The sequence below is a fragment of the Coffea arabica genome, chromosome 5e (genome assembly GCF_036785885.1).
Source record: "Coffea arabica cultivar ET-39 chromosome 5e, Coffea Arabica ET-39 HiFi, whole genome shotgun sequence".
NCBI lineage: Eukaryota > Viridiplantae > Streptophyta > Magnoliopsida > Gentianales > Rubiaceae > Coffea > Coffea arabica.
This window is the reverse complement of record NC_092318.1, coordinates 41,051,358-41,123,446: the sequence shown is the minus strand read 5'-3', so window position 1 is coordinate 41,123,446 and position 72,089 is coordinate 41,051,358. Positions and strand designations below refer to the sequence as shown.

General features: G+C 36.6%; 2 protein-coding genes, 1 long non-coding RNA gene and 1 other non-coding gene across 4 annotated transcripts; 1 reads left to right on the top strand and 3 right to left on the bottom strand.

Annotated features, from left to right (window-relative positions):
- Positions 1-25,298: 25,298 nt before the first annotated feature.
- LOC113687360 (uncharacterized) lies at positions 25,299-26,234 on the bottom strand. The gene is made up of 2 exons (XR_011813920.1): positions 25,979-26,234; positions 25,299-25,894 (listed from the first exon to the last, which is right to left on the bottom strand). It is a non-coding gene; the product is annotated as an uncharacterized lncRNA (long non-coding RNA).
- Positions 26,235-34,100: 7,866 nt separating this feature from the next.
- LOC113687359 (F-box protein CPR1-like) lies at positions 34,101-36,159 on the bottom strand. Its single transcript, XM_027204983.2, has 2 exons — positions 35,254-36,159; positions 34,101-34,247 (listed from the first exon to the last, which is right to left on the bottom strand). Exons 1-2 carry the CDS (start codon positions 36,157-36,159, stop codon positions 34,101-34,103), a joined length of 1,053 nt encoding a protein of 350 aa, XP_027060784.2.
- A 13,916-nt stretch (positions 36,160-50,075) lies between these two features.
- Positions 50,076-52,093, bottom strand: LOC113687358 (uncharacterized). Its single transcript, XM_027204982.1, has 3 exons — positions 51,290-52,093; positions 50,529-51,237; positions 50,076-50,329 (listed from the first exon to the last, which is right to left on the bottom strand). The coding sequence occupies exons 1-3, from the start codon at positions 52,091-52,093 to the stop codon at positions 50,076-50,078; spliced, it is 1,767 nt and encodes a 588-aa protein (XP_027060783.1).
- On the top strand, positions 51,996-52,102 carry LOC113688694 (small nucleolar RNA R71). Its single transcript, XR_003448058.1, has one exon. It is a non-coding gene; the product is annotated as a small nucleolar RNA R71 (small nucleolar RNA).
- The last annotated feature ends 19,987 nt before the right edge of the window (positions 52,103-72,089 follow it).

The window sequence follows — 72,089 nt, the reverse complement described above, 5'->3', positions numbered from 1 at the left end:
CTAATTGGACAAGTTCTAGATCCAATTGTGCTACCAAAGCCAATAAAATTCTGATGGATGAATGTTTCACGACTGGAGAAAACACTTTGTTGTAATCAATTCCCTCCTTCTGAGCGTAGCCTTTAGCCACCAATCTTGTTTTGTAGCGAACACCAGACTTGTCAGGAAATCCTTCCTTTTTTGCATATACCCACTTGTATCCAATTGCCTTCTTTCCCTTTGGAAGACTGGTTAGCCTCCATGTTTGATTTTTATGAAGGGAATGTACTTCTTCATCCATTGCAATCCTCCACATTTCTTTATCCGAACTTTGAGCTGCTTCATTGAAAGTGGCAGGAATATCATCATTTATGGTTGGGGATGCATAGGCCACCAAATCAGCAAAACGAGCAGATTTTTTGATTGTCCTCTTTGGCCTACTGGTTGCAATTGATTCATGTTGTTGTGGAAGTTTTTCAACCGGAACATCTTCTTCAGTCGATTCTTCTTCTACCATAGGAGTCCTTTCATCTGCTCCTATATCCACTGCTGGTCTGATAATGCTTCTTTCAAACTCCACCTGCTTAGGAGTGCTCTCCACCCGTTGGGAAGTACCATCATTCTGCTGTACATCTACCTTTGTCAACATGGTAGATTCATCAAAGGTGACATCCCTACTGAAAACTATCTTCTTTGTCTCGGGACATCAAAGGCGATAACCTTTAATGCCTGTCGTGATCCCCATAAAGAGCGCCTTTTTTGCCCTTGGATCCAACTTTGATTCTTTAACATGATAATATGTAGTCATGTAAGGAATCATAATCTGTAGCAGGTTTTTCCGACCATTTCTCTAATGGAGTTTTCCCGCCAATAGCAGTTGATGGTAAGCGATTAACGAGGTGATTTGCATATGCTAAAGCCTCAGCCCAAAATTGTCTGCCCAACCCAGCATTGGACAACATACACCGAACTGTCTCCACCAATGTCCGGTTCATACGCTCTGCCACCCCGTTCTGCTGTGGTGTATCTCTGACTGTGAAGTGCCGAATAATGCCTTCATTTTCACAGACTTCCATGAACGGATCACTAGTGTATTCACCTCCATTGTCTGTTAAAAAGCGTTTGATCTTTCTTTCTGTTTGAGTTTCCACCATCTTTTTCTACTTGATGAAAATTCCCAATACTTCACTTTTCGCCTTCATAGTATACACCTATACTCTTCGAGAGAAGTCATCGACAAAGGTAACAAAATAATTTTTGCCTCCCAGAGAAGTTGTTTTGGAAGGTCCCCACACATCAGAGTGCACATAATCCAAAATACCCTTGGTATCGTGAATTGCAGTGCCAAATTTTACCCTTGTCTGCTTCCCTTTGACACAATGCTCGCAAAATCTAACTTGCAAACACTAGCTCCTTTCAATAGTCCTTGATTCATTAGAAGATTCAAGGATTTTTCTCCGACATGCCCTAAGCGTATATGTCATAATCTGGTTATTTTCAATTCTCGATCATCACTGGAAGCCACTGTCGCTACTCCAACATCTGCATTAACTTGATAGTAATACAAGTTATTATTTTTCCGGATTCCTTTCACCAACACCAATACACCTGAAATGATTTTCATCACTCCATTATATGCCGATACCTTGTAGCCCATTGATTCTAGTACTCCTATAGAAATGAGGTTCTTTTTCAATTCTGGCACATATCAGACATCAGTTAGAATCCTAATTGATCCATCCTGATTCTTCAGCCGAATTGAACCAACTCCATTTGTTGATAATGTGGTCTCATCTTCCGTGTAGACGACTCCACCTTCTTGTTCCTTGAAATCAAAGAACCATTCTCTATTGGACGTCATATGATGGCTACAACCTGAGTCCAATAGCCATGTACTAGAATGATCAGTACGCATGACAGCTAATGAAAAGTCTGAGTCTTGATCAATGCACTCAGCTACATTTGAATCCGCAACAGCTTTTTCCTTTTCAGGTCTACCCTTCAGTTTTGGGCAGTCCTTCTTCCAGTGCCCTTTCTCTCTGTAGAATGCACACTCATCTTTGCTTAGTCTGGCTCTCGATTTGGATCTACCTCTTGTCCACTTTCTTTGGTTTTGTGAGCGTCCTCTAGTTACCAGAGCTTCTGCTGCTCCATCTCTGCTACTTTGCTTGTCTTTTCTTCTGAGTTCATAGCTGTATAGGGCAGAGCTAACTTCACTGAGGGACACCTCACCTTGCCCATGGAGTAGAGTTGTTTCAAGATGCTCAAACTCCTCAGGAAGAGATCCCAACAACATGAGAGCCAAATATTCGTCTTCAAATGTCACATCTAAATTCATCAGATCAGTGATTAACTGATTGAAATTAGTGATGTGATCACTTAGAGTTGTGCCAGTAACATAAGTGAAGCGAAATAAACGTTTCTTCATATTGAGTCTGTTCTGACAATTTTTCTTCAAGAACTTCTCCTCCAATCCAGTCCACAATTTATTTGCAGAAGTTTCTTTTGAGAACACATATTTTTGTTCCCTTGAAAAACACGATCGAATTGTACCACACGCTAAACGATTTAGCGTCCTCCATTCCTTCTCTTCAATCTCTTATGGTTTCTCTTTTTCGATGGCAATGTCTAGACCTTGATTGAAGAGCGCGTCTAGAATCTCACTTTGCCACATACCGAAATGACCAGTGCCATCAAACGTCTCCACATTTAATTTTGTATTCGTCATAGCATTTCTCGCCATAATAGATGATGACGAGCTTGTTGATGCTTGCATTGTAGATGAAGATCTACTTTCGGCCATCTCTACAAATTATATTTAGTAGCTCCTAAATGTAGAGTAACAATAGCCCAAGAAATCTTTTCTGATGTGGAAGATCAGACTATGCTGCAACCACAGAGCATACTAAGAAACCTCAAGTTCTGATACCAATTGTTGCGGAAGCTCTACCAAATTAAGGTATAACGAGTAAATTATTGTACCTAAAATTGCAAAATGGTAATTCCCAGGAAATATTTGGTGAAGCACACTGGCCTGCTTAAGTACCAATTTTCTAGACAGAATCACCTATATATGCAATTAATTGCACAATAACTCACTACAAATATACCTACAAATATAGCTACTAAATAGACAATAAAATAGAACACTAGAATTTAACGAGGTTCGGCTAATTTACCTACGTTCTCGGACACTACCGACAATTTAATATTTCACTAGAAGAAATATTACAAAGAGAAAGAAGGAAGCAAGTTATTAGCTCTTGCTTGGTGTGTTTAATCCTATCAAAGGATGCTCCTATTTATAGTTTACAAATGATAGGATTCCTAACAAAACTACCGATGTGGGATTTAGAAACTTAGGCCAAAGATTTCAAAGTCCTCAATTTTGACTTGGAAAAGTCATCCATTGAGGTTTTGAATTCAACATGGCAATCATCCAGGAATTAAGCATTTGATCCGGGTTAAAGAACTAATCCGAAATTTACTCACTGAATTCGCTCTGGATTGTGGTAAAATTGTGTTGACAAAATCCATGAAATTATCATTGTAAATAAATCCATTTTAATTTGCTTTGAAAGGGGTTGGATCGTCGAAATCAAAGCTGTTAAAATCGTGGTAGATATGCCCCCACCTGGTGGACAGAATTGAGGTGGCGACTGCAAATTTTGTGGGAAGAAAAGAGAGAATGTGACTGATGTTAGAATCTGGTAACCTGCTCAGTCTGTCTCCATATACATCATCTGGGCGCCTTCTTCCTCCGGAAACCTTGACTCCTTTCGCCATGAAGGAGAGAAAGGGCGGGAAGATTTGAGGTGGCAGGATCTATAAACTTGATGTAGATGACAAGGATTCTTTTCTCTACTGAAAATCGATACTCCCAAAGCCTTTTCAGTTTTTATAAAGCAAGGGAAAAGAACCACACTGCGTTTGGATTTGGATAGTCATGTTTTTGGAAAAAAATTTTGAGTATTACCTAAATAGGTTTTTCAACTACTTTCTTGTTTCTAATTTACCTTTTTTCTTTCTCTTGAGTGGGTCACATATCCATTGAACTTTATTTATTATTTTATATCAGTTTGCCCATTAAACTTCTGAAGGTAAATTATTTTGGGGTAAGGGATAAGAAAGGTTTTCATAACAACTGTCATGAATGGTGTAATGCTATTTCAACAAACTGTAAAATATGCTTAACTACTTGTACAATTTTACAATAAGGGTTAATCGCACTTTATCCCCTTTAAGTATAGGTCGTTTCTCACTTTACCCCCCAACGTTTGTTTTTCCTCAGTCTACCCCAAAAACTAACAGTCAACTCTAATGGACATAAACGGAATATTGACAAGACAATAATATCCTTATGAAAATACTGAACAACCCAAAATACCCATATATGCTGGTTTATGAAATGCAAGTTTCCAAAATTACCCTGGAATAATAGAGGGAAATTTCCCTCCATTTGGCACGAGACAAAAAAAAAAAAAAAAAAGACCAGCTCTTTATATACCCATTGTTGAATAAAAGACCAGCTCTTTATAACTTTCGTCCATTATACTTACAGAGTACCCATTTTCCTTAAATACTAATTTATTTGTCGGATAACATAAAAATAAACCCGTTGTTGAATAAAAGAGCTCTACTTTTCAAAATTTTCGTTCATTATAAGAACAGAGTACCCATTTTTCTTAAACAAAAATTTAGTTATCGGATATAATAAAAATTAACTCGTTGTTGAATAAAAAACCAGCTCTTTATGGCTTTCCTCCATTACAACAACATGGTACCCAAGGTGCCATAAATAGAAATTTATTTATCAGATAAAATAAAAATAAATCCATTATTGAATAAAAGACCAGCTCTTTATGTCTTTCGTCCATTATACTCACAGAATACCCAAGGTGCCTTAAATAGAAATTTATTTATCGGATAAAATAAATTTAAACCCATTATTCAATAAAAGACCAGCTCTTTATGACTTTCGTCCATTATACTCACAAAGTACCCATTTTTCTTAAATACTAATTTATTTGTCAGATAACATAAAAATAAACCCGTTGTTGAATAAAAGAGGCCCACTTTTCAAAGCTTTCGTCCATTATAAGAATAGAGTACCCATTTTTCTTAAACAAAAATTTAGTTATCGGATATAATAAAAATTAACTCGTTGTTGAATAAAAAATAAGTTCTTTATGGCTTTCCTCAATTATAACAATATAGTACCCAAGGTGCCTTAAATAGAAATTTATTTATTGAATAAAATAAAAATAAACCCGTTGTTAAATAAAAGACCAGCTCTTTATGCCTTTCGTCCATTATGCTCACACAGTACCCAAGGTGCCTTAAATAGAAATTTACTTGTCGGTTAAAAATAAATTTAAACCCGTTGTTGAATAAAATACCAGTTTTTTATGACTTTCATTCATTATACTCACACAGTGCCCATTTTCCTTAAGTTCTAATTTATTTATCGGATAACATAAAAATAAACCCGTTGTTGAATAAAAGAGCCCCCACATTTCACATTTACGGTTGGAATCCCTTCAACTTTTCCTATCCCCTTTCTGCTTAACTGCAACGCCCAACAGGTCTTTAGGTTCCAGGTCACAAAAGACCTTTACATGTGCCCATCCAACACATTTTCCTTTCCGTTTGTGGCCACAATCACTTACACCTCCTGTTCCCCCACCTTTCCACACCTCTTCTTTGACTAATAAACATATCGCAGCAACATCCTTGTTTCTAAGGCTTCATATCTGCTTTTCAATTTTTTCATGCTCATTTGCCAATTTTCATGCTCCCTTTGCAAGTACATTAGTTTCTCCTTTTGCTCCACTAGTCTAGATTGCAGCACTGCACTTACTTCTTTTGTTTTGCTACAAATTTCAGGATCTACCCATGAAAAGTGCCCACATGCATGTCGGTTCTAAATAAAAAAAAAAAGTTGTTTAAACTCTTTCTAACTCATTCAGGTATAGAGCCAAATTAAAGACAATATTAACAAATTATTAATGAAAAATTCTTCCATTGTAATTTGAGCAGCCGTAAAATCTTCTTCTCGGATTTTCAAGTGTCCAAGAGGTGCACAATGGTGCCTCTTTACCACATCCACACATTTTTTGGGGTGATCTTTCAACATTATTTGAAATACTTTGTGACATTTTATGATGCTTTTGGTTGACAAAGAGAAATTTTATGAACTTTGGAGAGGAATTTTATGAACTTTGGAATCTGCTAAAATGTATGAGAAAAATTGGCTGCACAATACCACCTTTTATAGAACCCAACCAACGGCTAATACCAACCAACGGCTCTTTGAGGGAAAAAGTAGGCTAAAAGCATCAAACACCATTGAGGGGCATTTTTGTCAGCTAAAACCAACGGCCCTTTTCGTATGGCAATTTCGAAATCTTGAAGTTTTTAACGGTGCAATTGCTGACGGAGGGGGTAAACTGAGGAAAAACAAACGTTGGGGGGTAAAGTGAGAAACGGCTTATACTTAAAGGGGATAAAGTGCGATTAACCCTTACAATAATTGTGTGATACTCCATCACTATTCATATGGACTCTATATATAATAACTGCATTTCTGTTATGAAGTTTTATAAATAGTTAGACATATCTTACAACCTGTTATTAAGTTACTACAATGTTTAAGAATGGAAGTAGAGGCATATGATATGCAAACCTTACCCTCGTGGGCAGGGGTGGAGCTAAGACCCCACAGTAAGTAGGGTCAAATTTTAGTATAGTAAAATTTATTTTTAAAAAATAAAAACTACTAACATTATATACAGGTTATAATTATACTCTATGAGTACTCTTTTTTTACAATGTTGCAAAATCAATTTATTATCAATTTTGTTAAATATGTCTTTTTCAATGTAAGCAACTGAACCTCTTGAATTTTTTTGAAAACAATCTGTGAATCACCATCAACTTGATCTTCTATAGGTTTCTTTTATAAAATTTATCTTTACCCTATTATAAATAAAAATCATAATAACTTAATTTCTTATTATAAATAAAAAGTTCACCATCCACTTGAATAATTCTTGTTTTTGAAGACTTTGAAGCTTGAAAAAATAATAATTTGAAAAATTGGTTTTCTCACTCCACTCAAGAAAGTTCACCCTTTGTGTTTGAAAATTTTAGATAAATTTATTCTTGAACTAAGTTCCATAAATAATTTGAAATAAATTCAAAATTATTGTGATGGTAAGAATTATAAATTTTCAATTTTTTGTGGTCAATGTTAATAGGAAAGAGAATTTGATAAAATATAGTGGAGTCAAATAAGATGCAACTTTGAAATTTTCTAAATTTCCTAAATCTAAGAACTAATTTTTCAAATTGACCCCACTTGCTGTATGTGGCTCTGCCACTGCTCATGGGGCATTTTTGTCTTGACAATAATAGCGCATCTTTACAAGTTTAATGAGAGAATTGATACTAACAAAGTTCAGTGGGCAAATTGAAACTTTAAGTCCTCATACTAGTATTATGGTTGTAATTATTCGATGCTAGTTAGATTAGTCTAGCTAACGTTAGTGTGGCAAGAAAGCTTGAAAGTTTGAACAGAAATTAATAGATAGTACTAGCATGGAATCAGTGGTATGTTTATAGGCAACTAATTGAACGGTGTCTTGGCTTTTTTGGGCCCTTGTGATTTTCAACGAGCTATCATTGAAAGTACAGTGCAGAAGTTGGCTCAGAAGAGGAGACAAACATGAGTGCCTTAGAAATCAAGAGGGCGATGTTTAGTTTAGTTCAGTCCAATTCAACATTATTAATTCCCCGAATATCCCAAAAGAAAATTGTAAGCACGCTAAACATAGCCATAAATAATCAGCCAAGAAAATTGATATGAACTGCCCTGTCTACTTGTCATCATTATACAGTACTGATCAATATAATATAAAACTAGAAGGGAATGCCCGCGCATCGCGCCGATGTTTGGTGCCTGTGGTTAAAGAAGATTTTATGGTAGTTCAAGCGAATATCAAAAAACTCACGCACATTGAGTAACAATATGAAATAACAAAATATCTAATGTATACTGGGAGATGGAGAAGGAAATTATGCATGCTATCTTGCTTGGTTCATATATTTTCAAACAAACACTTGTATATGAGTTTTTCATTAACAAGACTAAATGAACTTTATACAGATACCCAAACGATTCAGAGAATGTCAATAAACAAAGTGATTATCCACTTAAAGATGCATCTACGCAACATTCTTGTTTATGAAAGTAGCCAACTTTTTTAGCAACGACAAAGCCTAGCTTCGAAAGGTTTGGTTCCATCAGAGAATTCAACAATGGGTCATCAACCCCCGTAGATTTTGGGTGAACATAATGCCAAATGCCCTTAACATAGGCCTTCGCCTATAATTTTGTTAACTCAATATTGATTAGATATTTTCCCCAAAAATAAGGACAATTGAGAAAAATCACATCAAGATCGAAGTCGTCTAGTATCTCCAGCCAAACCCTTGATGCCATGTTATGTGTTAAATTGCCACCAACACGATCCCCACCAAAAAACACCCTATCAAAGCCAGCATAATCCCTAAGCCATACCTCAGGACCCTCGCCATTTGAATGAGGGGCAACCCATTTGACTGCAATCTAAGAATCTTCATAAGCAATAGGCAAAGGATGCTCAGGGACGAGCCGATAGTTAATTGAAACTGCTACAACACTAACTTCTGCAACTATTACATTCAGGTACCTGTGATATGTAGGAGAGAAGGCAGATTTGATCAAAAAGACTCCACCATGTAAGTAGACCAAAAGAGGAAGTTTTGTATCTGCAAACCTGTTCCAACAAAACCACACCATTTAAATTGTATAGAACAACCAACTTTGTGGGGAAACAATAATATCAACATTAAATTGTGCTAACAAAGTATCCAATTTTGGAATGAAAGCATTTAGCTAACAATAGAAATTACGATTTTACAAAGCAAATCATACCATTAAAAAAAAGAATGAAACCTCACCTCAAGTTGAACCACCAAGAATAGCTTCACCAGAGAACCATATTAAAATCCAGAGTACAATGACAATACAAATAAGTATTTACCGGAAGACGGAAGGAACCTAACGGAAGAATGTGAAGGGGCAGACATTTGAAGAATTGAAGTTGAAACTAATGCTCAATAATAAATTCCTTAATAAACCACATTGTCCTTGCTTTAATTGAGATGAAAATTACGTTTGAAGTTCTTCAAGTTATAATAGCAAAGTAACAGTAATAATTGGTACAAACCAAAATGAATGTCTCTGTAAGGACATTTAAGTAATTACACCAATAAAGAAGCTATTAAGGGTTGTACCCATTGTAGAAAAGATGACCAAATAATCTCACATTCCCAAACTACTCAAACCTTTGAACAAATCATCACTACATCTTTTAGAATACAAGGACATTTCAGTTAACACAATAATACACATGCTATTTAAAGTAGTACCCAATACTATAACTACACTCAAAAAAATCTCACAATCTCAAAATACCCTTACTCTTGCGGTTGAAATTCAAAACCATTCTTTGACCTAAACTCATTCTTATATAGTATAAGGATATTTCAATTTGTTTAATAAAACGTATAAGTAAATGTAGTTAAATTAGTTTTGAAGTGGGGCGTGCTTTGGTGGGCCGTTTATTTATTTATTTATGTATGAATTGTTGATAAGAAAGATATTTCATACTGTCTAAAATTATGTAAACTATAATTAACTTTAAAATCTCAAACATATTTAAAAAAAAATAGCTACACTTATCTATCCAATATGCTTTACCCAAAAAAAAAAAAGAAAGAAAACTCTATCAATGCAATTAGACTAATATATATATATATATATATATATATTTGTGTTGTGTGTCTGTGTGCATGCATGCATGTATGAAAGTAGCAAATGCAATTGGGTTGTTTTTCATTCCTAAGTGGCGTCCTTAATTAAAAAGAATTAACGAATCATGGGCCTCATTCAACCCGCTTAATTTTTATTGGTATTTTATTATTAGAAAACACATGCTCTAACCAATAAACAAGCTATGAGGTTCATTTAAACTAGATAGTATGCCTCACTGATACAAATCCAATCGCGTCAGTTACCATAATTTAACGTAATTAAACAATTAACGAATTTAATCGTCTTAATTGGTCTAATTTAAGGTAATTAAATAATTACAAATTTAATTATCTTAATTGGTATTAGATTGTTAGATTAATTCAAATACCAGATCTTCCATTATCCTTTGACTAGAAAAAGGAAATGAGTTACTCCTCGCGGAGGAAATCCCATGCATGAAGACAAAAGAATTGCAAAAGTCATCTTCTCCAGAAAAGAAAAAGAAACTGTAGTGTTTTTGTCGCTAGGAAGAAAAGAAAAGGCGAAGAGGAAGACGTTCTTCCCTTTTCGTTCGATGTCTCTCCCTTCTTGTTTTGGTTCTTCCCAATAACAAAACTAATTCTCTCTTAACGGAGGAGCCCCAAAAAAAATACTAAATACTAGTAAAATTAACTGTTTCCTAATTCAATAAAAGGAACTGATAAAAGTAACTAGTAGTCTCCTATCTTGAGGTGGAAACATGCTCTAGAGACAAGTGTCGGAGAAAATCAGTAGCGAATTAGGAAGTATCTATGCGCAGGAAAATCCCAAACTTTTCGGACTTGATAGTAGGACTTTGGCACGTCCACGCCAAACTGCATCGAAGTCTTCTGAATATTTTTTACATTCCTACAGTTAATACTAACTACTCCCTCTGTCCCGAAATAATTGTCGCACTTCGGGTGTTGTGCTTATTTTCAACAGTGTCAAGATTTCAAATGATTTTGGTGTAACTTCTAGCAATACCCCTATTCGGTTTCTATGGAGTATAACTTATTGACTAGTAGAAAGATATTGGAGTGGTGACAAGACCTGTGGGAACTGAAGAGAACAGAGATATTGGGATCAAAGAAACCTTGATCTTCTCATTGACCTCAAAGGTGTATTTATATACAGAGATAAGGAACCTACCTATATAATTTCTATATCTGTACAAAGAAAGATTTCCTATACAATTAGTAAACTACAGAGATAAGGAACCTACCTATATAGTTTCTATATCTGTACAAAGAAAGATTTCCTATACAATTAGTAAACTACAGAGATAAGGAACCTACTACCAAAAAATTACACACCGTAAATGGCTGCACTAATTTCTACAATTTCCTAAAGCATCATTCCATAAATTGCTGCACTAATTTCTGTAATTTCCTCAATACCCCCCCTCAAGTTGGAGCATGAAGATTGGAGACACCCAACTTGCTAAGAAGAAATTGAAACTGATCAGTACCCAAAGCTTTAGTGAAAATATCAACAAGTTGTAGAGTCGTACGTACATGAGCTGTTTCAATGTTCCCATTTTGTATCTCATCTCGAATGAAATGACAATCAACCTCGATGTGTTTCGCATGCTCATGATATACAGGATTCGCCGCAATATGTAAAGCTGATTGACTATTACAGTACAAGCGCATGGAACTAGAATGATCAACAACAAGAAATGGCAGAAAACCCTTTAACCACTTAAGTTCACAAGCTGCTGTATTCATTGACCGATATTCCGCCTCAGCAGAGGAGCGTGAAACAGTCTGTTGTTTCTTGGTTTTCCATGAGACAGGTGATCTGCCCAAGCAAATAAAATAACCTGTCAAGGAGTGTCTTGTCAAGGGACAACTTGCCCAATCGGAGTCACAGTATGAATACAATTTAAGATCAGAGTTGGCCAGCAAAATGATTCCCTGTCCAGGATTACCCTTCAAATATCGGACTACTTGTAATGCAGCTTCCCAATGGGCCTTCTTTGGTTGCTGCATAAATTGAGCAAGAATATGGACACAGTAGCTCAATTCAGGTCGTGAAATAGTTAAGTAAATTAGTCTGCCTACCAGCCGACGATATTGAGCAGGGTCACTAGCATCATCCCCTTCAACAAGTGCAAGTTTATGATTCTGCTCCAGTGGAGTTTTTGCTGGCTTAGCTCCTAGCAAACCAACCTCAGAGATGACATCCAAGGCGTATTTTCGCTGACAAAGAAAAATTCCTTCAGCATTTCTTGCTATCTCTATACCCAAAAAATATTTCAACTGTCCCAAATCCTTCATATGAAAACAACTGCTCAAATAGTTCTTAACTCGCTGCACAGCTGTGGCATCATTACCTGAAATAATGAGATCATCTACATAGACCAGAACATGTATTTGTACATGTTGCTCACGAAAAGCAAACAATGAATAGTCCAAGTAAGATTGATAAAAGCCATACGTCTTCAAAGAATCTGCCAGCTTAGCAAACTAACAACGGGGTGCCTGATGCAAGCCATACAAAGATCTTCGTAGTCTACACACTTTCCCAGGACTTTTAGAGGCAAAACCTGGTGGCATTTTCATGAAAACATCCTCAGTCAAGTCGCCGTGCAAGAAAGCATTCTGCACATCCATCTGATGTAGTTCCCAGTTCTTTGCAGCAGCTATTGCAAGAAAAGTACGTATAGTGGCCATCTTTGCAGTCGGAGCAAAAGTTTCATGATAGTCAATACCCTCTTTTTGATTATTGCCAAGAATTACCAATCGAGCCTTGCATCGCTCAATGCTTCTATCAGAATTATATTTTATTTTGTACACCCACTTACTGCCAATAGCCTTCTTCCCAACGGGTAAGTCTTCCACCGTCCAAGTTCCATTCTCCTCCAAAGCTTGAATTTCTTTTCTCATAGTTTCACGCCATCATTCATCTCTCATTGCCTCATTATAAGAAACTGGTTCTGAACCTGCAGTAATGCTTGCCAAGAAGGACCAATGTTGTGAAGAAAACTGATCATAGCCAACAAAATTGGCTATGGCATAAGACACACCTGAGGAATGTGGTTGAAATGGTGAACTCTGTGAGGGGCTGAATTGCACATTATTTGTCACATAGTCCTTCAGACGAGTGGATGACTATTTAATCCTATGTCCACGACCAAGCTGATCTCCCACTAGTACCTCCTCTCCTGAATTTTCCTCCCTATTTTCAGCTGCACTGATTTCTGCAATTTTCTCAGTAGGTGGATAGCCTTCAGGAGATTTCTCTAATATCTCCCCATCTTCCTCAATAATTTCCGAATCCTTATGCTCATGAGCTCTATCTGCATTTTTAGTGGAATTTTCACCTGCAAACATTGTTGCAGAGTATGAAAAATTTGTTTCTACAAACACCACATCCCTTGAGACAAGATACTCAGAAGTTTCTAAATCATACACTTTCCATCCTTTCTTGTCAAAAGGGTACCCCACAAAAACATATCTATGGCTTTGACTGGCAAATTTATCCTTATCTCTAAGTTGTCTATGCACATAACCCAAACACCCAAAAGTCCTAACATGATTATAGGAAGGAAGTTGTCCAAAGAGAATTTTATAAGGAGTTTTTCCCTTCAGGACCGCGGATGGTGTCCTATTGATTAAGTATCTAGCGGTAAGAATGCATTCACCCCAAAAATCAATTGGCAAGTGTGCCTGAAACATCAAAACTCTCGCCACATTAAGGAAGTGATGATGTTTTCTCTCAACTCGTCCATTCTGTTGGGGAGTTCCTACACAAGAAGTTTGGTGCAATATACCATTTTCATCAAAATATTTTCGTAGACCCACAAATTCAGTGCCATTATCACTCCTAATAGTCTTCACATCCTTCTCAAATTGTCGTTTAACCATAGCAATAAAATTCTTAAGAACACAAGCAACTTCATGTTTTCCTTTCAGCAAATAAATCCACACAACACAAGAACAATCATCAACAATAGTCAAGAAATAAGCAGCTCCACAAGAAGCCAAAGCTTTATAAGGCCCCCATAAGTCACAATGCATTAAATCAAAACAATTCTTAGCTTTATTGCCACTAGAATAAAACATCTCCCTAGTCTGTTTTGCTCTAAAACAAACATCACAACTTAAATTATCACTATCTTTACTAAATTTATTTGCTGCAGAAATCAACTCTAGCGCCTTACTCGACGGATGATCCATTCTCCTATGCCAAAGATTGAAGTCTGAAAGTCCAAAAGTTTTACAAGTATTTGCTGAACCCACTGCCTTCAAAAAATATAGCCCCTCGTGTTGTTCACCCGCTCCAATCAGCCTCCTCGTATTTCGGTCCTGTATAGCACAAATTTTGTTAGTGATTTACAGTACCAGATTTGAGTCACTGAGAAGTTGTGAAACAGAGATCAAGTTATATTTTAAATTAGGCAAAAAAAGAACATGTTGCAATTTCAATCCTCCTCCAAGATGCACCGTTCCTTCTTTCAGTGCCACAGTTGCTTCACCATTTGGCATTCCGACTGAACATGGAATAATGTCAGACATATCTCTCAGGCAGGCCCTTGTCCCAGTCATATGATGGGAAGCCCCTGAATCTATTATCCAAGACAAAATTTCTTGCTTACCAATCAATCTTTCATTGGATACAGTCTTTTGTGAACTCAAAAGTCCCAGCAAAGTGCTCCATTGTTCATCATTCAACCCACTAAGCCCCTTTCGGTCAGTTTCTGTGACTCCTCCATGATCACCTTCTGTTGCAAATGTTTGAGTGACATTTGCTCGTGGTACACCACCCCTGTCACGGCCTCCACCACCATTGCGCTTACGCCCACTTCCTCGTCCTAGAGTACTAGAGCGAGGTCTATTTCCCCACCAATCTAGATATCGTATCAGCTAAAAGCAGGTACCTGAATCGTGTCCCTCACGATTGCAATGTGAGCATACTACAGTTTTGTCCCCCCCTGAATTTCGTCTACCAACCTGAACTGCAAAGCTCATGGGGTTGCCTTTCTCTTCCCTTGTTCGTGACATTGTCCTTACTCGTTCTAGTTGAACGACCATTGCATATACCCTATTCAAATTGGGTAATGGCTCTGTGCTCAAAATATTAGCACGCATAGTACCATAGTGTTCTTCATCCAAACCCATCAAAAATTGATGAACTCTTTCTTCCTCCCTTTTCTTTTCCAGTTCATTTGTGAGATTGCACTTGCATCCACCACAACTGCACAATGGTGTTTTGTCGTAATTATTCAGTTCATCCCATATGCTTTTAAGCTGTCCATAGTAATTGACTATGGTCTGTCCCTCCAGCTTGCAGTTTGTCAAGTCCGATCGCAATTGCTGGACTCTTTGTCCATTCCCAATTGAGAAGCGCTGCCTTATGTCCTCCCATAAATCTTCAATATTGTCCACAAGAGAAATAGTTGAACGTAAAGAGGGTTCAATGGCGTTAAATACCCATGAAACCAGCATGGAATTAACTGTCCACCAATCTTCAATTTCCGGCGAATCATCTGCCGGTTGTTCCACAGTTCCATCAATGAAACCATACTTCTTTTTGGTCCTCAATGCAGTCTGCACTGCCCGTGCCCACGCTTCATAATTTTCTCCCTTCAACTGCACCTGGGTAATTATGTTGCCTGGATTGTCGTTGGGGCTTAGAGCGTAAGGACTGGAAGTTTTCTTATCTGAACCAGAATTTCCTTCATCTTTGGGAGGCATTGCTTTGATACCATGAAGAGAACAGAGATACTGGGATCAAAGAAACCTTGATCTTCTCATTGACCTCAAAGGTGTATTTATATACAGAGATAAGGAACCTACCTATATAATTTCTATATCTGTACAGAGAAAGATTTCCTATACAATTATTAAACTATAGAGATAAGGAACCTACCTATATAATTTCTATATCTGTACAAAGAAAGATTTCCTATACAATTAGTAAACTACAGAGATAAGGAACCTACTACCAAAAAATTACATACCGTAAATTGCTGCACTAATATCTGCAATTTCCTAAAGCATCATTCCATAAATTGCTGCACTAATTTCTGTAATTTCCTCAATAGGACCCGTGAATCAAGAATGTCTCAGCCATTTTTTGGGAAAGTTCCTTGCACGACCATTGTTTGCATTTGTTGTGGAACTCACGCGAATCAAGTGCAATTCTTGTAATTTTTTGGGGCCCATCAAAAGTTTAAAAGAATTTGGTATATTTAACGGCATGAGATGGAAATGGGGGAAAGTTTTTATTGCCAATTGCGGTAAGTGATATTAATTTTGGAACAGACCAAAAAGGAAAGTATGACACTTTCAATGAGACGGAGGGAGTATAAAATATAAGTAGAATCTATCAAATAACGCATTTTTTGGATCAAAATAAAAGGAAAAAATATTTACTAATTTACAAATAAAAATACACCCTATCAAGGGTTGTGAATAGATAAAAAAACTGGTCAAAAAGAGGGGTTCAATTGTCACTAGGAGAAAATGGGATGAACCTGTTATGGTCTCAGATCTGATTGATCGGAATTTTGGTCAATGGAAGGAAGATTTGGCAAATTCTGTTTTTTGGAGTGATGAAGCTGAGATTATAAAGTCCATTCCTTTGGGGCATTCTTCGAGTCGGGATAAGTTTGTCCGGCATTATACTAAGTCGGGACACTTTAATGTACGGAGTGCTTACCATTTGGCCATGAATCAGAATCTTATTGATGATTCAAGTATCCCGATGTTGGTGGAATCTAGCTCTAATCACAATTCAGTTTGGCTGAAATTTGGAACCTGAAATAAAATTAAAGTCTTTCTTTGGAGGGCTTGCAAAGATTTTCTGCCTTCCTATTACTCACCTTCATCAGAGGCAAATTCAACTTGAAGATATTTGCCCTCTTATGTAGAGCTCAAGGGGAAGACCTTATGCACATTTTTATGTAATCAATCAAAGCAAGCTAGATTGTTAGGAAAATTTACGTGGAATTTCCCTCCTCACATTTTGTATCCTGCCATAATAGTAGATTCCTTCAATTAATGAAATCTTTGTCTTGTTTTATGAAAAAAAAAGAGAGAAAAAGAAGAAGAATAAGAACTCTCTAGTTTCTTAGATGACGCTAAAAATCTCATAGTCCATGAGTAATGGCAAAAAATATTTTTCTATTTCATATTACACCTTATGCCACACCACCAGGATCAGGTGGCAGCAATAATGGATACAGAACCACCTGCAATTAATTAAGAAGAAATTAAATAAAAAAAATGATGATTCGGAGGTTTTCTAGGGTAATCAACAGATGACATAGTGATGTTGCATGCTAAATTTGAATGGACCAACTCAGCTAACACTATATTATATATAAAAGTCATCTAACGTAAAACACCTGGTACTATTTCAACAGATAAAGGTACTCAATTTCTAGTGACATCTCTAAGAAATGAAAGATGCACATTTATCTGAGAGTCAGGAACTGAATCTGTTTCAATCGAGTTTCTGAAAAAACAAAGAAAATAGAGTTTCCAACTTTTGAACATCTGTAGAGGTTTATGACCTAAACTTTTTCCCTTCAATTGAGCACAAGCTCACATTTTTTGGAGCACCTTGAGAACTGGATCAATTTTTTGGTGATTGAAAAAGTGTTAGAACTTACAAGATCCCAATATCAGATATTTGAATACAACTGTAATATAAACGCAGAAATTTTCTTTCCTTGTTCAAACGCCGTGTCCGATCGTCCAGTGGTTACATGAAACGTTCACCAAAGCCATAGAAGCGTAACATCTCAAATAAATACACTTAATAGACAAGGTTAAACACTTATACATATATTTACATCGGAGTCTTGAACCAATTAACTAAAATACAAGCCAAAGTATTCATACTATTCAAAATACAATTAGGGTTTCGATTGCAAAAGAGCTTAACAAAATAACATATACACTAGCTCGACCCTTTCTTCCAAAACCATGATTTCAAAGTTTGTCCCCTATAAGGAAAACAAAGATAACGGGAAGGGGCTGAACTTACGCTCAATGAGATACCAAAATAATAGCAGTCAAGAATCATGGAAAATAGATTCAAAGATTTACAACTTTCCAGAAGACACTATGGTAAGATTCAGAACACAAGTCAGTCAAATTCGAGCCTCAAGTTGTCGCTTCATCCAGCAAAAGACAGAACAGGTATGCAATTTCAGTTAAGTTTGAAAAATCACAGATATTCCTAGGAATTAAGAAAAATCATGAAATTTGGACGGTAGAAACTACTCTGAATCTAGTTTCAAACACAATGAACGAAACTTGATTCCAACTTTTCTACCTCAAGATATAGCAGTTTTCCCAAGACTGCTCAAGGGTTCCTGCAGAAAATTCAACAGCACCTCCCTCTAAATTCTCTATTTTTCCTTCCTACAAACAACCACCAATTCATCTCAATTGCACATACAAATTACAAGTCATTAAACATACTCTTTTAGGGCCATAACACCCTTAATATAAAGCCAATTAATAGCTCCAATATCAACCATCTTCAAGGCCAAATTTGAAACCCTAAATCTGAAAGTTAAGTACATAAGCTGGAAATTTCTTTAGGCAAAGTTAACTAGCACCTAAACATAAAGTTTTCCATACATCAAAGCTAATAAATCATGGTCAACCCTTAAGCTTCACATGAGAGCAGAAATTTCACCACAAAACTGGAATTTTACATAACTCTACCTCAAACTATGAAATATTCTCACAAAACTACATATTTAACAACTCTAAACCACTATGATGCAATTATTAAGAGCAAAAAGGAATTTTCTAGGAAATTTACCTTGGAAGCATAGGAAAGATGATAGCTTAGGGTTTCTTCTACAAGAATCACTCCACCAAGACCTTTATTCCTCCTTAGATAACACTTTTATGGAAGGGTTTGCAATTTAATCAGTTGAAACTCCAAATTTGGACAAGAAATTGAAGAACAAAGTGAAATCTCTCTCTTGTTTTTTTCTCTCAATGGCCGGCCAAGCAAGAAGGAAAATGAAAGGAATTTTGGTCAAAATTCTTGATTTAGTAAAGATGAAGGAAGTTGGTCAAAGTCCAACTCCAATCGGGTCGCGACACTTGACACCTTTTAGGGTTTAAGCTTATCTTCTTTCTCCCAATGGTTAATCTATCTATCTAACCTCTAATTATCTCCTAGCACCTTATAAAATAATATCACTTAGTACAAAACTTCAACTAGTGGTCAAAATTTTATCGCACTAACTGCACTAGCGGATCCCACGTCCTTAATACAATTCAAAATTAATATAAGCTAACTTATACCAGAAAATGATTTTATAAACTATATTCACTCATAAAAATCTCTGGAAAATTAATATAATAGGGTATAGTGAAGAAAAATGCATGCGAGGAAATAAAATAAAATAATATGAAATACGGGAAATTTACGGGTTCTCACAAGATGAGTGGCTGTATATAAATTGAATATTCACTTTAGAATCATAAACTTGTCTCAGGGGGCAACAGTGAGCTAGAAAGCAACTCCGAGGTTCAAGAATAACTTGTTTTGATTAGAGTGAGTGTTCTTAAGTTGCTTGTGCATGATTATTTGATGGTATTGCTTACTTTTGAAATTTTATTGAGAAAAGGATTAAAGCATACATAATCGCTTCTGCCTTAATGATTTGAACTGGATATCATGGTAAATGAACATTGCATCGTGCATGAATAATTGTAGACCGTAGTGTACTTTATCACTTCGGCCGAATTGGGCCCTAAGCCTTGGCAAGCTAATCTAGTCGAGCCAATAAAGGACTTGGTCGATTAGGTTGGCTACCTTGAGCAATTGAATGGTATACTCAAGTATTACTGGGAAGAGTGGAGATTATTGAACTGCTAATTGATTGACGGGGACTGTTTACTGTTTTAGAGGTTATAAGGGGAAAGAATGATGGAGTGAGAAGAAGTTGTATCCTTTTAAATGAATGTCTACTCTATTGAATTGCTCTCCTGGTCGGTTATGCTCAAGAAATGTTTTGTAATGTTATTGATCGTATACTTTTGAACCTCACTGAGTTTTAGCTCAATCATGTAACTTTGTTTTTCCTTATAGGGGTCGAAGTTTGGAGAATGGACAAGTGTCATTAGAAAGATTATGAAAGATCCAACTTAGAGTATATATTGTTATTAAGAATTGCTTTGTATCTTGTAATGACTGAAACTTTTGTTTGGAGTTGATAGTGTAGTATTAAGTATGGATATTTGGATGATTAGTGTGAAATGTTATCTCTAAAGTTAATGTTAATAAATGAGCCTTGGCGAGAGCCAAGCATGCGGTCCGCTAATTTCTAGGATACGCCCTAGGAGAAGGTGGAGTTATCACACCCAAATGACTTATAGGGGAAGTAAGTGATATTTCCAAAACTTCGGGAGAGGGCAGTGAAATTATTAGAAATGTCAAGTGACGGGTATTTTACATACGTGCAAGTTAAAAAAACCGAATTACACCCGTTCACTGCAAGTATACAGGTCAACTAGTAGTTTAGGGTATATATCGGGTCGATCCCACAGGGAAGAGTGAACAATTCCCGGTATTACTAGAGCTTCTCTATTATTTAGACTATCAATGAATTATAACAAATTTAACCTACTGAAAAAATGACAAATAAAAGCTCCTTAGGTTGTGGTATCCCTAACTACTCATGCAAGTGCTATATTTGGATCATTTAGTACTACATCTAGGCTAGTTATAGTGTAATTTCCTTAAACATGTGAAACCTACTTTCGTAGTGAATCAACTATACTCATAACTAATCCATACCTATTTTCATGGTTATGAAATTAGCTACAAGTTCATTTCTTCAATGAAATTACATGAAATGAATTACTAAAAACCATATAAGTGCACCTCTACTTTCGTGAGTGTACTCCCTATGTTTAGCACTTCTTGAACTAGTGTTAAATCTCAATTTTCATTGCAGAAACAACACCTTAGATAATAACAATTAATGGTACCAGATTAATCATGATTTAAAGAGCCAAAGTGCTAAATAATTTGCTCAAATCTTAGCAATCAAATAACCAAATAATAAACACTAACAATCATAGAAAGTTCAACCAAACCCAAGGCTTAAACTTTAGAGACACATATTAAACACAAAATCCAGAACTTGTATATTAACTAAACTTGGAATCAAGTACAAAAAATAAAGATTTGGAAGGAATACAACCCTTGTTACATGAGCTTTCTTCCTTGCCTTCTTCATCCTCCATCTTCTTCTTTATCTAGCTAATAACAAGAATGGATGAACTATCTTACTCTATACTAAGCTAAACTAACACTAGGAAGATGAAAAGAGCTACATTTCTGCAGACTCCAAGCTTCTCCCGTATGTCTCTCTATCCCCTCTGATTGCTCTCTATATAAAACTGATATGAGGTGCCTTTCCACTGGTCCAAAATTTCTGCAATGATTCTCCAAATCTGAATTTGTTAAGGAAGTAAAAAATAATGGCTTTTGACTTGGAATAAGCCATGTTGTATGCTCTTTTGTCTTCTGAAGCATGTGCACCGAATTCCCTTGCAACTTATAGCTGGAAAGTAGTCTGATCACAAGAGAAATGAATGAGCAACTTGCAGAATTTCGGCCAGAAAACGCGCCTACACAAAACGCGCTTACAGTCGCGTTTTATTCAACTCGCGAATTCAACTTGGCCTCATTAAACTGAAATTTTCTCCATGATTCAAGCAGAACTGGCTTTTGTGTAAAACACAAAAGTTGTAGCCCCTTGAATTAGCTTTCCAATGCTTCAAAAATCATCCAAATTGGAGATTTTTAGACTGAGATATGACCAAAATACTAACCCCTGGTCAAATCCCTGTTTTCAACTTTGGACAGCAGTGTTGAATTATGGTATTTCGACTTTTTGACTGATTAATCGGCTGAATTGGATTCTGATGTCTTCATACCGAATTTAGATCTATTTCTTAGATTCAAAATGGTATAAAGATCACCTCAGTCCAATATGTGTAGCTCCAGATATAGTCAAAATGCCAAAACATGTCAGAGTTATCAAAGCTGATTTTTCTTGATTCAAATTGCATTTCTCCTTTTACACTTCATATTTTATTTTCACCACTTTAATCCATCTGCAATCATCCAAATATCTTCTCAATGCACTTCATTTGATGATTAAATCATTAAACCTACAAAATATGAAGTTTTTACCATAAAAATCCATAAAATGCAATGTTTAGCCACTTTAACATAAAATGTAGTTTTTTACCAAAACCTTAGTTATTTTAGTTATAAAACTAAATAATCAAACCAAAATTAACTAATAAAACACACTAAAAAATACGTAAAATATATTCTTATCATCAAGGGAGGATTTTGAAATTATCCCTTAGAGCTTTATTAAAACAGAGTAGTTTGAAACTTTAGAATTATAAAGTAAATCAAAGGTTTTGATATATAAAAATTTGCATTTACTTAAACTTAGCCCATTCAAACACTTAAAAAGAAATTTTGACCAAGTTTTTGAACCAAAATTTGAAATTCAATTAAATAATAGGCCGAGTTTTGGCTGAATTAAAGTTAAATTGATTAAAACCTAACCCATTTAAGAGATTTATATGAACCGAACTCAAGCTAATATAGAAGATTTTTCTTCAAACCGAGCTTGAGCTTATTGAAGCTCTCATTTACAAAGCCCAATTGATAAGGTTATGTATATATATAGAATTTGGTTTAGACAATAAGCTTAGCAAGGGTAATTTAGTTCAAAGGCAATATAGTCCTTCTATTATGATATTAGTATGGCAAATTAGTCAACATATTTAAATTAATTAATAGGGGTAAATTAGTCAAAAATTTAAAATAATGGATAGGGACAAATTAGTCAAAAATTTAAAATAATGGATAGGGACAAATTAGTCCATTTATTATCATATCATTTGTGTGAGAGTATGGTTATATAATAGTCAGTTGAATTTGAATTATTTATAAGGGCAAATTAGTCCAAATATTATTATGCTTGTAGTACGGGCAAATTAGTCAAAAACTTTAAAATTAATTAGGAGGGGCAAATTAGTCCATTCATATTATAATGTGTGGGAGTAGGGTTATATAATTATAAGAGTATAAATTTTTATTTTTTATAAGGATAAATTAGTTTAAAATTGTATTATCCTATCTATTAGTCATCCTAAGATAACTAATATTGCCTCCCCCATGGGATTATTTTATCCCATGAATAGAGTATTAATTTGGTTGGGTAGAATGTGTTATCCTATCTATAAAATGCAATCAAACATAAGATGACACAATATGACTAATCCAATCATGTGTCATCCCATCAACCAAACGGACCCTTATTGAATTATGTATCCAAACAATATACTTAAAAGCACTTAACCACTTAATAAGTACTTTTATCAAATGCTCAATTGGTGAAGTACATTTTAATAAGTTACTACAACCCCAAACATGCCCTTAGACACACAGACATTAAGGAATGAGAAAGCCAACAGGAGCTATCTATTCCTCGGCTTCCTTTTTCCTTTTTGGTCATTAGTTGGAAACAAATTTTCCATTAATCCTTTGCTTCATTTTCTCTAAAATAATAAATCCTAATCATATTTTTGGCTGCGAATCAATCATGAGGAGTGGCTAATTTTTTTTTCTAGTAAGAGGATAATCGAAACTTTGGTTCATCGAAAACTATGAGGTCTAATTGTTTTTATTGTTTCATTTATTTATAAGTATTTGCATATTTCCTGTTCGTTCATGAGAATGATTATTTTGTGCAATTAAATAATTAATCACTATTTAATTGTTGAAATAGTCTACTGTGATCTAAAATACCAAATCCGTAATCATTTGGTAGTTTTAGTATCTGTGGTGAGTGGTATGATTTGATTGTAGTAGAAACTTTCGAATTTATGTCACGGGAGTATATAATCTAACCTAAACTGAGTTTGTATGTTTTTGGTTAGAATTGATAGCCATTCTAATAATTAACATTGTCAATAAATTAAATCCTAAGTGCTTGTTTAAGGTTGTTTAATTAATTGGCAAGGAAAATAATCACACAGATTATTGTCGTTATCAAGACAGTAAAGAGACATAGATTGTCAGAGTTTATTGACAATCATAACCAATCTATTTATTAATAAATCATTTTTATTATTGCATCAATGATCAGTTAAGATGAACCAAAAGTGAAGATTGGCCTTCTAACTAGATTATTGTCTTTTATTGATCTAGCTCTATTTAATTTTGCATTATTATCTTTATTTGATTGAGTTATTTAGCTATATTTCACCAATCTGTCATTTTTATTCATTGTTACTTTGCAAGAAAATAAATCATCTAGTCCTTAAGGATACGATCTTATTCACTGCTATATTCGAATTTATATTTTTAAAGTAGAAATTTTATTTTTGCTGGTATGACAATCCAACAAGCTTGATTGAAATTGAGGTTCTTAAAGGTTAAACGAAAAAAAAAGGAAGAAATTAAAAATTCTGATCTTGCATGTTCCCATCTCTTTTATAACTTTCATCACTTAAGAGAGTTGTAAAGACTGTAGTGACTTCTCTCTCCCTTCATTTTTTTAGTGGCAAGACTTTTTTGCTTCGTATAAGTTCAATCAAGGGTGAAAGCAAGGTGGGGCTCGGGAGGGTCAGCTGTCCCCAAAGACCTTCCAAAATCTCATGTCTCCTTATACTTTTAAATATCTTATATTTATAAGTAAATTTTATATATACTAATAGTATGTATACTATCGTGGTTGAATGTATGACATATATACAAAGTTTGGATTTTAAATTCAAATTTAGATTATATATCATACACTTAATAATGAAAGTGTATACATTATCGGTGTATAGAAGATTAATCCTATATTTATTATGAATATTCACATTATAACACTATTCCAATATTAGATACTTGCCCCTCCAAACTTGAGGATATTTTATGAAGTAGACATTATTTTCATGCATTTCTTTTGCTCTAAAAGAAATGTCAAAATTAATATTTGCACAAAAGAAATTATGGTATTATGTCCTTGCTCTCCAAATTTTAAAACTTAAGTATTTAAAGACTGTATTGTTAAAAATTTCATTTTTTACTTCTGGAAGTCGAAATCTTGGCTTCACCACTGACTCAAACTATGATTTTGATGACAATCCATAGGACACCAACAATTTAAGTCTCATAAGCATAGTGTATAACCTGTTAGAAATTGTGTTTGAAATTTGCCCGACCTAAGTGATCATTTGTTTTGACTAAGTAGAAGTGAATCCCAGTAGTTACTAGTAAAAGTTTTTTAATTTGTTTTTTCACCATAAGATGGAGAATATACTGCTTGCTTAGCTTAGTGTATCCAACCATCAATTAAATCCCCCCAAGTACCTAAAAAAGTAAAATATACGAGCCAATCTTCCCCAATATGAAATATAATCATCAAGTGTACTTTAACCAAACATGCTTCAAGCATATATATAAGTAACTTTCCACAACATTTCTTGACAGTCTCTTATCAGACTAGGATCAGTTGGAAAAAAATGCAGTAGAACAAGCGTATTACGGAAATACAATCTTGCCGTTTCCTAGCCCTCGATAACACGTCCTGGTACGGCTATGAGGGCAGTTAATGACGGAAAAAGAAACTTGCCCACTTCGGTTTTTGCTAGGTCGGTAGCAGATTCCTATCTCTTGCAGTACTGGCACATTGCGGTGAACTCGAGCGTCGTTCAGGCATTTTAGATCCGGAGTCCCATGAGTTGTACGCCAAATCGTAGAGTTAACGTCACTTACTTCATGACTGTGGCCCCGGGATAATCCGCCCTGTTCTAAAATGCTTAAAAGATTATATCGATTCTTCAGTTTAATAGCAAGATCGAAGTACTGAGTCTGGTTGTACATGTTCTCGGAACACGTCCCATGCTTCTTCCATTCATGTCCCCAAAATGATTGGGCTAGGACACGACTTCCTAATCTGTCATATTCTGGTCTTGGTTGGTCAAGGTTAGGCCAGATTGAGTCCAGTTGTTTAAATTTGTTTTCATCCTGGAAATAATCCTTTGAAGTTAAGAGTAAACAAGAATAAATCCACATCTCGTGTCTAAAGTTTCAATTAGTAGTAAAAGTTACCTGTATTGGAGCAAATCCGGTTTTTTTGCAATTTTCCACTGTGCCAGTGTGGTTTGCTGGCCACAGGCCATGGATAGTGAAATCATTTGGCCAAGGAACTCTTCGGCATCTGTGGAACTGGCAATAACCACCCGGCCACTGTTCAACCATATTGAAGTATTGAAAAGAAGAATCAATAGCTGAAGGACAAAGTGCAAGTATCAGGATTAAGAGTTTAAACATTTCAGCCAGCATGGCCACTTTGTTAATGTGAATAATGCGTATTTGACAGGTGCCGAACCTGTACAATAATAAATACCTACTCGAGAAAAATACAGATTTTGTATATAGCGGTGAGTAGGGTCGAATCCACAGGGACTGGGGATAATTCGTTTCTTCTAGAATCCAAAGTATGGGGGGTTTTTGGATTAAATACGAACTAAATAAATTAACTGCAGGAAATAATTGATTAAGAGAAATAATTAAGAGAAAACTCTAGCCAAGGGTACACTTCAGAAATGGTTCAGGCACTGATCATTGATTCACAGATAATTCCATATTTATTAATAGATTAGTTATAGTTGTCATGCACGCGATAAACAACCAACCTTTCCTTAATTTCTCGATAGTTAAGGTACGACCGTTAACTATTTTTCTAACCCAAAAACAACTCTAGGTACGACCGTAGGATTTAATTTCTAGATTGCATTAATAATTAGAAAGGCCCAATCCTAACTAACAAACACGCTACGAGGGTTTGTTTAAACTAGATCGTATGCTCCCCTGACATAAACCCAATTACGCCAGTTGCTACTGAGATAAAGATAATGAACAATTACGGATTCAATTATCCCTATTTAGCAAAATAGCCTATGTGAAAAATTAAATATTGCGCATCTATTCAATCACTCACACGAGCTATAGCAATTAAAAGCAGGAAACATATAAATACCAATAAATTAAGGAAGCAATTAAAATAAATTAGATCTCACAGTAATTGTTGAACCAAGTCTTCAGTTGTCCCCTTGACTAGAATTAAGAGGTTAGTCCTCCATTAATGGAGAACAACCATGCGAAAGAGCCAAGAAAAGAAAACTAAAAACTATACTAAAAACTGTCTAAACTAAAACTATTGATTGATAAGAGGAACACGATAAGTAAGAACCACGGAAAAACTCCCAATTCCCCAAAGATAAAGCCGCGGCCAAAGGAAAAGAATTGTCTCCTAATCTAAAACAAATTTCTTCACTTCTCTCCGTGGTCCCGCCGGATAAGGAAAACCAATCCTCTGTACGTTTGTTTCTTTTAAGAGCCCAAATGACTAAGGCTTCTTATCTTGCTGGTCCCACCAAAATTGAGAGTCCAAATCCTCCAAAGAAGGTTCAGCGCCATTCCTTGTATTACGTTTACTCTTGGTAGGACTCCTAGTCAGCAAAAAGGGAAATGGAAATCCGGTCCTTCTTAGCAATGTGGGCCAAGCCTGTGGAGTATTTAGAAGTCTCCATATTCTCCAAAAAGTACCTCCTTTTTGTAGTTTTCTGTTACACTTCCTGAAATTGAGTCCAATACCAAATATAAGTAAATATTAATAATTAAAACAATATTTGGCAAGGATAAAGGTGAAATTAACAATAAAATAACCAACAATTAACACCCTATCAATTCCCCCCACACCTAAATCATGCTTGCCCTCAAGCATAAGAACAGCAATTGAACACCAAAATTTAACAATGGTTGTTGCTCCAACTACCGTATTGCCAAGATACCCAAAAAAACATATATCAAGCATCACAGGTTAAAATCAAAGAAAAATCACCCGGTTAGCTTCCCAATCACCAACTCCTCCAATTTAAAGCAAACTAATCTAAGGAAAAGGAATGGTTGCTCACATCTATCAGTAAATGGTCCAACTATTAACCAAAATCTCGACATTAAGATCACAAACCGGCAAGCTGACTTATTCACATACTAACACAATCTTTATTTTATTTTTTCCTCTTTTTTTTTTCCTTTTTTTTTTGTTTTTGTTTTGAGTAACAAAAGACTTAGTCTATAGCCCTTAGAGCCTTTTGACGCGAACTCCAACATTTGACAGATGGAGGAGCCCGGTTACTCAGTTCTAATTGCTACGGGACCACGCACTCATAGTAACTACTACCTTTTGACGCGAGAATCGACACTTTAGGTGAAGATCCCCGGTTACTCAGTAGTAACAACTAGTGGAGTACAGTCACCTCTTATTTATGATAACATACCACAATAACTAGAAAATATCACAAAAATAACAGCAGCCAGCCTCAAATTTCCAAACATGGAGAACTAAAATTAATAATTTGACCAATTCACATGAAAAATGCCAACAATCATTCCCTATGCCTAGAAAAGTTAACCAAAAATTGGAAAATTTAAGCAATTATTGCTATTCACCAAAGAGATATTCCTGAACTCAACCACATCAACTTGATATCCTTTTATTACTAAAACTTGGCAATAGCAGAATTAGAGGCAACAATCCAGCATCAAAACTTGGTAGTTATAGAAGAGCTGACCACTAGAAAAAAGAAAAGAAAATAAATGAAAAAGGAGATAAATATCAAACTAAAACAAAGGAAAAACCTCTAGAACCTAAAAACTAAAAATACTAGCACCCAAACTGATCTCCCCCCCCCCCACACCTAAATGACACATTGCTCTCAATGTGATAATGTAAAAGTAGAAGGAAGGAGAGGGGCAACGGTACTTCCCTGAAGTCATCAAAAGAGGGGCGGTTCAGGTGGAAATACGCGGCCAGGTTCTTAGGGATTGGAGCCACCTGGTTGGCGATATGCATTACTCGCTCATCCACTGAGCATCAGAGGCCATCGGTGGGAGAGGCCACTTAGCAAATTCACAACAATAACAATTTAATAGCCACTGGTGCCTCCCTCGTAGACAACCCAATCAACAAAATGCACAACCCAGGCACCTAGAGACTATACAAATATCCCAACAATACAGCAATTTCAATCAATACTCACTGGTGGCCCCAATTGGGTCAAATGCAGGAACAATGTAGTCCAAAATCGCAACAAATGCTCTAAAGATTTAGCAATTGAAATCAATAGGTAAAATACTCCTAGCAAGTCAATTAGACGCCACCAACAGCAATAAGCAATGGAAGTGGCACAGTAGCCTTCCAATTCAACAAACAAATGAAGAAAATACCCAACCAAAGGCACTTCAAGGGACGCAAGACAGAAATCAGCAAAGTAGAACTCAAGTGATACCAAAAATAACCTCGACAAAGCAGTGAATTCAACCAATTTGAATACGTAGAATACGGTCAGAAATGCCTCCCAAAGATCAACAGAGAGCGACAAAACTTGCCCACCCAAAATCTGTCCAAATGGCTCCAATTGGATAAGAAATTACACAACTCAACCAACCGAAATTAGCAAATGAGCCAAGAAACTGTCAAAACCAGCAATAGTAGTTCAAATTTTGGACTACAACTAAATCAAAATGTTTGGCAGTTTTCGATCAAGTAGCCCACCAACTAGAACCAAGTGGCAACAAATGTAGTTATAATACCCCAACCAGTACCACTGGTGTATACACAGGAAAGGAGGGAACCACATGGCCAACCCAATTAATAAAAAGCACAACTGAGGCACCCCAAAGGCTAGAAAAGTACCCGAAAAACACAGCAAATTGAATGAATATGCACTGGGTCTCCAATTCAGTCAAAATAAGATCAAGGGGCACGATACAGAAACTAACAAAGCAGAACTCAAGTGATACCAGTAGGAACCCCAACAGAGCAATGAATTCAACCAATTGGAGCAAGTGAAACTCAACAAATGTCACCAAGTGGACATTCAATTAGCCACTTCAAGATACCAAGCCTTAAGAATTTTAAGAATCCCAGCAAACAAGCAATTCCAGCAACTACCGATTAGAATTCGAGAAAATTTAAGAATTGTAAGCAACACCGCAACCAGTACCACTGGTGCACAGACAGGAAAGAATTAAATTCAATGGCAGCAACTCAACCACAAGAAATGAACCTTCAAAATAAGCAAGTGACTTCAAATAGAAGCCACAATTGTAGGCAAAAGATCTCAACCAGTACCACTGGTGAGTCACAGGGAAAAGTAATCAAGCGGCCAATAATTCAATAAATAACAGAAAATACCCCCACTATGGCAGCAATTAAATCCAATTCTGTCCAAAAAGCACCCCCAGAATATGCCTAAATCACCCCTGCTATTAGCTATAAAGAAACTCAAACACAGGGTGGACTGGAACGACTCAACCAAAAACGCCCAATAGGCACAACTCGCTTAATTAGGCAATCCAGAACACAGGATTATCAGATGTTAAACAACTACCATCACCAGTACCACTGGTGAGTACATAGGGAGAAATTAAAGCAAATAACCAATCCAGTGAACAAAATAGATTCGAACACCCAAACAGCGCCAAAAATGAACGGAAATTAAAGCCAGAAACAATGGTCAACTAACTCCCAAATCAACCCCAAAGAATGCACCAATTTGACTCAATTGTACCCAAAATGAACCCCAGAAAATTCCCAAATTACTTCCTGGTTTCAGCCATCACAAAACCCCCGAAAAATGTGCAAAATCCAGCAATTGATGAACCAGGAAAACACTAATCGAATGGGAAAATACAATACCTCCACCTGTCAATTTGGACAGGTGGGAATGGAGTGAGTAGCGGCGGCTGGCGGCGGTCTGCCGCGGCAGAGCATGAGCTTGAAAGGGAGAGTGAGGGGAACAGCGGGTAGCTTCGCGGCTGCTGGTGGCGTCGGAGAGAGTGAGAGCAGGGGCGGCGGCGAATGCTTCTGGTATAGCGCGAGCTCGAGCGCTGGTGGAGTCGATGGCGGAGGCACGCGAAATGGAGAGAGAGCAAAGGGGGAGCTACGAGGTAGGTGTGGCTGGGAGCTGGCGGCGAACTTTGGAGCTGCTGAAGGTGGTTCGTGAGGTGGAGCTTGGAGCTCGGAAGCAGCGGCGATGGAAGCTGGTCAGCAGTGTGCGGCAATGGATGAGAAAGGGAGACTGGTGGCGAGCGACGATGGCAGTTCGGGCGCTGCGCGTCGTGTGGGGTTGGAGGCAGCAGCAAGCTGTTGCGGCGCTGGGCTGTGGAGCTTGGGCAGGCGGCTGAGCTAGATCTGCTGCAGTGGTGGGAGCGACCGTGCGGTAGAGCTCAGGGCTGGACGGTGGCGCTGGTGTTGCTCTGGTGCCATGGTGAGGGCGGCGCGCGAGGAAGGGGAGTGCGGCGGTGGGGCTGCGTGCGGCTTGGGTCTCGGTCGAAGAAGAAAAGAAAAGAAGAAGAAGAAGGAAGTGGGGAAGAAGAGGAATAAAAGAGAAAGAAAGAAAGAAAGAAAAAAAGAAGAAAGAAAGAAAGAAAAGAAGAAGAACGAAAGAAAAAGAAAAAAAATTTTTTTTTTTTTAAAATTGAATTGAGATTGGAAAATTCGATTTTTGAATACCAAAACTGAAAATGAAAAAGGAAATTACTTTTATTTAAATTTTTTTTTTTTTTTTGAAAGTGAAAAATTATTTCCTTTGTTTTTGGGTCGTCAAACACCGCGTGGGCACGCCAAGATTAGAGAGCATCCACTGACTTCGACAGTTACCTTACGCACTTTAACGCGTGCCCTACTCGCGTGGGTACGCCAAGATTACCTATTCTGGTCATAGTGAGGAAACATCAAGAGTGATTAGTACCCAAGTGAGAAACGACATATTTAAGAAATTGAACACAAAAATAACAAAATCAACAATTGGGTTGCCTCCCAAAAAGCGCCTTTCTTTAATGTTTTTGGCTAGACATGCTATGCTTGTTTACGGAGGATAAAATCTTGTAACTCGTTTCAATGCTTCATTTTCAATGTAATCCTGGTAACCCTCATAAATGGAGTAATCTTTGAGCACACGAGCTACGGTCTTCCATGGACTAGTTGATGGCGCCAAATAATCAAGCATTGATCGCAATTCTTCATCCACTCCTCCATCAAGAGCATTCGACGGTTCAAGATATTTGACCATAGCTACTCTTAATTCATTCCTGCCATGAGACTCAAGAACTTCCGGTATAACAAAATCAATCTCATTAACAGAAATCATAGAGTAAGAGTTAAGAAAATGTGGGTTAGGGAATGGAAGTGGTGTCACCACATTTGATGATTCTTCACTGGATTCTTTCACTTGAATGGGTTGCGGTTGGGGTTCCATTTCTTCCTTTTCGGCTTCTTTTTCAACTGCATCTGTAGATTTTTCATTTTGACACTCTTGCATCTCCTCATCGCTAATCAAGCAAATTGCACTCTCATTTTCTTCTAGATCAACAATGGTTTTCGAGGGCAATTCTTCCATTTGAGAAGCCACCAATCGATTTATTCTGGATGTCAATAGACATATTTGATCTTCCAAATTACTCATTGCATCCTTCATCATCTCATTCCTCATTTGTGTCTCCTGTTGGAATTGGTATGTATTAGTAGCAATTGATTCAACTATTTCTTCAAGAGACATACCTGACATAGATGACGATTCTTGAGACTCATACTGCTGAAAATTCATTGACCCTGTTGTATAATTATAACTGGAGTTATCCCACCATCCTTGATCATACCCGTTTGGATTAGGGTTATACCACATTTGAGACCAGGGTGAAAAATCTCCATAATTATTGGGTGGGGCACTCAGATTATCTTGATATTCGAGGCACATACCTGTTGAATGATCCCTGGCATAACAAATTTTACAGGTTGCAGCAACCATTCTTTCTCTAATAGAGTTTAGTGCCTCTGCATATGCAGACTTAGCGAAAAAACTAGTCGCATCGCCTTTCCCGGAAACAAAATCCAGTATATCACCAAAATACGGAGTGTTAGAAGCCATAAACTATATAAAAAAAATAAGAGAAAAATAAATAAAAAATGAAAACAAAATGAAGTCAAAAGGAAACAAATTAATCTGACACCAGTCCCCGGCAACGACGCCAAAAATTGACAGGTGCCGAACCTGTACAATAATAAATACCTACTCGAGAAAAATACAGATTTTGTATATAGCGGTGAGTAGGGTCGAATCCACAGGGACTGGGGATACTAGAATCCAAAGTATGGGGGGTTTTTGGATTAAATACGAACTAAATAAATTAACTGCAGGAAATAATTGATTAAGAGAAATAATTAAGAGAAAACTCTAGCCAAGGGTACACTTCAGAAATGGTTCAGGCACTGATCATTGATTCACAGATAATTCCACATTTATTAATAGATTAGTTATAGTTGTCATGCACGCGATAAACAACCAACCTTTCCTTAATTTCTCGATAGTTAAGGTACGACCGTTAACTATTTCTCTAACCCAAAAACAACCCTAGGTACGACCATAGGATTTAATTTCTAAATTGCATTAATAATTAGAAAGGCCCAATCCTAACTAACAAACACGCTACGAGGGTTTGTTTAAACTAGATCGTATGCTCCCCTGACATAAACCCAATTACGCCAGTTGCTACTGAGATAAAGATAATGAACAATTACGGATTCAATTATCCCTATTTAGCAAAATAGCCTATGTGAAAAATTAAATATTGCGCATCTATTCAATCACTCACACGAGCTATAGAAATTAAAAGCAGGAAACATATAAATACCAATAAATTAAGGAAGCAATTAAAATAAATTAGATCTCACAGTAATTGTTGAACCAAGTCTTCAGTTGTCCCCTTGACTAGAATTAAGAGATTAGTCCTCCATTAATGGAGAACAACCGTGCGAAAGAGCCAAGAAAAGAAAACTAAAAACTATGCTAAAAACTGTCTAAACTAAAACTATTGATTGATAAGAGGAACACGATAAGTAAGAACCACGGAAAAACTCCCAATTCCCCAAAGATAAAGCCGCGGCCAAAGGAAAAGAATTGTCTCCTAATCTAAAACAAATTTCTTCACTTCTCTCCGTGGTCCCGCCGGATAAGGAAAACCAATCCTCTGTACGTTTGTTTCTTTTAAGAGCCCAAATGACTAAGGCTTCTTATCTTGCTGGTCCCACCAAAATTGAGAGTCCAAATCCTCCAAAGAAGGTTCAGTGCCATTCCTTGTATTACGTTTACTCTTGGTAGGACTCCTAGTCAGCAAAAAGGGAAATGGAAATCCGGTCCTTCTTAGCAATGTGGGCTTCCTTCTTAGCAATGTGGGCCAAGCCTGTGGAGTATTTAGAAGTCTCCATATTCTCCAAAAAGTACCTCCTTTTTGTAGTTTTCTGTTTCACTTCCTGAAATTGAGTCCAATACCAAATATAAGTAAATATTAATAATTAAAACAATATTTGGCAAGGATAAAGGGGAAATTAACAATAAAATAACCAACAATTAACACCCTATCAGTATTGCAAGTGAGCAATTAGAGGTGGAAGGGATGGATTTCGGTAAAGATATGCGAGACTAATTTATAGAGTCTCTCAAAGTCATGCTACACGGTTAGGCAGGCCACATGCATGGGACATGTCACATTCATCATATGCATTTGTCACACAAAAAAGCAATTACTTGAATAGTTATAACTTTTGATAAACTTTCAGCAAGAATTTTTAACAATTTGAGGTTGTTATGCAAAAATAAGTTAAATTTGTAACTAAACTAGTACTATTATTTACTTGAGAATACTGCAGTTTAATCCTTGTTCAACAATTAAGCCTCAGTTCTCTTTTCATCTAATGATCTATGCTCAAGAATGAGTGCCACCTTGCACTTCAGTCACAAGTCACAACAATTTCAGTTAAGAATCTCCAATAGATAATATATATATATATATATATATATATATATATATATATATATATTCCACTTAAAGATCACACGAGTAAACTTTCTTCTCCAATGTCATAGGAACAAAAGAAGACACGAATTGCATAAAACCAAAATCCTGTATTAATGATGCTAGAGAACGTATGAACCAGAGCTACTTGCATTATTGCAAAGCCGGGACATCGAGACATACAGATGAGAAAAACTAAAAAATGTAATCTAATCAAGTCCTAATATAGACTATAACTATCATAGGCATTTGTGCCACTACATTCAATAGAGAGAAACCAAACTTTCCTTTAGAATTACGAGTTGTAGGTAAAATCCTTTAATATCATATTTCTTCAACTTGGAATCATTTTGGATACCAAATGAAACCAACTGCTTGCAACAATCTGCAAGGAGTTTGTCATTGTTCCAAAAAGATAATACGCACTGGATTCCTGAAAAAGGGCCCAAGAAAAACTTCTTTACCCAAGACTCCTCAACACCGTATTCCATCATTGCCCATATCTCAATGTACTGTTCTGAATTGTCATACAATTCACTATTTAACAATTTGCCGCCTCTTGAAAATAAAATCAACGCCATGGAATCATCTAAAACAACAAGACTGTGCCCCACCGATTCCGGTTCTGCTTGTTCTCCTAGCCAGCCATTAGGATACTTGATCTCTTTGAATACCTCAGCTCCCGTATCAAAAGAAAGAATATGCGGGCTAGATTTCGGGCCTGCGCTCCAATGGAAAAATCCGTTGAAAAGTAGGTCGAAACAATCGCGAAGTATAACTGGTGGCAGAATGGCATCCACTTGTCTCCAAGAATCAGTACTCAAGTTGTATATCTCAGCTCGAAAATCATAAAGGGAGGATTCAAAAATTCTGACGACCTTGTAGTCGTCAATAGTGCTGTCAAACCCCAACCCCACAACATGTGTCTGTCGGAGGAATCCTCCTGGGCTGCCAAAGGAACTCTGAGGAAGTGTTCGAAATTTTCGCATCATTGGATTACACAAATGTATTCCTTCATGAAAATCCCTGAGGCAAACTATCCCATTGCAGGGGCCAATTAGCTGCAGGGGCCAATTAGCTTCATCAAGTTCAGGCAGCTCCAATTCAGGGGCTGCAGCTAGAAGAGATTCATCAGCTGGAGAATGGAATGACAACACATTTTTGTTATCTTCATCTCTTAAACGCTTGACGATTATGTACTCCGTGCTTTGCGCAAGGCAGAGATGCATATTGATGAAGCGACGACTATTGATCAAATCACGCCAACCTCTACAAACACAGTTGAATTTTATCAATGATTTGACGGGCAACCTCAGTAGGATCTCCATAACGATTTCTTCATTTAGATTTATCTCACTTGCGCCCTCCATTTTTATTCGCTTGGTGAATGGCAGAAGTGATAAGACTAATAATCTGCTACCTTCCGGTTTCTTTCTTCTAGTCACGTTGGTTTTTGCTTTTAGTAAGTGGTGGGTCTTATGGAAAGCTTTTCAAAAGTCATGAGGGGCCTAGAATGGTTGTAGATTGTGTTATGATGAGTGTAGTAGATTTTGGCTCGGAAAGTTTGTTGATGTGATAAATGCTTGTTGCCGGATTAGCCTCTTCTCCGCTACATTCCCCCTCCATATTTTTCAACCACATTTTTATTCTCTTAACTACCTTTTCTATGTCATATAGGTCTCATGTCAAAAACAAAACCAAAAAAAAAAAAAAAAAAATTTACAGAATTACTTTTTTATTTATAAAAATGTACATTGCAAAGCCACCGGAGAGAGGTGTGCGACCATGCTACTATCTGGACATAACAAGTGCTATTATACATCTAATAACAAAATTAAGCTATGTGGGTAATATCCTTATACTATATAAGAATGAGTTTAGGGCTTGAATTTCAACCGCAAGGGTGGGGTTTTTTTGAAAATATGAGAGTGTTTAAAGTGCAATTAGAGTATTGAATATGAGTCATTATAACTAATTTAGTTTTGTTGTCATTATTGGATGTCCTTTTAAACATTTAAAACTAGGGGTAAGTTTGATATGTGACATTGTTTGATATCCGATTAAACATTGGGTATAACTGAATTCAGCTTGTGTTTTAGTGGAATTACATAAAAACCCTTCTAATCATTTAATTGTATTAACATCTAAGTCTTTTAATTTCCTAAAATCTTTCTCATCAGTTATTTGCAAAGTTATGATATATAGATGTTAAGACACAATTAATGTCAATTAGTAGAGAAGTTTGGTTTCTTGGCCGTTATCATAGATGTTAATTCAGATGTTGTTACATTAGCTACTCTTCTTCCCTATTTTGCAACACCTTTTTCAATAGATATGTTTTCTTTAATCAATTTACTTTTTTTTTTGTAAAAAATCTGTAATATTGCAAGTTGTATGTGCAATAATTTTTTAGTATTTTAATTCAATTGTCCATGTTAGACAAGCTTGATAAGGAAGAGACCACATTTGTTAATTGTTATTTATGGTTTAAAATAAGTTTATCATCATAAATTTTCCCATTTATAGATTACATCTACTTCTTTTGTTGTTTTAACTATTAGTTAGGATAATTTTTAAATCGTTTGCTACTTTATTGACTATTCCATTTAGACAATTTTTCACTTCATCTGATTTGCCAATATGTTTAACTATCTACTTAAAGTTATTTGGCTACAAATCTAAAGCATGTACCTCATTACTTTTAATTATTTTTCTTAAATTGAGTGGATTAAGATGCTTTAGTACTTTGTTATATGTCCTAAATCATACAATAAATTATAATTAATTGCTTGCTCAATGTGAAGGCCTCGTGATGATATATGTCCTTAGAATCAATATAAATTCAAGAATTTGGCTTGCAAGAACCGAAATTCTACTAGCAATGATTTCTTCAAGTATGCTAATTGTTCAAATCTCGCTTATATAATAAGATAATGTGGTGGATTGCCCTCATAGCGAGATCAAATTCAAACTAAATAACAAATTTTAATATCCCTAAAGTGCATGAGCAGATATAAATAGGTCTTTTATTATACTAGGTTAGATGCAAAGTAGTTGATCGTATCTTATAATTATGTTTTATTGCATATTATATTTTTTTAACTCAAAATGTAACTTATGATTTTTTTAATTTAATATCACATAATAAAATTATCATACTTCAATTCTTATACTAGAAAATGCCAAATAATAATTATTAACTATCTTTAATTATAGGCACTAAACTCCCACGCGTTGCGTGGGGTTTTCCCCCTAATAATAGTGATAGGTTGTCGAGTCTGTGCAATAATAAAAATCTAACTACCACTAAAAGCAGTCAACAATCGATTCCAAGCACTGGAATAGGGACTCTAGATGTGCAATGGGTTACTTGATTCGCCCTGACTCCGAAGAGTTTGCTTAATCCGATATACCAGAATTGACTAATTGACAAAATTACTAACTAGTAGACAGTGACAAGTGGGGTCGAATCCACAGGGATTGAGGATAATTCGTTTCTTCTAGAGTTCAGAGCATGGGGGGTTTTTGGAAAATATAAAATAACTACTTAACCAACTAATAGAAATAAACAACAATTAATCAATAACCAAAACGACTCTAACCAAATGTGCAACTTTTCAGATACGGTCAATTCAACTGATTATCGATGTATAGATAATTTAATTACTCATTGCTCAATTAGTTATAGTTGTCATACACGCGATAAACAACCAACCTTTCTTTACTTTTTTAATAGTCAAGGTACAACCGTTAACTATTTCTCTAACCAAGAAATAACGTTAGGTACGATCGTAGGATTTAATTCCTCGATTGCATTAAGAATTAGAAAAGTCCAACCCTAACCAACAAACACGCTACAAGGGTTTGTTAAATTAGATCATACGTTTCCCTAACATGAAACCAATCACACTAGTCGCCACTGATATTAATCAATTAAACAATTAAGGGTTCAATAAATTAATCTGGCAGTAGATTATTAGGTTAATTCGAATATCGGGCCCTTGACATTCAAATAACATAACAAGCATAAGAAATTAAATCAAGAAATGTACGAATACCAATAAATAAAAGAAATAAAAAATAATTTGATCTCATAAATTTTTGGCCTTTGACTAGAAAACGGAGATTTAGTTCTTCATTGTTGAGAAAATTCCCAATGTGATACTATCAAAGCAAAACCAAGACATGCAGCCAATCACCACCTCAAATTTGTTGCTGGCCAACTCTTAATCACGCGGGAATCTGGCTTTTTTATTCTTTGTTTCCTACTTAACCTCAACTACTAATAATAAGATATGTTCCCCAAAATATAAAAAGGAAACTACTAAAAATAATATTCCAAGTTTCCTAATCCAATACTAAGACTAATAATGAAAATTAAAATCTTCAAAATCTTCCTCTAATATTGCCTTGAATTTGATTCGGACTTGGAAACCGGTTCCGAACGTGCCACCATCAAATTAATTGGAAAATTGCCCCTTTTGTCACGTTTTTCTCCTTTTTCTACAATTAGCACCATTAACCAAATATAAGTAGAATCCGACAGTTAAAACAATATTTAGCTAAAATCAAGGGAAGAATAATTATAAATTTAGCAACAAATTATGACCTATCAAATAGCATAATAAACTACCTCCTATGATGTGGAAATTATACATCTAATAACAAAATTAAGCTATGTCGGTACCATAATAGCATAAAAAGGTACTTCCTACGATGTTTAAACATCAAGTCAAAGAAATGTTGGTTGGAAACCTTTTATTAAAAAGATTGAAGATTAGGGGCATTCCCCTCAAAAAATATGTGAAGAAATAAAACCATCGTGGTCAATTGATTTATAATAAAATTCTTGATCCCAATCTATGCTTATCACAAACAAGTCCACACTTGGGAAGAAAATTAAAGGCTAATTTCATTATGCACCCACAAATTTCCAATTCTCACTTTCCACCAGTAATTGTAGTGTTGCACCCAAGGCTTGGGAATTCGTCCGACTTTGAACCTTCAGTGACCCATTTTGATAATACAGACTGCACATCATGATCTTTAGCAAGGAAATCAAATTCACCTTCAACCCTTATTCTTCCTATTTTATCTTTAAACCCCAAACTCTATAGTTTTTACCCTAATTCTGTTTTAATTTCCTTATATATTTCTTAAATGTGTAATAGGCATGCATAAATGTTTACTTGGTATTTGACACAATTCAAGGCCTTCAAATTTATAATATTGATTTTCTAATATTTGTATCTCTATAATGGCATGAATACTAAATTATAAAATGCTAATGCATCTATATGTAAGTGAGCGATGGGCTTGGGTTAGTATAGGTTTTATTAGAAAGCAGAAATTTGTCTACAAGCAAGCTATTTACCACAAGTATATACATTCAATTCATATTTCATAGTTCAATATTAAATGAAAACATACTAGCACTATTTTAACCAACATATTTTTTAAAATTTTCTTTAGAAGTAAAGGTGCGGGATTTTAAGAAGTTGAAAAGGTGAAGGACAATTAAACTCAAATCCTCTAATTCTTGAAATATCAACTTTAAATAAATACTGTGCCTAGGCCTCCTCGGCTCAACTAATATATATAATCCATTATGGCTGGCATAAGTTATATGTTGGTTAAAAGCACAATGACTATAATGGTCAAAGCCAAATCATGATTATATACAAGTTGTTTATTATTTATGCATTCTTTTCAATCTTGATCTAATCTAGGAGATATTCCTCCCTCATTTTATGATTTCATTCAAAACCATATTCTTTTTTTTTTCAAAGTAAAACCCTGTAAATAGGGGAGGGATGCTAGCCCTCCTTGTGTGAGAAATTTATTTCAACAAGCTTCTATTTTGAAAGAAAAATACCAAACTCAATATTATGGAAATATATTTAAAAATCGAAGATTAGGCATAAGGTTTCAATGTTGAACAAAGTTTTAAAATTTTTTAATGCTTTTTTTTTTTAAACCCTTCCACCCCTTTCCATTACTTATTCCTAGTATTTCATGGGTTGATTTTTCTATGGACTTTGTACTTGGGTTACCTAGGACTAGGTATGGATATGATTCTGTTTATGTGGTTATTAACCATTTCTTTAAGATGGCACATTTCATTCCATGTCATAAAACTGACAATTTTAAGCATGTAGCTGATTTGTTCATTAGGGAAATTGTTAGATTGCATGGAATGCCTTGTACCATTATTAGTGATAGAGATGTCAAATTCCTTAGTTATTTTTGGAAATCTTTATGGAGTAAGTTACGAACTAAACTCTTGTTTTCTACGTCTCGTCACCCTCAAACTGATGGTCAAACTGAAATGGTTAATAGGACACTCTCTACTTTGTTGCATGCTATCATTCAAAGGAATCTTAAATCATGGGAAGATTGTTTGCCACATGTTGAATTTGCTTATAGCCGCACAGTCCATAGCACCACAAAATACTTACCATTTAAAGTTGTTTATGGTTTTAACCCTCTCACACCTCTAGACTTATCTCCTTTACCTATGTTTGAGAGAGTTAATATGGATGGTTTGAAACGAGCTGAACAAGTGCATGCTTTGCACCAAAAGGTAAGAGATAATATTAAGAAAAGGAATTTCAATTTATTCTAACAAGGGTCGTCGCAAGATGATTTTTGAGCCAGGTGATTGGGTGTGGATTCACATGCACAAAGAAAGGTTCCCGGTATGACGATGCAATAAACTCTTGCCTAGAGGTGATGGACCTTTCCAAATAGTGGAGCACATCAATGATAATGCTTACAAGTTGGACCTACCAGGTGAGTATGGTATACACGCTACTTTCAATGTGGTTGACTTAAGTCCTTATCTTGCAGATGATGAGCTTGATTTGAGACCAAGTTGAGCTAGGTGGTCCGATGACTACATTTTTTGGCAATCTCTGCCAATTTAGAGACTTACATTGTTCATGTTGAGACACCTGAATCTTTTCCTCAGCTGTCCACAGAAAGTTTTTCAAGCCCAAAAGTTGAATTTCAAACTCAAATTTTGCATAGTTGTCATTCATCCAACGCTGATAGTGTATACACTGTCAATGTAGGAAATATTGGTTATTAGGATATCTGACGGGTTTTTGATATAAGTGCAAGTTTAATTCCGATTAATACCCGTTTGACTGCAAGTATACAGGTCAAATTAGTAGTTTAGGGCATGTATCGGGTCGATCCCACGAGGAGCAACTTAAACAAGTACTAGGTCCTTAACTTACTCTATTATTTAGACTAACTAATAATTAATGCAAGAGAATCTATAACTACTACTTCCTACAAGTCTTAACTAAACAATTGCAAGATAACAAATGGAGACAATTCACTAAACACTTGAGTCTAGGGATGTAGATTCCACTTATGGCATAAACAACACAAATGAATAGATTTACCTCTTGTTACAACCCTTGTTTAACTAATAATGTCATTTTTTCTTCCTTTTTCTTCCAAATTTGCCTTTCCTTGAAATCATCACATCTTGCTTCTTCAAGTGTACAAAAGGTTTGCCAGCTTCCAGCCGAAATTTTGTGCGAAACATGAGTCAAAAAGTAAGTGTGAAATGAACACAAGTTATTCTGCAAGTTGCAGAGGAGAGAGAAAGATCTGAGGCCCAGATCCGAGGGGTAAAAATAGGATCCGAGCTCGGATCCTCTGGCCCTCGGATTTACTTCTCCAGAAGTTTAACCGAGGGCTCGGATCATATGGGATGAGAGAGGATCCGAGCTCGGATCCATCTCCCCTGTTTCCATCTTCAAACTCTTCTCTCTTTCGCTCAATCTTTACTCCTTGTTTCACTTATCCATTGTCCTCCAACTAGCATCTTACCTCTTCTTGATAATATGTAAGTGTTTCATGATCTGATAACCTACAAAATATCATATGTTTATGCATTAATCTACTCATTTTGCACGTTTCGATCACTAAACAACACTTGAAGTAATTTGCACCAAAAAGAGCTTAAGTACAACTATAATCCTTTAAAAACATGACAAAAACTCGTGCAAAACTATACAAAAATATAGACAAAATATTCACTTATCAAACTCCCCCACACTTGAATCATCGCTTGTCCTCGAGCAATGCAAGAAACCACTCAAACAACAATTCAAGTGCCAAATAGAAAATATGCTTCCTCAAATTCACTTCTCACAACTTGGCTATTAATCACGATGCAATTCTTCAAAATGCCTTCAATACTCATAATACTCAATAAAGGGGAAACAATTATACATAAATTTAACCTCCTTCAAATCATTCTCTCTCCCGAACTTATCTTCACAAATAACCGACCCATATAGTCACATGGTAATACTCTCCCTTATATCCAATTTGTTTTCTCAAAATTTTGCTACAGGAGGGTATCATAAATATATGCTAAATACTAACACTTGAACATTGCAAATGTCTTTTTACGCGAAGATCGACACTTTTAGGTGAAAACCCCCGGTTACTCCACACTTACATATCCAAGTCACAACACCTTTCTACCCCAAGTACCTTTTTACGCGAAAATCAATATTTTTAGATGAAACTTCCCGATTACTCAGTACTTAAGTAGTCGGTGCAACTTTATTTCTCTTTCTTTTCTTTCTACTTTTTTTTTATCATATATATATATATATAACCCTCTTTTATCATGAAATGGAAAACATTACCCATTAAACTATATCAATCACCTATTTGTAAATCAAAGTGAGGGGAGAAAATTCATTAAAGATAGCAATAGAAGCATAATTGTCCCCACTTTATTAAATATACTTCCTAAAGTGCACTTATCAGAATCATATAATACTTAATCACAAGTCAAGAAAGAAATGAATTCTTCAAAAGCATATTTGAATTTGTTCAACCATTAGGGAAATTTGACAATCATCGCCATTGCTTGGGCCATAGTGCAAATTTGGAAAAGATTTTGAAAAAATTTTGACAGAGTTTCCCCTATAAATAGACGAAACTCCCTGCCAACAACCCACAATTCAACAAAAATTCAATCATAATCTATATTTCCAGCATTCATTTCCAGCATTTCTCAACAAAAATAAAGAGTTCTTAAGCACAAACCCTCCCCCACACTTAATAATCACAGTGTCCTCAATGTGAAAGAAGGGTAAAGCAACAATACTCCCCTAATCAATGGAAAGAGAGATCCAGCAGTCGATACGAACATCTCGAACATCACGAACATCCCAAAATCTATTTAGACTGTAGGAAGGGGGAAGTTCATAACAAAAGGGGAGTGAGATAGTTCAAAAGACTTAACTAAATAAAATACTAAACTAAAAGGCAACAAAAGATAATCTAAAACAACAGAAATGTGAAAACGAAATAAAACGAAAATAAAGCAAATTAAGCTGAGGGGCCGCCAAGTTCCGAAGCTTCTTCTCCTCCAATTTCTGCACGAGCTTCTTGCTCAACGTCACCTCTTGGCTCAGGAATAGATGCAGCTTGACCTTCGCCAGGTATGGGAGTCTGAGTTGGTATTGGAGAACGGCGGATTTGAAAATGGTCCTCTAAAGCACTAAGTCGCCGATCATGCCTCTCCAACTTCTCCGTGATAACTTGTTCTTGTTGGTCAATCCTCTCCATAACTCGTGTCTCCATACAGCATATGGCATTGAGGACCTCTTGCCACCGAGACCTAGAGGGAGGTGGTGGAGGCGGTTGAGTCGGCTGTGCTTCGGTCTCTTGAGCTTCCGGTCGGGATTGAGGATGAGTCGGAGGGTGAGTGGACGTAGAAGCTTCCCCAGCAGCGCGTTCTTGAAGTAAAGAAGCTCCGAAGTCGGTAAGGATGGCCAATGACCTCAGCAATGTGATCGTCACTTCATCAATGGACTTGGTGGTCAGTGCCTTGTCGGTACTCACATTGACTTGGAGCTTCTCAAACAACAAGGACAGGAGTCGAGGAAATCCGAAGCAAGAATCCCCGGGTCGCATCCTAGCTGTGGTGCGCATATAACTTATAATGACGCTCGACAATGGAATGCCGGTCAGTTGTGCGCCCACTCCATGTATCATCTTGCCGAGGAAATAGAGGTCACTATTCTGCAGCTCTCTTTTACCACTTTTCTTAGGAACCACATTGTGAGCAAATAGATAAAAAATTAAGTGGTATCAAGTTTCAAACGAGTCGGCATGTACTATCTTCTTCCCGGAATGTCCTCGATCTCTATATTGCCCCTTAAGGCGAGCCACAGCTTCCTCGACTAGCCACGGGTCACGCGCCTTAAATTCCTTCGTCAATTTCACATCCGTTCCTTCATTTTTGACCCTTATAAACTTGCCGATTGTTTCCCTGTTTATGACGATGCGCTTCCCACGGACCCAAGAAACAATCTTATTAGCGCTATGTCCAGGCTTATCCTCCACATTTGCATAAAACTCCCTCACCAAATTTGGATAGTAATGGCGAGGCAACTGCAGAATGTTCTCCCATCCAAGTCGAGCAAATGCCGCCGACACCTTGTAGTGAGCGTCCACCTCAGGCGCCAAGTGTTTCTCGATGATAATCTCCTTAAGCAATCCAGCATCATACCACTCTTGATTTTCGAGGGATGTGAATCGAGTGATATCATACTCTGGAGGGGCTTCCTCGCGACTTGTAGACGCCTGTTTGCGTCGTGATCGAGGTTGTTGCTCAGGGGAAGAAGATTCCTCCTCCACTGAAGGTGTTGCTTCAGGGCTTGGTGAAGGAGTAGGCGTTCGGATAATGGCTCTTCGTGTTCGAACCATTGTGCCTATATTAATGTGAAAAATTAGTTCACATGTTAAACAAACAACACCTTTGGCACTTCGAGAACATGAATGAAACAAATTGTGAAAACTCATTTGAAAAAATTTCGGCAGAGTTTACCCTTGAAAAAGGGCTAAACTCCCTGCCAAGAAATATCAAATTCAAGAGAATATTCCACATAGCAATTACTCAAGCACAATTCCTACCATTATAATGCATTTATATTTGCTAAATCTCATCACATGGTAGGAATAAGAATCCAATCACTGCCCCCATCACTTGAGAGTTGAAATTCCAACAATAGCATCCTCAATTTCAACGATTCACCCATTCTGACAATACTCATTCTTAGCAATTCATTCCAAGACTTTCATACCAATTTGTGCTAAAGGTCATATGTTATCCTTTAATTGGCATAAAAATAATTTTTACTCTCTTAAACAAGTCCAAAGTATTCAACGAGAGCAAAAAATTACAGGCAAAAAGTTACAGTGTGCATTAGCCTATTAATTGAGAGAAAAATAAAAATAAAAAAAAATTTCATAGTAACCACAAATGTCTCATTACCAAACATCAAAATAGGCTTAATGACATTTCTTAGCACAATGTAGCACAAATACAACAAGAAATTTCAACATATGTGCATTTCCCAAAATATATAAATAACTATGAAAATTGAAAATTGGAAATTGCAAAATATCAAAGAAAGTGAAGAAATGTTACCTCAAGTGTGTAGAGCAATGCTAGAAGATGGTAAGGATGCCAAATGTAAAGAGAAACAAGCCTAAACTCGACCCCAAATGGACGAAGTTCAGTTCGGCCCTCTTCCCCGTTTTGACAATCAAAGGCCCCCAAAATGATGTTTTTGATGCGAAATTGGTGAGGGCTTAAGACCCCAAGAGGCTTAGGGATGTTTTAATGGTGAAAGATTGGAAGATTAATGGATGAAATGGGAGATTGGAGGAGACGGGCTAGGGTTTCGATGAAGACGAAGGAGAAAAAGTGAAGAATTGCAGAGCCGAGGCTTCGGTTCTGCTATATGCCCGAACCGATCCGAGCTCGGATCTTATAGATCAGGCCTCGGATCGATTGAAGCTCGGATCAGGTTGTACAGAAGTTTATCTGAGCTCTCGGGTTTAAACGATCCGAGCTCGGATCCTCTCGTTTCTGCAACAATTGCAGAAACTGCAATTTTTTCCAATTCTGACAACCTTTTCTACAATTTCTGAATTACACTTTTAAATGAAAAGTTTTCAGCTTTTTTCTTCACACGCAAGTGTAATATGTTCTAAACAACTATTCCACCTCTCAAAATTGAATCAAAAACATCTAGATCACAAATCGAGATGTCAAGTTGTTGGGTCATAATTGCACTTTAACATGAAAAATGCTCTTATTAACCCTTAAACACACTTCAAATGAGCACATAAACATATATATACTGATTAACACCGACTCTCACTTTCAAATCATAAAAATACTGCTTTTAAACTAATAGTAAGAACGATCAAATGCTAAAAAAGCAGTAAACACACTTAAAACTCCCTTTTCAACTCTCGTTCTCCCCATGCACCTCCAAGATAAGCGTTCAAACTCCGGTAGCCCCCTACAAGCATATGAAATACATATAATCAGAAAACCTTATCAAACCAAAATGCAAGAAACACATGAACAATAACACAACTATAGTATTAATATTGGGTTGCCTCCCAACAAGCGCTTTTGTTTATAGTCGTTGGCTCGACTCAAAAGGGTAGGATCTTTAAGTTGAAGAAGAGTCACCCAAAGGACATATGAGTCCCTTAGGAACGATTTCACCTGCCAAGTAGGGTTTTAATCGTTGACCGTTGACCTTGAATCGTTCATTTCTCGCATTAACTACTTCAACGGCTCCATAAGGAAACACTTGAGTGACTTCAAAAGGTCCCGACCATCTTGACTTGAGTTTCCCGGGAAACAACCTAAGACGTGAGTTGTATAATAACACTTTTTGTCCCACCTCAAATTGTTTGGGAACGAGATGCTTATCATGCCAATATTTCACTTTCTCCTTATAAATTCTTGCATTATCGTAAGCATGTAGCCGGTGTTCTTCAAGTTCGCTCAGTTCAAGTAGTCTCCTTCCACCTGCAAGACATAAATCTATGTTAATTGCTTTAATTGCCCAATATGCTTTGTGTTCCACCTCTACAGGCAAATGACAAGCTTTTCCAAAGACTAATCGATACGGCGACATCCCCAAAAGTGTCTTAAATGCCGTTCGATACGCCCATAATGCATCATCAAGACGTCTCGCCCAATCCTTCCTTGATTTATTCACTGTTTTCTCCGATATGAGTTTGATCTCTCGATTGGCTAACTCAGCTTGTCCATTTGCTTGCGGGTGGTATGGTAGTGATGTCTTGTGCCTACAACCATACTTAAGCAATAGAGAGTCAATTTGCTTATTACAAAAGTGCTTCCCTTCATCGCTTACTATGGCCTTAGGAATACCAAACCTATTAAAAATATTCTTATTAAGGAATCGAAGTACAACCTTAGAGTCATTGGTCGCTCCACCCATTTAGAAACATAGTCCACTGCCACCAAGATGTACTTATTATTAAAAGAACTAGGAAATGGTCCCATAAAATCCATCCCCCATACATCAAATAATTCAACTTCTAAGAAAGTAGTAAGGGGCATTTCATTTTTTCTTGAGATATTTCCGGTTCTTTGGCATGCATCACAACTTTTAACATATTCCCTAGCATCTTGGTACATAGTTGGCCAATAAAACCCTGATTGCCATACTTTTACCACGGTCTTTGAAGTGCTAAAATGACCACCCGTTTTTAGGTTATGACAATGATATAAAACATTACGTACCTCATCTTCGGGAATACATCTACGCACCATACCATCAGCACAATGTCTATAAAGCAATGGTTCCTCCCAAAAATAACTTTTCACATCATGTAAGAATTTTTTCTTTTGATGATAATTAAAACCCTTTGGTATTACTCCACTTACCAAATAATTGGCAAAATCTGCATACCATGGAGAATTGACAATGGCTAGGACAAATTCATCCGGAAAATTCTCTTGAATGGGAACTTGATCATTGATCGGGATATATTCCAATCGTGATAGATGATCCGCCACGAGGTTCTCCGATCCCTTTTTGTCCTTTATCTCCATATCAAATTCCTGCAACAAAAGAATCCACCCAATTAGTCGTGGTTTCGCGTCTTTCTTATGTAGCAAATATTTGAGAGCCGAATGGTCCGTATAAATGATAACTTTAGATCCTACCAAATAGGATCTAAATTTATCTAAAGCAAATATCACCGCCAATAGCTCCTTTTTAGTGGTTGCATAATTGAGTTGTGCCTCATTGAGTAATTTGCTTGCATAGTAAATGACGTGCAACCTTCCTCCTTTCCTTTGCCCTAAAACTGCTCCAACCGCATAGTCACTTGCGTCACACATCAATTCAAATGGTAGTGACCACACCGGTGAAGTTATAATGGGTGCTGAAATCAGTTCATTCTTCAACCTTTCAAAAGCAACAACACAATTATCATTAAATTGAAAAGGGGTATCTTTACATAATAATTCACACAATGGCTTTGCTATTTTAGAAAAATTCTTAATAAAGCGTCTATAAAAGCCTGCGTGTCCTAGAAAGCTTCTTATCCCCTTGACATTGTTTGGAGGAGGCATTCGTTCTATGACTTCAATTTTTGCCTTATCCACCTCAATTCCCTTAGAGGAAATCTTGTGCCCTAAAACGATTCCTTCTTGCATCATAAAATGGCATTTCTGCCAATTTAGCACAAGATTTGTCTCCTCGCATCTCTGCAAAATCAATTCTAAATTATGAAGACAATGGTCAAAAGATGAGCCATAAACCGAAAAATCATCCATAAATATCTCCATAATTTTCTCTATATAATCAGAAAATATGGCCATCATGCAACGTTGAAAGGTAGCAGGGGCGTTGCACAGGCTAAATGGCATCCTTTTAAAGGCAAAGGTGCCATAAGGACAAGTAAAAGTGGTCTTCTCTTGATCCTCCGGGGCTATAGCTATTTGGTTATATCCTGAAAAACCATCAAGAAAACAATAAAATTCATAACCAGCTATTCGCTCCAATAATTGATCAAGAAAGGGTAAAGGAAAGTGGTCTTTTCTTGTAACCGCATTTAACTTGCGATAATCAATACACACTCTCCACCCTACCACAAGCCGAGATGGAATCATCTCATCACTTTTGCTCATTATTATAGTGATTCCACCCTTTTTTGGTACAACATGAACGGGACTAATCCAAACACTATCAGAGATAGGAAAGATTATACCTGCGTCAAGCCATTTAAGAATCTCATTTCTTACCACCTCCTTCATATTTGGATTGAGTCTTCTTTGCATTTCCACCACCGGTTTGTAATTGTCCTCCAATAGAATGCGGTGCATACATATAGAAGGACTTATACCCTTAATATCCGAAATTGTCCATCCAATTACTTTTTTATGCCTTCTTAGAACTCTTAGCTACTTTGCACATTGCTTTTCATCTAGGTAAGCACTAACAATGACCGGTAAAGTATTGTTTTCTCCAAGAAACTCGTACCTTAGATGAGTTGGAAGTGGCTTGAGCTCTAATTTTGGAGGTTCAATCTCCGAAGGTGGTGGTAGTCCTTTTCCTTGGCCAAGACTTTCATAGGCATTACCCCTATTATAGGGTGCTTGAAAATCCAAATACTTGGCCACTTCTTCAATTGCTTCACAATCTCCCTCTTGCATGCCTAAACTCAATAAACAAAGCTCAAGAGGGTCGAAGTCAAAATTTACTCGGCTCAACTCTTGGGTTAGTTTATCAATTGTGCCAATAGAACAAGCATGATCGGTAAAAGAAGGGTATTTTTCCATTTCATTAATTGAACTCTACCTCTTCTTCACCTATTTGAAATTTAAGTTTGCCATTTTTGACATCAATAATAGTACCTGCAGTTGCTAGAAATGGTCTACCAAGTATAATGGGCATAGATATATCTTCTTCCATATCTAAGACCACAAAATCCACGGGAATGATAAATTTTTGAACCTTAATCAATACATTCTCCAATACTCCCAATGGATATCTAATAGACCTATCCGCTAGTTGCAAGGTAAGATTAGTGCATTTAAGCTCATGCAAACCTAATTGTCTTGCTACCGTTAAAGGAATTAATGATACACTAGAACCAAGGTCATATAATGCTTTAGAAAAGTCGATGTTACCAATAGTGCAAGGTATAGAAAAGCTTCTCGGATCCTTCAATTTTAGTGGTAGTTTGTTTTGTATGATGGCACTGCACTCCTCTGTTAATGCTATTGTTTCGCAATCCTCCAATTTCCTCTTTCGCGTCATGATCTCTTTGAGAAACTTGGCATATGAAGGAATCTGCAAAATAGCATCGGCAAAAGGGATATTTATGTGCAATTGTTTGAAAATTTTAACAAACTTTTCAAATTCTTTATCAATCTTATTTGGCTTGAGTCTTTGAGGAAATGGAACCGCCGGAGGTATTGGGATGGTAGTGGAAGATGATGGTTGATCTTCTCTTGGTTTCTCCCGACTATCTTCCTCCAAACTTGCCTCTTGGTTCCTCTCCTTTTCTTCTTGTTTTTCCCTCTCATTTTTCTCACTTTCAACCACTGGAGGATCTTCTAACTGTTTACCACTACGAAGAGTAATGGTCTTTGACATGCTCCTTAGGATTCACCTCCGTCTTACTAGGCAATTCTCCTTGATTTCTGTTATTGAGAGAACCAGCAATTTGGCCAATTTGGACCTCAACATTCCGATACATTGTAGTAAGTTGGTCCAATCTTCCTTCTACTCGCTCAAACCTATCCGAAGTAACTTTGGCAAGCTTTTCCACTGCGATCTCCCAACCTAGTTTAGTTTCCGCTTGTGGTTGCCTAGGTTGGAATCCCGGCGGATTGGTTGGCCTATGTTGATTGCTTTGATCTTTCCATACAAAGTTTGGATGATTTCTCCACCCCGGATTGTAAGTGTTTGAGTAGGGATTATTTTGAGCATTTCGATTATAGTTGTTAACAAATTGTACCTGCTCAAAATCAACACAATCATTAGTATCATGTTCACCTCCACATACGGAACAACACGCCACATGTGCATTAGATGAACTTGAACCAACTCCGGCTTGCCTATTGAGTAACTTCACCACATTGTTCATTTGGGCACCCAACATGTTAAGAGTGTCCATTTCAATCATATCTGCGTGGCGTCTCGGATTACCTCTCTCATTGGCCCATTGGTAGTTGTTTGCGGCCATTTCTTCTATTAAACTTTGAGCTTCTTGGGGTGATTTACCCATTAAAGCTCCACCTGCGGCTGCATCGATGGTAGTTTTAGTAGAGAAAGATAAACCATTGTAGAAAGTTTGTACGATTAGCCAATCGGGAAGTCCATGATGTGGACATCTCCGAAGCAACTCTCTAAACCGTTCCCAAGTTTCATACAACGATTCACCATCCAATTGGCTAAAACTAGTGATATCCATTCTAAGCTTAGCCGTTTTACCCGGTGGAAAATATTTATTCAAAAATGCCCTAGATAAATCATCCCAAGTGGTGAAAGTGTTAGGCGCATGAGAGTGTAGCCAAATTTTAGCTTTATCTCTCAATGAAAATGGAAACAACCTTAGCCTTATAGCATCATCACTAATTCCATTCATTTTAATTGTATCACATATTTCCAAGAATGTGGCTAAGTGTGCATTAGGATTCTCTACGGCATTACCTCCAAATTGAGATTGTTGAACCATTTGGATAAGTGATGGCTTAATCTCAAAGTTGTTAGCGTTTACCGTCGGCCGCGCTATACTTGTTTGGGATCCTTGAGTTCCCGGTAGAGCGAAATCCCTTAGAGCTCGCCTATTTGCTTCATTTTCTGCCATCTCTTCTTCAAACGGTAGCTCTATTGCAATTCCCTCTATTGGTTGCCTAATCTCTTCTTCTTTTTGTTGTGGTGTACGCCTTTTTTGTCTACGTAGTGTCCTTTCAATTTCAGGATCAAAAGGTACTACTACTTGTAAAGCTCGGTGCATACACTATAAAAATTGAAGAATAGAGACAATGTAATAATTATATCACAAAAATAAATAAAAATCCAATTCAAAATATTAACAAGAATTTTCACTACACTACACTAATACCAACTAATCGAATATGAAGGTCTAAATTAATAGAACTTGTTAGGCCTTAATATTGCCGCTCCCCGGCAACGGCGCCAAAAACTTGACGGGTTTTTGATATAAGTGCAAGTTTAATTCCGATTAATACCCGTTTGACTGCAAGTATACAGGTCAAATTAGTAGTTTAGTGCATGTATCGGGTCGATCCCACGAGGAGCAACTTAAACAAGTACTAGGTCCTTAACTTACTCTATTATTTAGATTAACTAATAATTAATACAAGAGAATCTATAACTACTACTTCCTACAAGTCTTAACTAAACAATTGCAAGATAACAAATGGAGAAAATTCACTAAACACTTGAGTCTAGGGATGTAGATCACTTATGGCATAAACAACACAAATGAATAGATTTACCTCTTGTTACAACCCTTGTTTAACTAGAGATTCATTTCCACTATTACCAAATCTCATTCTCATGATGAAATGGCCTAGAAAAGTCTAGTTTTCCCTATTCTCATGGTGAATAAATAGTTCTACTCTTGTTTCCTTTATGAAATGCAAGGTTAATCCACTTAAGTGTACATCTATTCTCATGAGTCTACTACTTAAGCTCTACTCATGTTGTTCCATCATTATTACCAATTTTCATTGAATAATAACAACTAAGAGTTTGTTATTAGTGATCAAGCAACAACAAGGGCTAAGCATGCACAAGTAGACAAGTTAATACAAGATGTAACAAGTGTAAATCATATCCACTTCATATTAAGTAGCCATAAGCTTCATATACTCCCTAGATCTAGAAATTTAGCTACTCATGTAAGATATCACAAGAAAACACAAAGCTTCATTGCATGAACACATCTTGAATCACAAGTAAAAGATAGATTAGAGAAAGCTTAGCCAAGGTTAATGAAGGAGCTCCCAATGATCTTCAATTTCTTCAACAAAATGGGTACAATGAAGTCTCCAATTGTTCTCCACAAAAGTTACTAGCTAGAGAGAACAAGACAAGACTCCCTTCTTTTTTTGTTCTAGTGTTAAAATCTGATATATATATACTACTTCTACTATATTCTTCTTCTCTCTAATAATGTCATTTTTTCTTCCTTTTTCTTCCAAATTTGCCCTTCCTTGAAATCATCACATCTTGCTTCTTCAAGTGTACAAAAGGTTTGCCAGCTTCCAGCCGAAATTTTGTGTGAAACATGAGTCAAAAAGTAAGTGTGAAATGAACACAAGTTATTCTGCAAGTTGCAGAGGAGAGAGAAAGATCTGAGGCCCAGATCCGAGGGGTAAAAATAGGATCCGAGCTCGGATCTTCTGGCCCTCGGATTTACTTCTCCAGAAGTTTAACCGAGGGCTCGGATCATATGGGATGAGAGAGGATCCGAGCTCGGATCCATCTCCCCTGTTTCCATCTTCAAACTCTTCTCTCTTTCGCTCAATCTTTACTCCTTGTTTCATTTATCCATTGTCCTCCAACTAGCATCTTACCTCTTCTTGATAATATGTAAGTGTTTCATGATCTGATAACCTACAAAATATCATATGTTTATGCATTAATCTACTCATTTTGCACGTTTCGATCACTAAACAACACTTGAAGTAATTTGCACCAAAAAGAGCTCAAGTACAACTATAATCCTTTAAAAACATGACAAAAGCTCGTGCAAAACTGTACAAAAATATAGACAAAATATTCACTTATCAATATCTTCACAAAATAAGTTAATAATGTGTGTTTTTTTTTTTTTGTATAGATTTGTTTAGATCGAGTACAACTAAAACATTGGTTAGCAGGATATCTTCACAAAATCACTGAATGGTAAAAAAGTAACAAGAGAGCCTACAAGAAGTTTATTATGGAATACTTAGCTCTAATACCTTACATCCTAGAATTCCAATCATGGAAACAACTAGAATTCTTTAGTCTCTTCAATGAAGCTAAAAATCTCATTGTCTACAAGCAATGGCACAAAATCTTTTTTGCTTTTTGATATGTACCTTATGCCACACCCCCAATATCAGGTGGCAGCAATAATGGTACAAAATCAACTGCAGCACTTCGGCAATAAATTAAGAAGAAATTAGATTAGACAGATTATGATTTGGAGATTTTCTGGTAATCAACAGATGACACAGTGATATTGCATAGCAAATCTGAGTAGACCAACTCAGCTGACACTGCATAATATGTAACAATCATCTAACGTGAAAAACTGATAACTAATCAACAGAAAAAGGTACTTAATTTCTAGTGACATCTTCAAGAATTCAAAGATACAAATTTATTGGGAAAAAATAAGAAAAAGAGAAACTATTCCCACATCAAATTAATCCTAGAGTAAAGAACTGAATCTGCTTTGCTCAAGTTTCCAACTTTTGAGCATCTGTAGAAGTTGTTGGACCCAAAATTGTACTCAAATATAAACCTACAGGAACAATAACGAGAATTTGATATATGAGGCAAAGCAAATTTTCTTCAATTAATCAAACAAGGCTGCAGCTACAATTCTTACAATGTTAAAAAAAAAAAAAAAAAAAAGAACCACCGGAGGCTACTGACTTTTATATCCAAGAGACACGAGACAAACTACTTCAGACTCCAACTACTGCTAATACTAACATAGGAATTAATCATCCGCTTCACACTACGAAACACAATCATGCACCTATATAGTCAATCAATTAAACAAAATTAACAAATATAATGATGCTTGGCTTAATATTTCTACAGAAGTTTATGGCACAAAACTTTTCCTTCAATTAAGCTCAAGCTCACATTTTCTGGTGCACCTTGAGAAATTGATCAACTTTTTGGTGACCGAATAAGGCCATCCTTTTGCTATTCCATCTGGCGCAGCAGTCAGAGACACCAACTTTAGCATAGAACTCTGCTGTAATATACGTCGTACAAACTCTAGATCAGATTCACTGCTGCTAGATCAGAATAAACGAAACTTCCTCCGCCGACCCGATGAAAGTCACACTCAAGATAACGAAGATTTGGGGCGTCAAATCCAACAACGTCGGCCAGACCTGTGGCTTTGATATTAGTCAATGTCAATTTTATCAGTGCAGTAAGTCTAATTCTAAAGTATACAAGCTGATCAATAAACGTTGTAGTAATCTGTAAATCCTCAAGCAATGGGTAGCCATTTTCAGAGATTTCCCAACCTTTATCATTGCCAGCCAATACGTTCATGTTATCCAGATGCAAGACCTTGAGATTTGGCTAGAAATTCAGCTCACGTAGTTTGATTCTTTGTCCAGATAATTTCAAGACCACAAAAGTTTTTTATGAATATTTGATTGGGCAAAATTTGACTACCGCCGAACTGCTGGTACCTTATGTCAAGAACTTTAACATCCCGAGAAAGCATGGCAATCATCCAGGAATTAAGCATTTGATCGGGGTTAAAGAACTAATCCGAAATTTACTCACTGAATTCGCTCTGGATTGCAGTAAAATTGTGTTGACAAAATCCATGAAATTATCATTGTTAATAAATCCATTTTAATTTGCTTTGAAAGGCGTCGGATCGTCAAAATCAAAGCTGTTAAAATCGTGTTAGATATACCTCCACCTGGTGGACAGAATTGAGGTGGCGACTGCAAATTTTGTGGGAAGAAAAGAGAGAATGTGACTTATGATAGAATCTAGTAATCTGCTCAGTCTGTCTCCATATACATCATCTGGGCGCCTTCCTCCTCCGGAAGCCTTGACTCCTTTTGCCATGAAGGAGAGAAAGGACGGGAAGATTTGAGGTGGCAGGATTTATAAACTTGATGTAGATGACAAGGATTCTTTTCTCTACTGAAAATCGATACTCCCAGAGCCTTTTCAGTTTTTATAAAGCAAGGGAAAAGAACCGCACTGCGTTTGGATTTGGATAGTCACGTTTTTGGAAAAATTTTTTGACTATTACCTTAATAGGTTTTTCAACTATTCTCTTGTTTCTAATTTACCTTTTTTCTTTCTCGAGTGGGTCACATATCCATTGAACTTTACTTATTTATTTTATATCAGTTTGCCCATTAAACTTCTGAAGGTAAATTATTTTGGGGTAAGGGATAAGAAAGGTTGTCATAACAACTGTCATGAATGGTGCAATGCTATTTCAACAAACTGTAAAATATGCTTAACTACTTGTACAATTTTACAATAATTGTGTGATACTCCATCACTATTCATATGGACTCTATATGTAATAACTGCATTTCTGTTATGAAGTTTTATAAATAGTTAGACATATCTTACAACCTGTTATTAAGTTATTACAATGTTTAAGAATGGAAGTAGAGGCATATGATATGCAAACCTTATCCTCATGGGCAGGGGTGGAGCTAAGACCCCACAGTAAGTGGGGTCAAATTTTAGTATAGTAAAATTAATTTTAAAAAAAATAAAAACTACTAACATTATATACAGGTTATAATTATACTCTATGAGTACTCTTTTTTTTAAATGTTGCAAAATCAATTCATTATCAATTTTGTTAAATGTGTCTTTTTCAATGTAAGCAACTGAACCTCTTGAATTTTTTTAAAACAATCTGTGAATCACCATCAACTTGATCTTCTACAGGTTTCTTTTATAAAATTTATCTTTACCCTATTATAAATAAAAATCATAATAACTTAATTTCGTATTATAAATAAAAAGTTCACCATCCACTTGAATAATTCTTGTTTTTGAAGACTTTGAAGTTTGAAAAAAAAATAATTTGAAAAATTGGTTTTCTCAATCCACTCAAGAAAGTTCACCCTTTGTGTTTGAAAATTTTAGATAAATTTATTCTTGAACTAAGCTCCATAGATAATTTAAAATAAATTCAAAATTATTGTGATGGTAAGAATTATGAATTTTCAATTTTTTGTGGTCAATGTTAATAGGAAAGAGAATTTGATAAAATATAGTGGAGTCAAATAGATGCAACTTTGAAATTTTCTAAATTTCCTAAATCTAAGAACTAATTTTTCAAAGTTAAGTGGGGTCAATTGACCCCACTTGCTTGTATGTGGCTCTGCCACTGCCCATGGGGCATTTTTGTCTTGACAATAATAGCGCATCTTTACAAGTTTAATGAGAGAGTTGATACAATAACAAAGTTCAGTGGGCAAATTGAAACTTTAATTCCTCATACTTGTATTATGGTTGTAGTTATTCGATGCTGGTTAGATTAGTCTAGCAAACATTAGTGTGGCAAGAAAGCTTGAAAGTTTGAACAGAAATTAATAGATAGTATATTTCAATTTGTTTAATAAAACGTATAAGTAAATGTAGTTAAATTAGTTTTGAAGTGGGGTGTGCTTTGGTGGGCCGTTTATTTATTTATTTATGTATGAATTGTTGATAAGAAAGATATTTCATACTATCTAAAATTATGTAAACTATAATTAACTTTAAAATCTCAAAACATAGTTAAAAAAAAGTAGCTACACTTATCTATCCAATATGCCTTAACCAAAAAAAAAAAAAAAAAACTCTATCAATGCAATTAGACTAAAATATATATATATATATATATATATATATATACACACACACACATATATATCTGTGTTGTGTGTCTGTATGTGACGCCCGAAGGAAAAGAAAAGGGAAAATTTTCCTTATTTATTTTATTTTCCACGTGCATTTCTTTCACTTTATTTTATTATCAAAATTTTCCAGAGACTTTTATAAATGAATATAGTTTTCCAACCATTTTTCTAGTATAAGTTAGTTTGGGTCAATTTGGAAGTGTATTAAGGACGTGGGACCCGCTAGTGCGATAAATTTTGGCAATTAATTGAAGTTTAGTAGTGATGGATATTAATTTACTAGGTGTTAAAGAGATAATTAGAGGTTACTTAGATGGTTAATCTTGGAGAGACAAAGGGATAAGAATAAACTTAAGAAGGGTCAAGTGTCGCGATCCGATTGGAAGTTGACTTGCCTAACTTTTCTTCAACTTTACTAAAACTTCAATTTGGACTCAAATCATCTTCATTTCATCTCCATCTTGGTCAACCATTAGAGAGGAAAAAACCAAGAGAGAAAACTTCTTCTTCTACTTCATTTCTTGCTCAATCTTGTGATTCGACCGTTAAAATTCCAAATTCCTCCATAAAAGTCACTTGCTTAGGAAGATTGAAGGTAGTGGTGGAGTGATTAGAGGAGGGAAAGGACTAAGCCATCACCTTTCTTGAGATTTCAAGGTATCATGTCTAGCAATCCATTCTTTGTTCTTAATAATGGTTTATTATAGAGACTTGTGTTGGCTTAAGAGGTGATTTTATGGAAGATTTTATGGATTAGAGTGAAGTTAGCTAAATTTCTGATTTTTGTGAGAATTTTTCTGTTTTCCTATGATGGATATGGTTGGGCTGGAATTGATGACTCTAAATGGTGTTAAATGGATCTCTTGTGCGTTAATTGCGATTGTTTACGAAAAATTTCAGAGTTTATGCGGAATTTCCAGTTTAGGGTTTCATCCTACCCTATTCTGTCCGAACCTGTTAGGCCATAATGGAGGCCGAATCAGCCTTTGCCCAAAACATAAAAGTTGTTGGTAATTGAGTTATCTAGCTATATGTAAAATTTCAGCTCAATCAGATAACTGTAGCATGTGAAATGACCGAAATACCCTTGACTGCCCATGACCCCTGTTCCGCGCCCAGATTTCTATTTTCGTGAGGAATTCCATTTTTGACCATGAAAATGCATGTGTTAGCTTTAGAAGCCTTCATAAGAAATGTAGGTATATGTCTTGGCTTCGAAACTCCATAAGATACACCTCAATCGGACTTCGGTAACCTGAGTTATTGTTATTTAACCATAGTGCGGATAGCTAACCTATTTGTGGGATTCTGGTTTTGTATAGTGCAATTTCGACCTAGCTACACTATGAACTGGACTGAGTGGTCTTCATCAAAGTTGTAGGCCTTTGTCTTAGCTTCGAAATGGTATAAATTTCATCCCAAGCGGATAAGCATAGCCATAGTTGTGTCCGTTACGGAAAACAACGTCAAATCTATCTTTTGTTTTCTGACTTAAACTTCATTTCCGGACTTTTCCTAGCTTGAATTTGTACTTGTACCACTTTGAACCTATTGAACGGCTATTGAAATGAGATTATTTTTGTGTGTGCTGTTTTGAATGGATATTGGTGATTGTTGTAGGATGGAAATAAGGAAATTTAAGGGGAAGTGCTGCCCAATCTTTGAGGACGTTTAATCGCTTTGAGTTTGGGTTAATTCTTGGTAGAATGAAGAGTTGGACTTGATCGAGGAAACTGTCTCTGATAGATTAGGTTCATGAGCCGTGGTGGGTGAGTGATCCCTCCACTACTTACCAAAAGTTACTTTTGAAATGATTCTTGCATTGATTGCACGATTGCATATCATTGTGTTTGTGTGTGTGCCATGACATTTTGGCTCCGACGAGTTCTTGGAAAAATCTTGTGCTTAGAACTAACGTCTCCACTCCTGTTTACGCATTCTTTGGAGCACGATGGCTCCTTATTTCTGTATGTCTGTTACTTGATATAAGGGAGCGTTGGATATTTAAGTGCAAGGATTTCACTGGCTCACAAGAGCAAACTCCATACATTTGATCACTGATTCATGACATCATTTACCTGCACTATCGTAAAGCTTATTGGATTACTGATTTTACTATTCACTCGCTGAGCTTCTAGCTCACCCCAAATGTTTTTCTTCTCCCCACAGGGATCGAGGCAAGGGAAGAGCTTGTATTACGTTATTTGTGTGACTGGATGGCATATATCTTGTACAGTTTGGATTTGGATTCATTTTGTGTAATAGTTGGTCTAATGTGACTGTATGGAATTAAAGTGGATGTATGTATATGACAAGGGTTTATTTTACGTATTTTTAGTGTGTTTTATTAGTTAATTTTGGTTTGATTATTTAGTATTATAACTAAAATAACTAAGATTTTGGTAAAAAACTACATTTTATGTTAAAGTGGCTAAACATTGCATTTTATGGATTTTTATGGTAAAAACTTCATATTTTGTAGGTTTAATGATTCAATCATCAAATGAAGTGCATTGAGAATATATTTGGATTATTGATGATGGATTAAAGTTGTGAAAATAAAATATGAAGTGTAAAAGGAAGAAATGCAATTTGAGGACAAAAATCAAGAAAAGTCAGCTTTGACAACTCAGATACATTTTCGTATTTTGACTATATCAGGAGCTACAATGATCGGATCAAGGTGATCTTGGTACCATTTTGAAGCTAAGAGATATATCTGCATTTGGTATGAAGACATCAAAGTCCAATTCAGCCGTTTTCCTGGTCAAAAGGTCGAAACACAGAAACTTATCTGGATGGTCGAAAGCTGAAACCCAGAATTGACCAGTCTATGGTATTTTGACCATATCTCCGTCCACCGATCTCCAAATTATATGATTCTTGAAGCATTGGAACTCTAATTCAAAGGGCTACAACTTTTGTGTTTTACACAAAAGCCAGTTCGGCCTTCATCATGGAGAAAAATGCAGTTGAAGTGAGGTCAAAAGTAAAAACGTGTATGGCAGCCGAATTTCTGTAATTTGCTCAGCCATTTTTCTCATCTTCACACTACTTTCCAGCTAGAGTTGGAGAGAAAACGTAGGCTGCACATGCTTCAGAAGACATAAGGAAGAGATATAGCCAAGGTTCCAAGTCAAAAGCCATTATTTTTGACTCCCTTAACAAATCCAGATTTGGAGAATCAAAGTGGAGAGTCATAGCAGAAATTTATGACTGGTAAGGGAAGGACTTTTCATCAGCTTATATGTAGAGACATTTGAGGTCTATAAAAAGGGGGAAAATCATACGGGAGAAGCTTGAAGAGTGCAGAAATGTAGTTCTTCCATTTCCTTAGTGTAGGATAGTGTAGTAAGTGTAGTTCATCCATTCTTGTATAATGACTAGATTAGGATGAAAATGGAGATGAAGAAAGAGAAGTTGAAGCTCAAGTGACATGGGTTATCTCTTCTCCAACTCTTTATCTTTTGTATTGGATTCTTAAATATAGTTAATATGCAAGTTCTGGAATTTATGTCTATTATGTGTTTCTAAAGTTTATGCCTTGGGTTTGGTTGAACTTTCTATGATTGTTAGTGTTTATTATTTGGTTATTTGATTACTATGATTTGAGGAAGTTATTTAGCACTTTGACTCTTTAAATCATGATTAATCTGGTACCATTAATTGTGATTATCTAAGGTGTTATTTCTGCAATGAAAATTGAGATTTAACATTAGTTCAAGAAGTGCTAAACATAGGGAGTACACTCACGAAAGTAGAGGTGCACCTATGTGATTTTTAGTGATTCATTTCATGTAATTTCACTGAAGAAATGAACTTGTAGCTAATTTCATAACCATGAGAATGGGTATGGATTAGTTATAAGTATAATTGATTCACTACGAAAGTAGGATTCAAATGCATAAGGAAATTACACCATAACTAGCCTAGATGTAGTAATTAATGATCCAAATATAGCACTTGCATGAGTAGTTAGGGATACCACAACCTAAGGAGCTTTCATTTGTTATTTTGTATAATTTCAGTAGGTTAAATTTGTTATAATTCATTGATAGTCTAAATAATAGAGAAACTTTAGTAATACCGGTAATTGTTCACTCTTCCCTGTGGGATCGACCCGATATATACCCTAAACTACTAGTTGATCTGTATACTTGCAGTGAACGGGTGTAATTCGGTTTTTTTTAGCTTGCACGTATGTAAAATACCCGTCAGTATACGTTCCACGCTTAGATTTAGTTTCCGCTTCACTTATGATATGTAATTCTTGGGGAATTTGATGTATATTTGAGATTTATATTGTAATTTAATTGAGCACTGTAGTGAACGACTGAGTCCCGGCGAGAGCTGGGCAGGCGGTCCGCCGAACCCTTTGGTTCGCCTTAGGGGGAGGTGGGGCTGTCACACTGTATGCATGCATGCATGTATGAAAGTAGCAAATGCAATTGGGTTGTTTTTCATTCCTAAGTGGCGTACTTAATTGAAAAGAATTAACGAATCATGGGCCTCATTCAACCTGCGTAGTTTTTATTGGTATTTTATTATTAGAAAACACATGTTCAAACCAATAAACAAGCTATGAGGTTTATTTAAGCTAGATAGCATGATTCACTGACACAAATTCAATCGCGTCAGTTACAATAATTTAACGTAATTAAACAATTAATGAATTTAATTGTCTTAATTGGTCTAATTTAAGGTAATTAAACAATTACAAATTTAATTATCTTAATTAGTGTTAGATTGTTAGGTTAATTGAAATACCAGACTCTTGATATTTCAACAACGTAACAACCATGAAAAATTAAATCAAAAAACATACCACTATCAATAGATAGAAAAAACTAATAAATTTTATTCAATTTCACGGTTATAGTTGAACCAAATCTTCCATTATCCCTTGATTAGAAAAAGGAAATGAGTTACTCCTCGTGGAGGAAATCCCATGCAAGAAGACAAAAGAAATGCAAAAGTCGACAAAAGAATTGCAAAAGTCGTCTTCTCCAAAAAAGGTAGTGTTTTTGTCGCTAGGAAGAAAAGAAAAGGCGAAAAGGAAGACGTTCTTCCCTTTTCGTTCGATGTCTCTCCCTTCTTGTTTTGGTACTTCCCAATAACAAAACTAATTCTCGCTTAACGTAGGAGCCCCAAAAAAAATACTAAATACTAGTAAAAGTAATTGTTTCCTAATTCAATAAAAGGAACTGATAAAAGTAACTAGTAGTCTCCTATCTTGAGGTGGAAACATGCTCTAGAGACAAGCGTCGGAGAAAATCAGTAGCGAATTAGGAAGTATCTATGTGCAGGAAAATCCCAAACTTTTCGGACTTGACAGTAGGACTTTGGCACGTCCACGCCAAACTGCATCGAAGTCTTCTGAATATTTTTTACATTCCTACAGTTAATCCTAACTATAAAATATAAGTAGAATCTATCAAATAACGCATTATTTGGATCAAAATAAAAGGAAAAAATATTTACTAATTTACTAATAAAAATACACCCTATCGAGGGTTGTGAATAGATCAAAAAAATTGGTCAAAAAAAGGGGTTCAATTGTCACTAGGAGAAAATGGGATGAACCTGTTATGGTCTCAGATCTGATTGATCGGAATTTTGGTCAATGGAAGGAAGATTTGGCAGATTCTGTTTTTTGGAGTGATGAAGCTGAGATTATAAAGTCCATTCCTTTGGGGCATTCTTCGAGTCGGGATAAGTTTGTCTGGCATTATACTAAGTCGGGACACTTTAATGTACGGAGTGCTTACCATTTGGCCATGAATCAGAATCTTATTGATGATTCAAGTATCCCGATGTTAGTGGAATCTAGCTCTAATCACAATTCAGTTTGGCTGAAATTTGGAACCTGAAATTACCAAATAAAATTAAAGTCTTTCTTTGGAGGGCTTGCAAGGATTTTCTGCCTTCCTGTTACTCGCCTTCATCAGAGGCAAATTCTACTTGAAGATGTTTGCCCATTATGTAGAGCTCAAGGGGAAGACCTTATGCACATTTTTACGTGATCAATCAAAACAAACTAGATTGGTAGGAAAATTTACGTGGAATTTCCCTCCTCACATTTTGTATGCTGCCATAATAGTGGACTCCTTCAATTAATGAAATCTTTGTGTTGTTTTATAAAAAAAAAAAAGAAGAAGAAGAAGAAGAAGAAGAACTCTCTAGTTTCTTAGATGACGCTAAAAATCTCATAGTCCATGAGTAATGGCAAAAATTATTTTTCTTTTTCATATTACGCCTTATGCCACACCACCAGGATCAGGTGGCAGCAATAATGGATACAGAACCACCTGCAATTAATTAAGAAGAAATTAAATAAAAAAAATTATGATTCGGAGGTTTTCTGGGGTAATCAAGATGATATAGTGATGCTGCATGCTAAATTTGAATGGACCAACTCAGCTAACACTATATTATATATAAAAGTCATCTAACGTAAAACACTTGGTACTATTTCAACAGATAAAGGTACTCAGTTTCAAGTGACATCTCCAAGAAATGAAAGATGCACATTTATGTGAGAGTCAGGAACGGAATCTGTTTCAATCGAGTTTCTGAAAAAACAAAGAAAATAGAGTTTCCAACTTTTGAACATCTGTAGAGGTTTATGACCTAAACTTTTTCACTTCAATTGAGCACAAGCTCACATTTTTGGGAGCATCTTGAGAACTGGATCAACTTTTTGGTGATTGAAAAAGTGTTAGAACTTACAAGATTCCAATATATCAGATATTTGAATACAACTGCAATATAAAGGCAGAAGCGTACTTGGACTCATGTTGACAAGCTGACGCCTGAATCCTTAGAGAATTTTGGAGTGGTCTTTCAGGTTAGCACGTATTCGCTAATCCCTTGAGAGATGCCCTTAGTTTCTCTCTAGTATCTTTTCTTATAATGGGATATCAGAAAAGACTTATTTTATGGTATTAGAAAATACAATAATAACAATACGTGTAACCTAAGAACCATAACCCTATTTATAGATAACATTCATGTTATCTTTTGGATTCTTATTTTAACCCATCATAGAAATAGAAATTACCCTTAACTCTCTACATATTAAAGACCAATATCCTATTAAATATATTTCAATCTAAATTGTTGCATTCTTAAGATTGAAATGTAGGGAACTGTTTTTCAATCTCCTCAGCATCCTCCCATGTAGCTTCTGCAGGATCCGTGCCCCACCAGTGGATTAACCACTGAATTGCAGCAGCATTTCTCTTCTTTACCATCCTTCTATTTAGCACTGCTACTGGCTCCACCCTCCAGTGCCCCTTCTCATTTGTCTCTGGCAATGGGAGTGTAGGTGTGACCTTGTCTCCCAACTTTCTCTTGAGCAATGACACATGGAAAATAGGGTGAACTTTTGAAGAAATTGGTAATAAATCTGTAAGCCACATTCCCAATCCTCTCCTCTATCTTATACGGGCCAAAATACTTTGCTGATAGTTTGGTGCTTCCCCTCAAGGCTACTGAACTCTGTCTATATGGTTGTAGCCTTAGGTACACCCAATCTCCTTCATTGAACTCTCTCTCACTCCTCCTCTCGTCATCCTCTCTTGAGCCTTTTTCAAGTTCTGTTTCAGCATGTTGTCCATTTGCTGCCTTTCCTTGAGGTAGTCTCCACTGCAGCCACTCTGGACTGCAGGTAAGGTCCTAGAGCCAGTTGAGGAAGAGGAAGGCCATATAATGTCTCAAATGGAGTCATCTGAATAGCCGTGTGGTGTGAGGTGTTGTACCACCACTGTGCCAAAGACAACCACTGGTTCCACCTCCTAGGTTCTATATGAGTCAGACATCTGAGGTATATCTCCAGCACTTGGTTTACCCTCTCAGTCTGGCCATCAGTCTGAGGGTGATAAAATGTGCTGTAGTCCAGTTTAGCTCCCAACATACTGAATAACTCTCCCCAGAATTCGCTGACAAATATCCTATCCCTATCCGACAGCATGCTCTGAGGGATCCCATGCAATTTACTGACATGATCAATGAAAAGTCTAGCTACCTTTGGTGCATCAAAAGGATGTGCCAAACTGATGAAGTGAGCATATTTGGTGAATCTATCCACAACTACCATTATGGTATCCTTACCCTCTTATGGTGGCAGTCCTTCAATGAAATCCATGGTAACATGGCTCCATGAATGTTGAGGGATAGGTAATGATTGTAGAAGTCCTGGGTAAGCCATATGTTCATCCTTGCACTTCCTACAGGTGTCACATTCCAAAACCATTTTCTTAATTTCCTTGTATATTCCTGGCCAATAGAATAGCTGTTTGGCTCTCATGTAGCTGGCTTGAATGCCTGAGTGCCCTCCTATTTGGGAGTCATGCAGTGCAGTGATGAGCTTCTTCCTAGTGTCTCCTTGTCCCCCCACTACTAACCTCTTCTTGTATCTGAGAATGTCATCCTGATAAGAGTAGTTTGGTGCCTGTGTGGGCGACAGCAACACCATGGTCTTCTGAGCCCATTCATCCTCTTTATAACTCTCCACCACCTCCTTCATCCAAGCAGGTACTGCACAGGATATGGTTGTGCATTCCCCCAACTCCTCTCTGCTTTGTCTAGAGAGTGCATCTGCAGCTACATTATCTTTTCCCTTCTTGTAGTGGATTTCATAGCTTAGTCCTAGCAACTTAGTGAGCCACTTCTGTTGGAGAGGGGTAGTGACCCTTTGCTCCATCAAATACTTCAAGCTCTGATGGTCAGTGTGTATGATGAAGTGATGCCCCTCCAAGTAATGCCTCCATCTGGTCACAGCAGTCACCAATGCCAGTAACTCCTTCTCATAGATTGACAGCCCCATGTTCTTCTGTCCCAAAGCTTGACTGAGGTAGGAAATAGGCCTCCTGTTCTGCATCAGGACAGCCCCTATGCCATTATAGCAAGCATCTGTCTCAATAATGAATAGCTGTGTGAAGTCAAGTACTGCCAGTACAGGGGTATTGCACATGGCTCTTTTTAACTCCTGGAAAGCCTTTTCTGAATCATTACTCCAAAGGAAGTTGTCCTTCTTCAGTAGGTTAGTCAAAGGCCTTGCTATGGCTCCATAACCTTTGACAAACCTTCTGTAGTAGCCTGTCAAACCCAAGAACCCCCTTAGTTGCTTGATATTAGTTGGTTTGGGCTAGTTCTCCATGCACTCTATCTTCTTAGGATCAGCTTGAACTCCCTTTGCTGATATTATGTATCCCAAGTACTCCACCTACAACTGAGCAAAAGAGCACTTGCTCATTTTGGCATACAATTGGTGCTGTCGCAGAATACTTATTACCTCAGTCACGTGCTTTACATGCATTCCAGGGTTGGGCTATAAACCAGAATATCATCAAAGAACACCAACACATGCTTCCTCATCTGATCCTGAAAGACCTGGTTCATTAGGCTCTGAAAGGTTGCTGGTGCATTGGTCAAGCCAAATGGCATGACCTTGAACTCATAAAGCCCTTGGTGAGTTCTGAAAGCTGTTTTTGGAATGTCTTCCACCTTGACCCTGATCTGAAAGTATCCTGCCCTCAAGTCAATTTTGGTGAAGTACCTGGCTCCATGCAGCTCATCTATTAACTCTTCAATCAAAGGCATGGGGAATTTGTTCTTCACTGTTAACTCATTCAATTGCCTGTAATTCACACAGAACCTCCATGTTCCATATTTCTTCTTAACTAGTAATACTGGTGAGGCAAAAGGGCTACTGCTAGGCTGTATGATGCCTAATTCCAGCATTTCCCTCACTAGTTTCTCAATCTCTGTCTTCTATACATAGGGTCACCTGTATGGTCTCACTTGGAAAGGCTTGGCTCCCTCTTTCAGAACAATCTGGTGGTCATGGCTCCTGGTTGGGGGCATTCCCTTGGGCTCCTCAAAGACATCCTTGTACTGATCTAGCACTTGACTGATTTCAGCAGGTGTCTGTCCTAGTCCATCTTCTTCTTTCACTGCCACCAGTTGTGCTACCACCCCATATGCCTGCTTCCTCAACCATTTTTCCAACCTGCTCCCTTTGACCATCCTCGATCTGGTGCTGATATCCTCCCCCATCAGCACCACTTCTTGCTTCCCTTTGTGGATTTTCATACTGAGTTCCTTGAAGTTGAACTCTATAGGACTATGTTTGGCCAACCAATCTACTCCAAGGATCATCTCAGAGTATTAAAGGTATGTTGGAACTGATGACCTTGTATTTCCCACTGCAGAGGTTTATCCAGCCCCGTGGAATCCACCTTGTCTCCATTGACCACCTTAACCATCAAGTTAGGACCCCGTGTACTAAGTTTCAACTCTTTTGTCAGATGTTCATCCAGGAAGCAGTGGGTACTGCCACTGTCTATCAGTGCAGTAACCTGTCTCCCCTTAATCATACCCTTCAACTTTATGGTCTTGTGTCCTGCCCCTCCAGCCAAGGCATGAACAGACACCTCTATGTGTTCATCTGCCAGTTCTCTATTAATACAGTCGCAGTAAACCTTATCTTCCTGCTCCTTGTTTCCTTCTGCAGCCTCAGTTTCCTCAGCCAACAAGTAGTGAATATGGGATTGTTTGCATACATGTCCTAAAGTATAAGGTTCAACACATTTATAGCATAATCCTTTCTCTCTCCTCAGATTGAATTCTCTAGGGGAAATTCTTTTGAACTGATTCTGACTGGTTGTATTCTGGTTATGGGTTCTAGTGGTGTGTTTGGGGTTGTCCTGGTTCCATCTGGGGTGAGGTGGTGTTTTCAGATGGCTCTTCTGATTACCAAAGCTAGTAGGAACAAGTCTGTGTATCTTCTGTATGGTTTTTAAGTTCTTCTCTTGTAGTTTGGCTATCTCAATGGCATCAGCTAAGGTTTCAGGTTTAGATATTTTCACCATATTGACAATTTCCTCTTTCAATCCACTCATAAAGCATGCTTTGTAGTAGGAATCAGATAAATGGGGTAAGGATGGCATTACCAAGGCCTTGAGCATCTCAAATTTTTCCAGGTAATTAGCTGTTGATCCAGCTTGTGTCAGCTTGTTGAACTCCTCAATGGCCTCCTCAGGGTTTCCTTCTCCAAATCTGATGCACAAAGCAGTAGTCAGTTCTCCCCAAGGTATAGCTTCCCTTCCATGGAAAACTCCATGAAACCAGATGTCTGCTCTATCCCTGAAACAAAGTTCAGCCACTTCAGCCTTCATATCATCCTCTATCCCATGTATTTTGAAGTACTTGTTTGCCTTTCTGATCCATTCCTTAGGGTTGTCACCATCGAAGATTGGCAAATCCATTTTAGGTATCTTGTTGATGATCCTGAATTCCCTTCTTCCAGCTATTTCCTTCTGCTGCCATCTTAGATCCCTCCGGTTGAGCCACCTCCTTTGAACTGCTGCTACCTTCTAATCCCTTCCCTCTGTCATTCATTTTAGACATTAGTTAAGCCATCATGTTCATCATTCCTTCATACTTCTGATCCAACCCCTTCAGTAATTTTTCAATAGTATACTGTCTGGACTCCATTGATCTGATGGCCTGCTCCATTCTCTCATTTTTGTTAGTGAAGGTTTTGACCACACTACCTAATTCTACTACCTCTCTTCTCAGTGTTTCGTCCTGGTTTATTGTCATCCCTATGGCTCGTAAGACCAGCTCTAATACCATTGTTGTGGTTCAGAACCAGAAATGTTGCAGGAATGGAAAGTTGAAATCAGCAGGAATTTAATTGACACTCAAACTTGACTAGATTCAATCAAACATTTCCAATTTCATTCATGAACTTCAAAATTGGATACAGAAAGAGAATTGGCGGGAAAAGAGAAGAAGGGGAAAAGAGTGCAAGAAGCTTGAGGAAAAAGATAAACAGAGGGGATATTCCCTCTCTGATTACAATAGCAAAATCTTAACAATTACATGATCGTATAATTTATAGAAAGCTACTCTAACAAACTCCTTCCACTAGCTAATGAGTGATTGACACGTTTAAGGAGAATTTTCAAGCTCAACCGGTCCCAGCTTTAGCAAGAACATCATGAACCCAGCAAAGGCGTGATCCCTTGGTCGCGCCTTCACTCTCCTGCTGCGCCTTCCCCTTTCCTGACTTCATGCTTTTCCCTCTTCTGTGTATTGCTAGTTGTTGATTTTCCTCGGATCACGCCTTCTTTTGACATCTCCCAGCCATTGCCACGCCTTCCCTTAATTCATCTTCACGTCTTCTTTCCTTTTTGCACCATCTAGCTACTGACTTCATTACACCATCATGTAGTTTTCTTTGCACTTGGTACTTCTGCATATTTGGACGAAGCTTGAAGCTGATAAATGAATGTTTGGGTGGTATTCTTTTGAATTCATGGCTCATGATGTTATTTATTCCAAGCAAAGTCAATGATTCATATCATGCCTCCCTCATGTTTGGTAAAATGCCTGAATGAATCTAGAATTAAAAAGGGGGAAAATCTATGTGTGTAATGTTAGCATGTTTGTGGTGATTTGTTGTGATGAAAGAAAGAATTATTTTAAAACCTGAAAATCAGTGGATTCTCTTGTCCAAATAAGTCATGGTTTTGTTTCATTTTCAAGAATTTTGTCACTCTTTCTTGCAACTTTAATAGTTGGCTGCATTGTAGAATTTAAGGGTGAGGTTTGGTGGGATCATGATCCATACAAGAGTGAATTGGGGAAGGATCAAAAAAAATGTAAAAGAGAGGAAATTTTTTTGGGAAAATGAGAGAAAACAGGGCTGACGAATCAGCCCTATTCAAGCCCCAATACCTCTTTCATGATTCATCGCTTTAGGGATATTCTTGTTGCTGGACTTTCTTAAATCATCGGGGAGTAACTTTTCTTTTTGAAGGTTTTCGAGGAAAACCAGTCTAAAGCTGCAAAAATTCTGCTCCAAATCACCCATTTCTCAGCTTTTGAAATTCGAAGTTCTTCATCCCAACAAAGAGGAATCCCACGAATCTTGAATTTCGGCGATTCACCGCTATCTAGTCCAACTTAAAACCCTTCATGGAGCTGTAGATAACTTTTCTTGATCAATTCTTTTCATTTTTATATCATATTTGACTAGTTTCTTAGAATTTTCTCATTCTTGGTTGACAATGGTGATTTCTTTTTTGGATGTTTTGCCCTAAAATTTTACATGAGTCTTGCCATTTTAGACTTGTAAAGATGTAAGACATGAGTTTTCTGCAATTTTTTTCATTGAATAGTGAAGCATAGGAATCTCGGCGTGAATTTTTTTTCATTCCCCTATGAACTTGCTAATCTGACTTTCTTTACCTTTAGTTGGGGTTTTGACAAGGATGCATGAGTTCAAAGTTTCATTTGTGTTCTTGTGTTTTAATTTATTTTTCATAAAGAGATGAATCACCCGAGTTCTTCCTTCCTTTGGATTACCCATTGAAAAGTTTTGAGGCTTTTTGTGGTCTTCCCTTTGTTTCCTTTTTCTTTCCTTCTTTTTTTTGTTCTAGAATTTGTTCTTCTTAATTAGAGTTGGAGCCTAGTTGGTGCCTTGGTGGTCTTGCTATGAGTTTTGGAAATAATTTGACGTGGGTTGACTCTTTCTTCCTTGTTCTCCTAAACTAATGCCTTTGTCTTTTCTTTTCCCTTTGCCAACTTTGTTGCATTCTTCTTTTCCTATTTCTTTTCTTTCTTCTTGTTTCTTTTTTTCTTTTTCTGTCATATGAGATATAAATGGTGTTGTTAGATTAGTTAAATTGGGTTTTGAGGTTGTAATATGAGCCGAATTAATACTTTAAATTAGGCTTGCTTGTGGTTTTTGCATGGTCTTGCTTGCATTTTTTACATGGTTTTATTTGGGAGCTTACT

Excerpts from the sequence above, each read along its gene's own strand:
- LOC113687358 (XM_027204982.1), bottom strand. The coding sequence starts at position 52,093 with ATGGATATCACTAGTTTTAGCCAATTGGATGGTGAATCGTTGTATGAA. Across the intron at positions 51,238-51,289 it reads AATTGCCTAGTAAGACGGAG|TTAGAAGATCCTCCAGTGGT; the intron begins GTGAATCCTAAG and ends AGTGGTAAACAG. Across the intron at positions 50,330-50,528 it reads ACCATTTCTAGCAACTGCAG|GCATGCAAGAGGGAGATTGT; the intron begins GTACTATTATTG and ends TATTGAGTTTAG.
- LOC113687359 (XM_027204983.2), bottom strand. The coding sequence starts at position 36,159 with ATGGAGGGCGCAAGTGAGATAAATCTAAATGAAGAAATCGTTATGGAG. Across the intron at positions 34,248-35,253 it reads ACGGTGTTGAGGAGTCTTGG|GAAGTGAAACAGAAAACTAC; the intron begins GTAAAGAAGTTT and ends ACTCAATTTCAG.